The 67,459-nt window shown below is 34.5% G+C and overlaps 5 protein-coding genes across 6 annotated transcripts; 3 read left to right on the top strand and 2 right to left on the bottom strand.

The window, feature by feature from the left end:
* Nucleotides 1–12,771: 12,771 nt before the first annotated feature.
* LOC111394487 (Fanconi anemia group J protein homolog) lies at nt 12,772–33,500 on the top strand. 2 transcript variants are annotated; one of them, XM_023020332.1, is made up of 29 exons: nt 12,772–13,191; nt 13,594–13,675; nt 13,953–14,028; nt 15,475–15,539; nt 15,618–15,662; nt 15,754–15,854; nt 15,935–16,076; nt 16,521–16,582; nt 16,652–16,725; nt 16,807–16,877; nt 19,207–19,294; nt 19,413–19,485; nt 19,565–19,660; nt 21,768–21,864; nt 22,795–22,888; nt 22,982–23,065; nt 23,153–23,309; nt 23,677–23,870; nt 26,980–27,024; nt 27,279–27,307; nt 27,391–27,512; nt 28,950–28,997; nt 29,902–30,026; nt 30,098–30,429; nt 30,733–31,624; nt 31,952–32,008; nt 32,708–32,821; nt 32,894–33,023; nt 33,153–33,500. In XM_023020332.1, exons 1-28 carry the CDS (start codon nt 12,807–12,809, stop codon nt 32,936–32,938), a joined length of 3,795 nt encoding a protein of 1,264 aa, XP_022876100.1. In that variant the 5' UTR covers nt 12,772–12,806; the 3' UTR covers nt 32,939–33,023; nt 33,153–33,500. The 2 variants fall into 2 exon arrangements, with proteins under 2 accessions (XP_022876100.1, XP_022876101.1); XM_023020333.1 differs by lacking the exons at nt 12,772–13,191; nt 13,594–13,675; nt 13,953–14,028 and adding an exon at nt 14,383–14,803.
* Nucleotides 33,501–36,027: 2,527 nt separating this feature from the next.
* Nucleotides 36,028–38,511, top strand: LOC111394937 (agamous-like MADS-box protein AGL81). Its single transcript, XM_023020982.1, has 2 exons — nt 36,028–36,474; nt 37,869–38,511. Exons 1-2 carry the CDS (start codon nt 36,093–36,095, stop codon nt 38,237–38,239), a joined length of 753 nt encoding a protein of 250 aa, XP_022876750.1. The 5' UTR covers nt 36,028–36,092; the 3' UTR covers nt 38,240–38,511.
* A 5,295-nt stretch (nt 38,512–43,806) lies between these two features.
* On the top strand, nt 43,807–46,921 carry LOC111394173 (zinc finger MYM-type protein 1-like). The gene is made up of 2 exons (XM_023019940.1): nt 43,807–44,377; nt 46,044–46,921. The coding sequence occupies exons 1-2, from the start codon at nt 43,807–43,809 to the stop codon at nt 46,919–46,921; spliced, it is 1,449 nt and encodes a 482-aa protein (XP_022875708.1).
* A 7,859-nt stretch (nt 46,922–54,780) lies between these two features.
* On the bottom strand, nt 54,781–55,490 carry LOC111394172. Its single transcript, XM_023019939.1, has 2 exons — nt 55,425–55,490; nt 54,781–55,362 (listed from the first exon to the last, which is right to left on the bottom strand). The coding sequence occupies exons 1-2, from the start codon at nt 55,488–55,490 to the stop codon at nt 54,781–54,783; spliced, it is 648 nt and encodes a 215-aa protein (XP_022875707.1).
* Nucleotides 55,491–64,409: 8,919 nt separating this feature from the next.
* Nucleotides 64,410–66,197, bottom strand: LOC111394486 (protein JINGUBANG-like). Its single transcript, XM_023020331.1, has one exon. It carries the CDS (start codon nt 65,961–65,963, stop codon nt 64,683–64,685), a length of 1,281 nt encoding a protein of 426 aa, XP_022876099.1. The 5' UTR covers nt 65,964–66,197; the 3' UTR covers nt 64,410–64,682.
* Between the last annotated feature and the right edge of the window lie 1,262 nt (nt 66,198–67,459).

Below are 67,459 nucleotides of genomic sequence, written 5' to 3'. Positions count from 1 at the left end.
TTGACGAGATAAAAGAGCAAAGATGTTTCTGACATTTTGCTAGATACCACTTGAAAAGTTTTGATTACCAATTAACTTGGACCTTACGTGCGGAATTATACAAGTAAAAGCAAACAAGTCGCTTTTTAATTGTGTTATAGATGATTAATTAAACAATTCAATTTATCCTATGGTTTAAATGTCACAAACAATAAATTTGATAGCGATAAAGAACACCAATATTGTTGACGGAGAAACCCAATTGGGTAAACATTTTTGGACCAACTCAGTTACCTCTACTATAGATAATATGGATTTACAGTCTCATCCAACCTAGCCAATTTTACTAGGCTCGTTAACTTCTACAATCTCCACGATCCGCTGAAATCACCAGCTCCCGATCTTTTGCAATTGTCTATCTCCTATAGATCACCAAGAATAACCAATTCTTGTACTCTTCCTATGCTTGCAGTCCAATCTTTCTCAATCTTCAACAATCATTGGAACCAATTGAGAAAGTACCTTCCTTGATATGTTAAGGAAGTGGGTGTTTTGGATTTTAGATCTTTGATGTTTTCCCAAAGATTGTTGTATGAATTCAAAGATCAAAGGATTAAATCATAAAGGATGAATGTGTTTTGAATCTCTTAAGAAAGATGAATTAAGCTAGGTATATAGGCCCCATTTCACATCGCTTGTGCAGGACTTTACACGAGAGATGGGTCTCACCTCATTAAAAAATACCCCAAAAATGCCCACCCACGCTATGTATGTGAGAAGCCTGTGGGGGTTCTGTAAACCCGTTCCTGGTAGTGCAGCATCGTCCAAGAAAGATATGGAGAGGCAATACAATGAAACAACCACACTTGAATTCGTATTTAGGCATGGGTATTTATAGTTGAAGGCATTTAGGTAGTATGGGCTAGATAAAAATCTTGAACTACGTGGAGTANAATTCGTATTTAGGCATGGGTATTTATAGTTGAAGGCATTTAGGTAGTATGGGCTAGATAAAAATCTTGAACTACGTGGAGTATGGTTTCACACATAACCTTGTCGCTCGAGTGCGAGCTCAGCGATAGGCCGGTGACAGAGTTTCTATTTCTGCCGCTCGAGCATCAGATGGGTGATTTGCTAGAGAAAATTCAGCTACTATTTTTCTTCCTTGTTCTAAAACAAAAAACTTTAACTTACCTAATTCATCTATGCAAAATTGCACCATACTCTTTGACTTTTATAACTCTTTATTTTAGTCATTTAGTCTTACAGAATTGTCAATATACTAAAACCTAACAAATTTCCCATTTGACATTCTGTGACAAAACTATACAATATAAGTCAAGGATGTAAAATGAAACACTAATCTACCCAAACCCAAATTAATGTTCATTTCTTGTATTCCCTGTTAAACCTTTTTTTGAAATCAACAATTCAAATATCAAGTGTAAAAATACGTGATACATGAAATATAACAATTGAAACACATTATCATAACTATGCTAGTTAGATTAAGAAGTAATACTAATGCTAATCAAAACATCAACTAAAACATTGATATTACCAAATATCAAAACTCAAATAAGCTACATGCATTATGATTTGGAATTCCAAATTTTCTCTCCCCTTTACAATTATCTAGGGCTAGCGCGTGGTCCGGTTCTAATGAGAATTGAACTGGACCCAAATTTTTTTGATATTTATTAAGTGAAATCATCGGGTCCAAATTTAATTATGGAACAGTTCAGGTTCGATTCCATTCAGTTCAGTTCAGTTCCCGAGTTTCGCAATATAATTAATTTTTAAATATTTATAGAGCTACATTAATTCAACTAATGACATATTCAATCTTAACTCTTACAAAATAACGTAGTCCAATTTTTTGTATCTTTTGCGTCTCTCTTTGCTGAATTTTCCATATATTTGATTTGTTAAAATCACGTGAAGAGAAAAATAACTATCTCGCAATAATTAAGAAAGACATTGTTGAGCTTCAATTTGATTTCTTCAAAATAGTAGAAACGACACTATAATAGAATAACACATTTGTGTAAAATTTAAGTCAATTTGATTAAGTTGGATTTGGATTGAAAATTAGAAATAGGAAAATCATATTTTTGGGTTTGAGCTAAATTAACTATTTAGCAAATTTATTTAGAAAAAAAAATTGACTTTTTAAAAATAAATAAATTAAAGAAATTAGAGCTAATTTGGTTTTTGATTTGGAACCAAGAATCGAACGGAACTCATCGGTTCTCAATTTAGATACCCGTTCGGGTATTTAATTTAAGAATAGTTGCTTGGTTTAGTTCGGGAGTTTTACCCAATCCTAAATCATCTTTTTCCTCTAAAAAATGCAGTTAAAATGGAATGCTTTATCTTTTTCTCCTCTTACGACAAATGCTCAATATAATTTTTCCCCCCTTTTTGTTACAAACGACTAAGGGCACACATTCAAGTAACAATTTGAATATCAATGTATAATAACCCAAAAGTGAGTTGAAGCATGCACAAGCTACCATATCCCTAGTATATAAAAAGGAGAATGTGAAGTTAATGTAAATATTAACAGTGAATTCTTCCATTTTGTCACACTGAAACCAATTTTATTTTATTTTATTTATTTATTTTTTAATTTTGGGAGTAAAAATAACGTTGTTTGTCTTCAATCATTTCTCTATTTTTTCACACTACTTCACTTCACTGTAACCATCACTTCCACTGTAATATTTATCCATTTTCACACTCTACTTTACATTATCCAATTCAAGTAATAAAGAAAAAGAAATTGAGTGATTTAACAAATTAAACAACAAAAAAATTGTGAGACCCACTTATAAGCTAACAAACAAAAGCCAAATAGACACTCATACTCTAGTTTAATATACCAGCTCTTAATGTTACATAAACAATGGTGAATTTTAAGCTAATTAGTAATTAAATAGAATCGCTTGGACCTAAATTTGTGTTTTCCATGGCCTTCCTGGCTTCAAATCATGTCTCTTTAGCTTGGAATTTGAGACCAGAATAGAGTTTCATGTAGTCCTCGAACACAAATTTCGGATACAAATCTTTGTTCTCTTCTTTCTTTACCAATTTAGGAGCTGGATAGATCACAGCATCACTTCCAAGACTGTAGAATGATACGAGAAACGTTCTCTTTGAATGTGTGTGGACACACAAATCAGTCCGTGTACGGAGAGCTTTTTTTTTATCTTTTTTTTGTTTGTTTTGTTTACATTATAAATAATTTTTTTAAAATTTAAAATTCTTTTTAGTTCTTTTCTCTTCAAGATAAAACTTAATTTTTCAATTTTAATTAAGCTCATATTTGTTTCCCATTCTTCTCCATTAAAATGAAAAATATGATCATTGTCCATCACATCAAGCTACCAAGGGGATATTTGTTTTCCATTTTCGTAAAAATGATAATGAAAAATATAATTATTATGAGCCCCACACAAAAGATAAAAATTCAAATTTGGTGGTTTGATATGACGAATAACGATCATATTTTTCATTTTAATGGGGAAAGAATGGGGGGCAAATTTGAATTTCTATCTACAAAAATGAAAAATAAACGCCCCTTAAATGATATTTATATATTCTAAATTTGATTTTCGTAACTTTCTTTTTATTTTGTTTTTATTGTATTGGTTTGAAAATTGTTTTAAAATTTATTTTCTCTTCATATTATAAGTCCCCGTTTGAGCCACATTATTGTAAAAATGAGAATACAAAATATAACAATTATAGGTCCCACACAAGAAATAAAAATTCAAATATGACGGCCTAATATGATGAATAACGGTCATATTTTTTATTTTAATGAGGAAGTAATGAGACTCGAACAGAACCTAAATAATTTTTTTAGATTTAAAATTCTTTTTAATTTTTTTTTCATTTTATTTAAAACGTCATTTTTTCTAAAAAAGAACATTTATTTTTAATTTTATTTATTTCAATTTAATTAAAAAACTTTAAAATAACTTCTTCCTTTTTTTTCGCCTGCAATTTTTTTTCTTTAATTTATTAAATCATTTAGTTTTTTATTCGTGTTGATGTAAAATGATATTTATAAACTAAATGATTTAACAAATTAGAGAACAAAAAAAAAGAAAAAAAAATGACAGACAAAAATAGAAAAAAATTTACAGGCGAAAACAGAAAGAAACAAAAAAAAAGTTATTATAAAGTTTTTAAATTAAATTGAAACAATCAAAATTTAAAATAAATAATATTTAATTAAAATTGAAAAAATTACGTTTTATCACAAAACAAAAGAATTAAAAGAATTTTAAATCGAACAAAAATTAATTATAACATAAAGAAAAAGAAATTTTAAAACAATTTAAAAAAAAATAAAAACAAAATAAAAGAAACTCACGAAAATTAAATAATATATATATTATTTAATAAAAATTTAAAAAATTATTTTTATTGTAAAAAAAGAAAGAATTAAAATGAAATTTAAATCAAAAAAATTTACAATATAAACAAAACAAACTCAAAATAATAATAATAATAATAATAATAATAATAATAATAATGTGGGATGGAGAGATCTCTCCGTGCATGGAGAGATTTTTCCTTCTAATGTCCCATCCACACATATTTGAATGTGTGTTGTCTCTCCATCCACACAGACTATGGATGGAGAATTTTTTTATTTTTTTCCTTATTTAATTTTTCTTTTTTTAAATTAGTTTTGTTTCTATTATAAATATTTTTTTTTCAATTTAAATTTTTTATAATTCTTTTCTTTTCATGATAAAACTTAATTTTTCAATACTAACCAAATAACATTTATATATTATTTATTTAATTTTTGTAACTTTTTTTTAACTTTATTTTTATTATATTTTTTGGAAATTATTTTAAAATTTATTTTTTCTTCATATTATAAAAAATGTTCGATTTAAAATTGTTTTTGTTTTACGATAAAATGTAAATTTTAAAATTTAATTAAATAATATTTATTTTTAAGTTTTAATTATTTCAATTTAATTAAAAAAACTTTATACTAATTTTTTTAAATTTTATTTTTCATTTCCTTTTTATCCCTTTTTACATGCATTTACAGTATCAAGTGGTATCGTTTCCCTATATTGAATGGCAAAACGATCAATTTATTCCATTGATATGATAAATGGATTAATGTATCTTATATATAATTATAGAAAATATTAATTATTTCATAAATAATAATTAAATCTTGGTGTGTGTTATATTCATTCATTGCCTTAATGTTTGAGATGCTTTTTTCCCCAAAATGAAAAAAATCAAAATAATGACTAAAATCGAGAATTATCCTTCTCAACTCCACATTTAGAAGGTATTTCATCCTGCAAAAATTCAAATGTCAGAACGTTGAACAATAAATAATTGAATAAATCATAATCTCCAAAAATTAAGCAAACTTAATTGTAGCTATCATTTTACACTAACACGAATAAAAAAACTCAATGGTTTAGCAAATTAAACAAAAAAATTACAGGCGAAAAAAAAGGTTTAATTGCAATGAACCAAACGATCGGATTTCGCCAAACACTTCGAATCTTTAACAAATTTTGAAAAATCTATAATTTTGACACTAATAAAAATACGATAAATACAAAACTCGTGTAACGCACGTGACAACAACCAATACTCTTTACTAAAAATCTAACTTAAACTACTTTGAACAGGAGCTTGAATTTATCATTGTACTTTTAAAAAATTCGATAAATGTTCTAAGTTCTATTTACATGCCAAAGGGACCTAGACAAGCTTTCACTAAAGCTACTTTAATTGTACCTAACTAGATAAAGCCTCAATTAGCACCGAGTATTTAACATTCTACGTGACAATATTAGTCACATTAAAATACAGGTTTAATTAAATAAAAATAATAAAATGTTCAATTAAATATAAAAAATTATGATCCATTTAACAAAATCTATGATATGTTGATACCTAATTTGATGTTCAACATCATTTATGTTGAATAACATTTTTTTTTTGTGAAAATATATTAAAAATTGGATTTTAATCCCTACCAAACCTAGCCCTAGTTTTGCTCCATTAAATTAACAGCTTGTTTGGCCCCCATTTTCTTCCAATTTTTTTTTAAACATTTTCAAACAAATGTGGGCTCCAATCAAGGCAAACTTACCTTTCCTCTGAGATTAAGCCCTTGTTTGACCCCCATTATATTTCTATTTTTCACTCTTTTATTTTCAACCACACAATCTTTTATAATATAATATTATATGTAAATCGAAAATTTTTTCTTATTTTTCAACTACTCATTTTTCAAAAAAACTATATTTCACCCATTTTCATCTCTAGAAAATGGGAGCTAAACCGATGCTAACTCATTCCCCATGCTATATATCTTTGACGTGACATTTACAATTTTTTTACCTTCTATTGATACCCTTCACTTTCCATAGGTGACTGGCACTTGTATTTCAATTAGAATTTGAGGGCAAACTCGGTAGCTTACTCTCCACGGTATTTTCCAATTCATATCATTTTTGACATGAATAATGCTACTCCTACAATGTTGGATGACAAAGTGAGTTAACAAAATGACGTGTATGCCTAGGATTGAAAGGAGATGGACGGCTGTGATAAATAATTGGGTCAATTAGCGCCAAAACCAGCCCATTATTCTTGAACGTTAAATAAGTGAAAAACAGGGAAGAGAGAGTGCGAAAACCATTTCCCAACGTGAATCTGACTGTGGTCTCCTTCTCCGGCAGCTTGTATTTTGTTGCTCGATCTCCTTCTCCGACCGTTTGTATTTAGTTGTTGCTCCAGAAATCTGCAGAACCTTGTTCTTCAACGTGAAAGAAGGGGAACACAGGCGAGAGAGAGCGTGAAAACCATTCTAACTCTGGTCTCCTTCTCTGTTAGCTTGTATTTCATTGCTCCAGAAACCTGTAGAATCGGACTATGGAGTAGAGGTAATTTTTGTTCCGAAAGCTGAATATAGCGCTGCTCATTTTGTAATTTCAAGCTGAAGCGAGACAAACCCGAATAGAGCTTTTTCTGTTCTTACTTATGCAACATATACTTGCTCTAAAATCCTCCAAATTCGATTTTTTGAAATCGTGCAGCTCCGACGGGGGTACAGCTCCGACAGTATCGCAGCTCTTCATGCTGAGCAGAGCTGACGGTGAACCCAGCAATATTGGCTGTCATCGTCTACTGGTATGTTCCATTTACAAATGGGGAGTGTAAAACACTTGTTTTTTTTGTTTTTTTTTTGGAAATGCAAAGTTTCAGCAACTTAATTTACATACGTTTATTATTTTTGGAATATTTGCAAACTGATTCGAGGTAATTTCTCATCGACATTGGACGCGCCACGTGTAGTTATACTAGAAAGATGGTTTAAATTAACTACATGTGGAGAAGTTTTGAGTTGTTAAGTGTGTCGAGTTCTGTTGAGCAAAAACCTGCATTCATGTGTGCATATATTCCTATGATAAAGTCCGTGGAAGATTGGAATATATATGCACTTAACTGAGCTATGTATTGGTTCACATATAGCATTTTGGACGCGTAAATACTGGGTGTCCATGTTTCGTAGGAGACGAGAATATAGATGATATTTTGCTCGTGGACTTCGAAAATGACAACATTGAAGACAATGTGAATGTCATGGAAGGTGAAACAGAAGGAGGAGATGGTTTGACTGTGCTTGAGGTTGGTATGAAGTTCAAGGACGAAACAGAAGTGTATGATTTTTATGCTAGATATGCTTATGCCGTGGGTTTTCTGGTTAGGAAGAGGAGTTCATCGAGGGATGATGATAGGGTTTTAAGATATGTCACATTCACATGTAGTCGTGAGGAACGAAAAGGCAGTAATACAAGCACTTCTCTGAAACCGCAACCAACAATTCAGATGGGTTGTAAAGCTAGAATAGCTGCATCATTAGATATCCATGGTTACTGGAAAATTAACACTGTCCACCTCGATCACAACCATGAGACAGGTCCTACTAAGTCAAGGTTATATCGGTGCAACCGAGTGTTGAGTGCACATGTGAAGCGGAAGCTTGAAGTGAACGATATAGCAGGAATACCGTTGCATAAAAGTTTTAATTCTGCATTTGTTGAAGCAAGCGGTTACGAGAATATGACGTGTGTCGAAAAGGATTGTCGTAACTATATTGAACAAGTGAGACGACTAAGATTTGGTGAGGGTGATGTAGCTGCAATACAGTCTTACTTTTATGAAATGCAGGCACGATGCTCAGGATTTTTCTTTAGTATTGACTTGGACGATGATTCACGGTTGAAGAATGTCTTCTGAGCAGACAACCGGTGTAGACAAGCATATAAAGAGTTCGGGGATGTCGTCACATTCGATACAACCTATCTTACTAATAAGTATGACATGCCCCTTCGCCCCTTTTGTTGGCGTTAATCACCACGGGCAATCGACGTTGTTGGGGTGTGGTTTGGTATCGAATGAGGACACTAATACATTTGTCTGGTTGTTCCAAACATGGCTTAAGTGCATGCATGTTCAAGTTCCACATGGAATAATTAATGATCAAGATAGAGCCATGCAAAATGCAATCGAAATAGTTTTCCCAAATACAAAGCATAGATGATGCTTGTGGCATATTCTGAAGAAGTTGCCGAAAAAATTTGGATACTACGTGGATAAAGCTTCAATATTTTCGACCGTACAAGTAATAGTTTATGATTCACAGTCCGTCGAAGAGTTCGAGGAAGGTTGGACAGATATGATTGAGACATTTGAGCTGCATGATAATGTTTGGTTGTCGGGACTATACGAAAACAGAGTTATTTGGGTGCCTTGTTTCCTGAAAACAAGTTTCTGGGCTGGTATGTCAACGACACAAAGAAGTGAAAGTATGAACGCCTTCTTCGATGGTTACGTACATTCAATGACATCGTTAAAACAGTTCGTTGAGCAATACGAACGAGCACTGCGGAATAAGGTTGAAAAGAAATTTCAGGCTGATTTTAAGTCTTACTCTCAAGTTATACCATTTCGAAGTTCAAAGAGGTTCAATCCGAATTTACGGGAAAGGTTTATTGTGATCTCATATCTGTAGTATAGGGACACATGGAGACGAAGTATGAGGTACGTAAAGACGTAGTATGTGGCGAGTGACAAAAGAAAAAAATATTTCTGGTGTGGTTTAATAGAGAAAAATGTGAAGTACTTTGCAGTTGTCACTTGTTCGAGTTTCGGGGAATAGTGTGTAGACATGCGATCACGGTTTTGATACGTAATGACGTTACTATAATGCCGGATCGGTACATTTTGCGATGATGGAGGAAAGATGTCACTAGAGCACACACGAGGGTCGCCGCTCACTACGATGGTTTGGTTACCACTTCAACACAATTAAGGTATGACGATATGTGTCAGTCGTTCGCGGAGGTGGCAAACCTTGCAGCAGACGACGAATGAAAGTATGGTGCGATCAAGGATTGGATAGAACTTCAAAAGATAGAACTTAGTTTGACGAAGTTCAATTATGGGAGTAATAAGATTTTGCAGTGTACTCCATCTGAAAATGCAGAAAGTGGGCTTGTAAGGGATCCAAAACCATCAAAGACGAAGGGGGCACCGAAGACTAAACGAAGGAAAGGCCCGTTGGAGGCGAGATCGAATAAATCAAAGGTATATTCTTATTCTTATGCCATACTCTTTTATTCACTTTTTTTTGTACAGTAATTAACGGTGTTTATTGGAAAACATGTAGGCACGTTTGAACCAAACAAAAGGAAGGAGTCTGACACTGAGGGATAGTAATATCCCCGATTCGATGGTATATTGTGATGAACAACATTTATGTTTTCGTTAGTTGATCTTTGTTGGAATAATTGGTTGTTCGAATAAATTTCGGTTTGTTGTTTTTAAATGATGTCTTCTTTTAGTTTCTAATATGGGCTTCTTGATTGACTGCTTGTCATTTGGTTTCAGACTGATATAGGTTTCCAAAGTCAGGCTGAAATGCCACTTCAAGAGGCTTTCGGATCAACCCAATTGAGTAGTCCAATCTTCAATCCGTTGCCGTTTCTCGTTCACTTTCCAAGCCAGTTATCAGAACACTAAAAATTGAAATGTTATTACAAGCCAGTTCATTCGCAATTGACCCACTTTTATTTTGTTAAGAGCAGTACGAACATGCAACCTCTCTTTTTTGTTTTTGATGGCATAACTTGCATGTATGTGTTAACCAAATGGTTGATTTATTTTCCTGGTTGCTTATAATTTCTTGTAATTTTTAATATAGATTTATATTTTGATAGATGGTTTTCATGGTTTGTTGTGAAGTAATGAATTTGATAGATGGTTTTTCTGGGATTTTATTATAACATTCAATTGATTTTACTGGTATATTGATTCAATATATTGAGTTGCAATTAACATGTTACATGAGCTACTTTGATTACAATGATTTGTAGATGGTTTAGACAATGGAAAATGTGTTAAATACAACAGGACTATGCTTGAAATTGAACCAACTGTTGCTGTGAAGCGCCAATTCCAAACATCTAAGCAGTATTGAACTTGTAAAAAAGTATACATGCCATTGCTAATAAGACATACCCCAAATGTTTTCCTTTTCTTGTCAGCTAGTACTCAAAAAATGAGCCATCCAAGATGCCTCCAAGACCATGCAAATGCAGACACAAATGTGCAAACCACAATCACTTCAAATATTGCAAAACTCTATAAAGGGATGCATCATTGCCAAATCCAACAGTGCAAAATTCCAAAATGAGTGAGTTGATGAAATGCCATTAATAGTTAACTAAATTAAAGCTACAAACAACTACATAACCACAACTCTAATTAGAGTGCAGTTCATATTAAGAAGCATGGAATCAAAAACTAATTCTTCCCATCAAGTACGTCTATAGCATACATTCATGAACGACGAAGAGAGTACAAATGTCATGCAGCATTGCTACAAAAATAGTACTATAGTAAACATGACTTAACCAAGTACACTATGTCTTCTCCTTCCCCTTAGTTTCTCGTTCAGCAAGTGGTTTTCCACGACGGACAGTCAATTTTACGTTCACATAAATCAAAAGTTCTTCGTTATCATTAAGCCACACTTGAGATTCAAATGTTCGAGACATGTCATCAACTTCTTTGTGCGCTGCTGGTTTAGTCAACGTAACGCAAGTGTTACTGTATTAGCCGTTTGCTTCTCCTTTTTCGCATCAATCCTAAAAATCGCACTTCTGACTGCAACATTTGAAGAAATTGCCAAGTTAATCAGAGTGAATTTATGACAAGAATTAGCCAGCAGCATTGCAAAACCATAAGATCATCAGTAGCAATGTAACTAGCTAGAATCACAAGTGTCGACCCCTCTTGCACATAACAGATTCACAAACAAAAATATCACAGCAACATGACCTAACAATTGTCTGAGCACTCCCATTATTTTACCATGGAAATGATCATATCACCAAATCAATATTCACCTCCACAAACGCAATCATAAACCTCAATCCACAATGTAAGTTCCAGAACACGCACCATAAATTGAGCAATTTACAAACCGAACACATAAAATAAAATCCGCCTCAAATACAGACATCGTGGATAGATTTGCAGCAAATAAACATGAATCATATAAAAAAAGTACACAGATTAAACTAATTTTAGTGGAGCGCGAGAGCACCTCGGACTGGTTAACAGACGGAGTACAAAGTTGCTGTGATAGAATCTGCTCCTAACATTGCATACGGGATGAGGGGTTGAGGGTTTTTCAAATGAGTGGAAATAGGGACTGATTGATGGCGGTGGGTCTGTAATTTCTCGGTCGAAGGACGGTCCGTGAAAAGAAAAAAGGAAGAAAAAAAACTTAATGCCTGAGGCGCGGAGACGTCGGAGGTGTTGAGCGAAGTGCGGAGATGCCGGAGGTGCTGAGCAGCTGCTGGCCGTACATAATTCCAGTCGGGGAAAATCCAGTGGTGACAGAGAACATGAAAGGAGAGATAATGGAAGAGAGAGAGAGCGAACGCATCATATTCCAAATTTTTGAATTTTTCCTTCTCGGTTTGTTTTCTTTCTTTTAGTTTGTTTTTGTTGTTTTTAAAAACGCCACGTCACTTTGTAACTTGAGTTTGTCATCCCACTTGGGCCGTATAGCGCGATTGTTTTGACATTTGCCTGACTTCTTGTCTTGTGTTATCATTTGTTACTATTAAAGAATGAGATTTGGGCAAAAAAAAAAAAAAAAAAAAAAACTCATTAAAAGAGTACCAAATGGGCTCTAAAATTTATTATTATTTTTTTTATCAATCATACATTCTTTAATAAACTTATATTATACGTAAAGGTAATTTTTTTTTTTTTTAGTCACACATTTTCAAAAAATTACCATTCGTCTTATTATGCCCCCGTTTGGTACTAATTAAATTACATCCCATTTTTTCTTTCCTATTTTTAACTACATTATCTTTCATAAAATAATATTACACTTAAATAAAAAAAATTTTCATTTCTTTTCAATCACCCATTTAAAAAAGAGTAATACTATTTGCAGTAGCCCACTGCGGTAGTCACCCTACGTAATTTACACATGGTAGGTGATTATTAGATATATTAATGTGATAGTTTTTTTATTCATTAATGCATCAAATAACCACCTACCACGAGAGACTATAAATAACATTATTCTTTAAAAAGAAATACTATTCCACTTATGTGGGTCAAAATTTGAGGGAAAAAATCTCCCGCCAAAACCTCAAAATGTGCCGCCAAATAATTCTCCTCAAACATCAAATTCGCTGCAAAGAAAATCAAGAATACACACAATCTGCGGGAAAATGTCGGACTCCACTTCTTCCCCAACCCAACAATCAATAAACCCTAATCCTAATCTGAAATCCTCCAAGAATATACTCCACATCGGAGGCATACCAGTAGAATTCCCGTACCAGCCGTATGGCACGCAGCTCGCCTTCATGAACAGGGTGATTTCGACTCTGGATCGATCTCAGAGGGATGGAAACTGTCACGCGCTACTTGAGTCACCGACGGGAACTGGGAAGTCGCTCTCTCTCCTTTGCTCGACCATCGCGTGGCAGCAGAATCGGAAATCAAAGAATCTTCAGGCGAATTTGACGCACTCGAGCTCGAAGCCTAACCCGGAGGCCACTACTGATCCTATTAATCACGGTGGCGGTTTCATTCCTGAAACCCAGCCCTCAGGTGTTAATTATGATCAGAACTGGTGTAATTTTGTTTTTGTTTTGTCTGTAGATGATAGAAAATATTAACGGAACAGAAATTGTGCCCTTTTGTTTTACCGCTCCGTTTCTAAGTAGATAATTGTTGCATTTTTTGAATATTATTAGGATAAACTTCAAACGTTTTGTAATTTCAATTAACTCACGAGTATGTTATTTAAGTGTAATCATGTCCTTGCTGTATGTTCATACTTAAACTTTCTAAGATATGTCACAGGTTTGATGGAATCGAAAGCTTCCCTGTTAAGCTTATGTAACTTTTTAGGCTACTGTCTGTCACTTCTAATGAAATTATGGATTATCTTTATTGCAGAATTCGGGCATTGTTTACTATTTCTAACATTTTTCTTGGATTCCTTTCCAGGAAATCTGGGAATAGCTCCACCTGCCAGAACAAATTCTAGAAAAGAGAAGACAAAACTGGCTCCCACCATTTTTTATTCTTCGTAAGCTTCATCCATGTTAGGTTAACATTAGGTTGTCTTTCTAGGACAAATTTGGAGATCAGAATTTGATGTTTTGGTCATGAAACTGATCAAGGTTGTAAAGGTTTAGGGCAAACTTGAACATGATTTCAGATCATAACGTTCGTATAATCTTCTGCCTTCGGTATTCACTTTGTGTTCAGCTACTTTTGATACTAATAATGGGATATGCTTAAGCCTTTATGAATATTATGCATTTAAAATCAACTAGCTCTTATAGTTAATTTGCTTTTATTAGGAGGACGCATACTCAAATCACTCAAGTGATCCAAGAGTACAAGAAAACATCTTACCGAGTGCCTATGGCGGTCTTGGTAGTATTTCTGAACCATACTTAAAATTTCTCTCATTTTTCAAATTTCATTTAATATTTCACGATCAGTACATTTTTACTTTTGCGTATGTCAACTTCATGAGCAAAGGGTTTATGATGGAATCATTGTAAAATAGATACTTCTCCCCAGTTCTGAAAAATAGCCAGAAGTAACGACAACTTATTTTGACATGATATGACTTATTGAGTAATTGTTCATATGCCTATTCGTTACAACAGCTTAGTTTTTATTGCTGCTGAAACAATTTGTAAGTTTTCTTTGTGACCATTAGATGAAGGCACAAACTTGACACTTGCATACAGCACAAGATCTCCTTCATGTCTAGGAATGTTTCATAAATTATGGGGGAACTCTATGAAGGGAAAATTTATAGCCTCCGTTTGGTAACAATTTTTCACTCCAAAAAAATAATTTTTTAACCGTTATTTTACTATTTCGGTCGTCATTTTTGACTTCTTTACTCACAGGTGGGATTTACTTTTTTCTCTAATAGTCAAAAAATCAATTTCAGAATCACTATCGAACAGGCCCATGGAGTCCACGTTGAAGGAATTTGCATATTGCGGTAGAAAGGCAAGAAAGAAACTAACCAACCGAAATTACTAGAGTGTGAAATGATCATTGTGGGGGCACACAACTATTTTTGCATGGGGTTTATTTAGTGGCATAGCCAGAATTTTGATTTTGAGGGGCGGGCCAAGAAAAAGTTGATGGAATTATGTGAAAGGGACAAATTATGCAAATAATACTAAAGGTTGGGGACTGAAAAGTCTGATGTTAAAATGTTGAGGATGTATTTGCTATAGATATTAAAAGAGTTTAGCTATTTGTGCAAATTTATCACAAAAATAGGAGGAAAGTTAATAGTATGGCTAGAACCTAATTCGTCTGTGGCCACAAAAGTAAAACTTTTACCGCTAGGATGTACACTTGTTTTTGTCAAAATGCTAGAGTTTCGGAATTTACTATAATTTTTATACTATACATGTATAGAAATTATAGAAAAAATTTAAAAATGTTACCGGGGCTGGGATTGTGCCTCTGCCCCTAGGTTATATGGAAGTTTACTGTTATGTAAGTTGAATCTGAGTGACAATTTAAGTATGTATATGGGTTCTGGCCCTTTCGGCGTCTCAGGAAACATCTCTTTGTAATATGATAAGATCATAAGCAAATCAAGCAAGTCATGGGACTGTAGTGTAGGCTTGGGCTCAAGTTGTGGCAAAGAATTTGAAGATGACAGAGCATATATGCATATTATTATAATCTGAAGAGTTCGGTAGAGAGATTACAATTTTGAGAACTAATTGTGGTAGTTCTATTCCTTTCTCTTTTGCTTGGTCTGCCACCATCAATTATTCTTTTGGACATTTCACCTATATGAGACAGTATGTGTTTTTTTCCAATCCTTTTGTTTTCTTTCAGGGATCAAGGAAACATTATTGCACAAACCCGCATTTACGTGGTGAAGATAATATTGATGAGCAATGGTGCTTCCCTTTTCCCTTGAAAGATAAATTGTTTTCCATATTTTTTTATTTGTAACAAGCATTATCTGAATTTTCCAGTAAGTTACTTTTGAAGAACAAAGAAGTTCTCTGCTCAGAATTCAAGTGAGTTATATTTGATTTGGCTTACTGTTTTCTATTTTGCTTGTAATGCACGGTTAGACAACTTGTTCTCAGCCAAATCTGTTCCTATTAGAAATGTCCATAAAGTCAAAGGTCATCCATCGCTTCAAAAAGGAGGCAGCCATGATATCCATGATATTGAAGACCTTGTCAAAATTGGACAAGTCGTCAAAGGTTCACTCCTTGTTTTAATGGTTTCTCAGTCTTGGTGGTTTAACCAACATGTGTCTCTAAAGGGATATTTTGGGTTTCAGGTTGTTCATATTTTGCAGCACGGTCCATGGCACAAGATGCGGATTTGGTTTTTTGCCCATATAACTACATTATTAATCCCATCATCCGGGATGCAATGGAAGTAGATATTAGTGGGAGCATTATTATTCTTGATGAAGCACAGTAAGTTACAAGTAGCCACTTGCCTTCCAATTGTAATATTTATACAGCCAAATTGTTGGAGAAAACGTAGGAACTATCACTCACTGCCTTGTGCCATTTTCACGGAGTAGAAGATGATACAATTATTGAAAAAGGATCTTAACATAGCAGCTGTAATTTATTTTGGTCGGCAGCTGGGCACGAGTTCGGAATTTTATATTCAAAGAAATTTGGTAAATTTGATTCTTTTTTGCAGTTGTGGAGATGACTGTGTTATAACTCAAAAAAGAAATGCAGTTCTTAAAACGATTTGTGTCATCACTCAAAAAGAATTGGAACATATTTTCTATCTTAAATCATACTCAGTTATTCAATGAATTAGTAACCGGCTGCACTATGACTTTAGTAAGCTTCTTTTTCTTGTCCTTATCAGTTTCTTTCAATCTTTCCTTTTAACTGTTTCAGTAATGTAGAAGACACAGCTCGTGATGCTAGTAGTTTTGATGTTGACGAAGATGCTTTGACTTGTAAGTGCAAGTCTCTAAATCTGTGATTCCTTAGGAATTAATATATCTCACTCATTTGCATTTTGGAAGATCTGCAGACGGAACTGGAAAAGCTCAACCATGATAATTGCTTAAATTACCGTCCTTTACTGGAAATGACACAGGTGATCATCTTGATCTTCTGAACATTCCATATGAATCCAGATTTCATTCACAGCTATCAGCAACTGCCCCCTTTTTTGTAGGACATATTGAGTTGGATTGACAGGAGGAAAGAAACCTTGGTAAAGCATGATTTTCAACATTACTTCCACTGGTTAGTTATTTTCATATATGCTTATCACCTTGTATTGTTGTTCCCTCTATTACTGATCATTTGTAATGGTGTGAACTCAAAGCTGCTAAGTTTTCCTGGGTGCCTGACCTCAATTAGTGTATATTTAATGGTTCTTCAAATATTTGCAAATTTTTGTATTACTGTTCAAGAAAATCATGTGCTTGTTTGTGTCCCATTATTTGTGAGTAATGTATTATGGAATAGTGATTGATGTTGAAATGTGTGGTTTAAAAAGAATGAAAAGTTTTTGATTTATGTGTAATATTATTTTAATGAAAAATGTGTGGTAAAAAATGAGTACTGTAAAAAAAATTAATGTGGTAGAATGTAGAAAAATGGTAGATAAATAAAGCCTATGAATATATTTTTAATTCTTCAAAAGAGTTATATGTTTTTTTTTTTTTCAAATAGGATTTAAAATAACTTTTTCATTTACGAATCATTAATGAACAAACACGAACATATGTTTTATAATAATAAAGATGATTAAAAAAGAAATAAAATACATTAAATGAACGGGTTAAGTTTTAAAATTTGCAATCCTACAGTAATCTTGTCTGAATTGGTTGGTGACATTTTCTTTAACTTTTGTGTTTTATTATACTTAAAAGAATTGTACTATGTTAAGCTTAAGAAATTGAAGCACTTTTGTCACAATAGTAAAAATGCTTGAAGTCAGCATTGTACAAAGTACAAATTTTGGAATTTTTTTTCTGTCAAAATTTTGTATCTATTGTTTTTATAGAACAGAAAGTTAATTTTGATGAAAATATTATTGTAATGACTTTGTGCAAAAAGTGAGAAAACAAAAAAGGTTTTGATAGAAGTACCTGTGATGCGAGAGTTCACCAAAGAAAATAACAGTGATCTTTTTTGGGAATTTTTTGTATTTTATTCAATAGCAAACAAAAAACTGGAAGTCTCCTAATAAGATTTACTGATTTTTTTCTCTGCCTTCCTACCTCCCTTGCTGCCCTATATATAACCCTTTTGCAACTGCTCTAACAAATTAGCTAACAAATTGAATAACAACTTCTAACAGAATGTGTGCCCACAAAGTGAATCTAGAAGTTTTCTGTGCCATATATGTCATTTGGTTAACTCCCGGTGTGACCTCCATTCTTTTTGCGTCTATAGGTAATTCTAATTGGGGGCCTATCATATACATCTTTTTTTAAGCTAAAAAAAAGGCTTCCATGTAAATCAAGAATGAGAAAATTAAAAAATGAAGACAATGAAAAGGAAGGAAGAAAGATAAACTATTATCATTATTAGCAATAGTTTTGAATTCCCATCAACACAAAAGGGTAACATGTATCTGCTCTTGCCCAACAAGGGAATTTTTTGTAATTCTTAAGAAGAAAAGGGTGTTAATGTAATATCTGTACCTTGGGAAATGTCATTGTAATTTGCTTATCTATTAGTTTCATTTTTATTTCACATGTAGGTCCTTCTACAGAAGTCCTTAGCATTGCATTGTTCAAAACTTATTCTATTCCTATATTTCTTATAGATAAATGATAAGGTTGTGCCAAGTCAGTTAAAGGTATAGACACATAGAAATATTATGTTGTGCAATTTTTTGTTTCACCATTTCACAAGTTCAGCATTTGTTAGCACGAATATTTTTCATACAAGGAATTTTCTATTTGCTAAGTGCATTGCATCACTTGTTGGCAACTCGCTTTTTTTGCTTTGTGCACTATTTTTGTAAACATTAACTTTAGACACATTTATGAATGTTTTGTAGAGGTTAGATTATAATGTAAGTCAAACATACTTTTTATCTAGCAATTTCATGGGACCCAAAACCATTATTCTCTTAGCATGTGTCTGGCCTCCATTTTCTTAAATTCATTTTTTGTCAAACTTACTTTTAACAATACATTTTCATGGAACACTCAATTTTTATTAATTTTTTAACCACATATTTCGTATCCATTTGATAGAAATTAAAATTCAGATTTTAATCTAAGTGAAAGTCAACAAATAGTATTAACCACACATTTTATCAACTTTTATCAAAATTTATTAAAAATTTGATTTTAATTCTTACCAAACAGGGCTTTATTAATTTTTATCAACATTTACTAAAAATATCTAAAATTCATTTTTTTTTGTCAAACTTAGAGAGGGATTGACAATATTAGAGTTATGCTTGTTTTCTTTGTCAGATATTCTCTGCTTGTGTTCAAGAAAGAAATGGAGCATTGGCTTGTCACAACTTCATCTCATTCTTTTTCTTTCCCTTATGTTCGATTTGACCAATCTTTTATTCTTATTTTATCTATTTATTTTCTCTCTGTAGCTGGACAGGAGATAAGGCTTTAAAAGAGCTAGAGGAAGCTAACATAACAATGCAATGCTTTCCAATCTTACGGGAATGTGCCACTCAGGTAGATTAATCAACTTGTAATGATTAATCAAATTAACTTATTCTTTTGCATAAAATGCTTTGTCATATCATTGCTAACTTGTACTATCTTCTTTTGCTATTTCCACAATACTCCAAAGGCAATTAGAGCTGCTTCAGAAGCTGAGCCGGGTATTGCTCATTTAAGTGGAATGGCAACAATTATACTTGAAGGTGCTTGGTCTTTGTTCTCAAACTCCGAACAATATATAAATTTCTGACAATGGGAATTCGCTATGTGTTTGTCACTCAGGATTGTTCTCTTCACTTAATTACTTCTTCTCTGGAAATGGTGTCCATGCTTTTGACTATGAGTTGGCATTGCAAAGATCTGTTAAAAGTGAAAGTGGTAAGTAAATGGTCAATTTATCTTATAACTTTAGGATGTCCAAGTTTCCTGTTTCATCTAATAATATGGGGTTACTGGCCTCGAGTAATAAAGTTAATTGTTCTGACCCTAAGTAAAACTTACCATGCTAGCAAATATATTTATGGGGTCTGAGATGCTACATAGAATAGAGCACTGAGGGAGTGGAATACCCCAGTAAAATTAAAAATATAAGCACTTGTTGAAGATTGTATGAAGGATCTAGAATTACTTGCCAGTTCAGAGCTTGTCCCCTTTATTGATAGAATTTGATATATTCCAAAAATTTAGGGCCTAATCTCTTCGTGTTTCAGTTTTGTAGTTTTGAAATTCATTTTGGATTTTGTGTTTTGAGTGTTTGTTTTGAAATTGTTGAAAATATATTCTCTTTGTTATTCTGCAAAACTGTTCCTCAAAACATAAAACTGGTAAACGCGCTTACTTTAAATTTTGAGAATATTTTTTTATAATATTTTATTCAAGAAATATGATTTTCCCTATCCTTACTAAATAAAAGAGGTAATGTGAAGGTACTGTAGTTAGAAATAGTGATTCCTCTATTTTATCATACTGTAGTAATTTTTTTTTTAATCGTGGGATCAAAAACGTCATGTTGTCTTCAATCATTTCTCCATTTTTACACGCCACTTGGCTGCAACTATCATCTCTACTGTAATATTTCTTCATTTTCACATACTACTTCACTTCATCCAAATCAATACTAATAAAGAAAATAAATTTTAAATTAAACAAAAAATTATTTATAATATGAAAAAAAAAAGTTCTAAAATAATTTTCAAAAAAATATAATAAAAAAAACAAATTAAGCAAAAGAAAGTTACAAAATTTAACTAAAGAATATATAAATATTATTTAATTAAAATTGAAACAATTAAATTTTATTATAAAAAGAATTTTTTAATTTTCAAAAAAACTTGGAGAGTTGTCTCTGTGTGATGGAGAGCACACGGATAGAAACTCTCTATCACACTTCTTCGCATGCATGGAGAGAAATCGCTCCATGTGTGATGAAGAGATTTCTCCATGTTTCCTCATTTTTTTCTTTTTTTATTTTGTTCATATTTTAAATATTTTTTTTAAAATTCTTTTCCCCATGTTTCCTATTAGTTTTGAGTGTAAAAAGAAAAAGATAAAGGTTTTTAATTTGGGTGTGTTTCTTGTGTTTTCATTTTTTCCTTCATTTGGTTGCAAAACACTCAAAACTTCTAAAAAGATGTTTTGAGTTTCTAGTACAATTTTTTTTTTTTTTTTAAACTCATTTTTGAAAATAGGAAAGAGAACGAGTTTTCATCGTTTTCAAAAATCGAAAACAGAAAACGGCCTGAAAATAGTAAAGAGAACAACCCTTTAATAGATTTTTGTACAGAAATCAGTTTTGTTGAGTAATCACTTACCCAAGATGCTACATTTTGTTTAAGAATCCACAATACATTTGATGCTCTCAGTGGAAGAACTTAGAGCATTCTCTTAGGAGAAAAGTTAATATGTCCCGAAAATTTTAAGGAGGAAACCACAAACAATAATAGCAAGAACCTAATGTAAAAAACAACCACAAGGACAGTCAGTGCAGCTTACAATTCAAGTTTTAAACTTAAAACTAATCGGGAGGCAAATTCACTTTCCAATGGATATGAAGCAAAGATAAATATAAGAAAAGATTGGTTAGACCATATCTGGTTTCGTCACTACATGGGATGGAGATCCTAATTGATATTTTCAAGACTTTTCCGTAAATTAGATATTTATTCTAGACAAAAAAATGTAATTTTCTTTTGATTTATGTAATTGTATTTCTTTCCGTAATTGTTAGGTTTGAGTTAGATATATTCCTCCCCGAATTCTCTTTCTCTTCTACTCACTTTATCTCTTCCATCCTGCATCACCACATTATATGAGCAACCTGAAATCCCATTTGAGAAATCACATAAGGATTGTTGTAGTTTTAGTATCTATGAAGAGACCTGCTGTAATGGCTAGATTGTTAAGCCATATGTTATTCATAAACTTTGTTCTTGTAATTACTGCTTCATTACTTTTTTTCTCACAAAGTACTTGTTCGCTGCTGCAGGTGACTGGACACACACATTTAGTTTGTGGTGCTTGAATCCAGCTGTTGTCTTCAAAAGCATTGCTGATGTTTCTCAGTCAGTGATTCTAACATCGGGGTAAATATAGTTGCATACGTGTTATTTCTCAATGAAAGTGTATTTTTGTTAATCATGTTCACGAGAAGTTATCTATGCTCAATTTGTTAGACTCGTGCTGTTCACTTTTTGTGTTTATAATGTTTGTATCGCCATTAACGCAATATTACTTTCATGAGGTCAGCAGATGGATACTGAAACTTCTGGAGACAATTTTATTGAAAGATAACATATTTTTTATAGTTCCTGTGAAGCTTGGGAACCATAGTTATTAAAATTGGACCGAATCAATATTTGATCCATTTCCAAATGAACCGGTCAAGAACTGCCCATACCGGTTCATAACTACCCTAAACTGGACTGGTTTCACAGGAAACCAGAACCGGTTCAATATGAACTGGTTTTATCATGGTCCAGACTCCATAGCAAAAATTTGTATCAATTTTGCATAGGTAGGATTTGAACCTGCGCTTCCTTGTATGAAACATTAGAACCATGACCACTATGTTACCCGTAGAATCTTTGCAATTATTGTGAGCAAAATACATATATTAGTTTCAGAAGAGTGGCATAAAATAAAATATATATTATCTTTTTGTTTTAAAAAATAAAAAATATGATCTAGCGATAACGCAACGTTTCAACCACTGTCCCACCGGTTGAATTATTCACCCTGTGAATGATTTTTCCGGGTCAACGGTTGGGTCTAGTTTGATAACTATATTAGGAATCCTTCATGCTTCCTCTCTAATCCAATTGTGTTTCTTCAGTTCTATGCTAAATGATGTATATGAATGTCAACTCATGCAACAGTAAGATAGTACCGTCCATAGAAGAGAGTTCTTACTATATTTACATCTTTTTTATAATTTGATATTAATTTTCATGCAGTTAGTGTTCCACTCTTTTCTACCACCTGTTTCTCTCTTTCACCTTGCATTATCTTTACAGGACTTTGTCACCACTGAACACTTTCTCATCTGAACTTGGTGTTCAATTTGGAACATGTCTGGAAGCTCCACATGTTATAGATGTTGATTCACAGGTAGAACGAATATCTTATATTATTTATGCTTTTTTGGTTGCACTTGCTTCTCTTATCCCTACCAAGAACTGATTTTTCAGCCATTTACCACAGGTGTGGGCATCTGTGATTTCCAATGGTCCTGGTAATTATCCATTAAATGCAAGTTACAAGACTGCAGATGGGTATAATTTTCAGGTATTGCAGCAATTGTTACTTATTCCCTTTCAATGTTGAATAGAATTCTTCTTACTAATGCAAGCCAGAATTTATTTCTTTTTAAAGGATGCTCTTGGCAAATCTTTGGAAGAAATATGCAAAATTGTTCCTGGTGGGTGTTTGGTATTCTTTCCTAGCTATAAGCTGCTGGATAAAGTAAGCAAACGTTGGCAGGAAACTGGTCAGTGGTCACATCTGAATGCTCAGAAATCCCTTTTTGTTGGTAAGATTAGTTTAATTCGTGCCAAGGGTGTGTGTATGTTATAAAATTATATGTATAATATCAAATTAGATGTTTTAAATCGAGCAAATATATTTTGTAAAAGCACGAACACAATAAGAGCTTGTTTGAGTCCCATTTTCCTCAATGCATTTGGAATAGTATTTTGATAGAGAATGTGTGGTTAAAAAATAAGGAAAATTTTGGAATTGCGTGAAATATTATTTTATTGAAAAATGTGTGGTTAAAAATAAGAGAAATAATGTATTTTGGAGATAATGCGGATCAAACAAGGGCTAAATCTTATTTGACTTTCACATGTCTCCATATCACTACTACTATTGATCCATGATTCTGGACTTTTGTTTAGAACCAAGAGGAAGCAGCCAGGAAGGTTTTCAACCTCTTCTGAAAAATTACTATAACTCTATTCGTCAGAGTACAAGACGTGTGATTGGAAGAAAGATACGCTGTAAAAAGTCAGATATGAAAAGTGGAGATAAGGTGAAATCTCCAAAAACTACTAAATTGGGTGCTGCTTTTCTTGCAGTCTGTCGAGGCAAGGTAACTAAGAGTAATCCTTTCATTTGTGTAAGCACCATCTTGCAGCTTCAAACACATAGGCTGTGCAACCATGTGGCTCTTCTCAAAGCACCAATCCTCACTATTAAATTTACATATGATTGGCCACATGTCCACATATATTCACATGCCAAAATACAAATTAGATTCCATTATATCACAACAATAATATGTCTTGCTTGCAATCGAATAGTATCTTTACTCTCCTCAGTATTAATAATGGAAAAATGATGTACTATGACGATCTTGTCCGTTCCCAGACAACGGTTTGTCCAACACAAACCATGTCCTATTAAATTTACATATGATTGGCCACATGTCCACATATATTCACATGCCAAAATACAAATTAGATTCCATTATATCACAACAACAATATGTCTTGCTTGCAATCGAATAGTATCTTTACTCTCCTCAGTATTAATAATGGAAAAATGATGTACTATGACGATCTTGTCCGTTCCCAGACAACGTGTTTCCATGTATACTTTGTCGTCTTATATCCAAATTCTTTCATGAAAAGTTGTTAGTCACATCTTAAAACCTTGTTATAAGCCTTATTTTTTGTAATAGCCTTGGGCATCGCAAATACAAGTCGTCGAGGCTTAGGACATGTAAACTAACACTTTAGGGTATGGAGGAGGCATAAGTTGTAATACCAAAGTGCTAGGTATAGATACCTAAGAAATTTGCTACAATAGGAAGTGTTACCAACGTAGAAGTATCAATATCTGTTTCAGTAGAGAGCTAGAGTATTGATACCCATTCTGTCGGTATTAAGGAAAAAGGTTGATGATATAAATCTTGGGAGGGCCATTCAAAAGTTAGTTGTTGAAGTTGGAGAGTCCAAATTTATTTAAACCACACATCGAAAGTCCATATTTTCGATGTGGGATTCAAGTCCTATACCTTGCAACAGGAACCATAACAATCTACCACGCTCAAGGATTTCGACATCCAAGCCAGACCAGCTTTGCACTAGTCCATGATTAGTCCTGGATGAACAGTGTTATGTTGGTGTCACCATGACACCATCTGCACCGCTTGATTGTAACCGGGGGATATGTTGCCTTCTTTGATAGGGTTGGGCAAAACCCAGCCTAAACCACTCAATCCGATTAGTCTAAACCAAACCGATTGGTTTGAGTTGGCTTTTTAAGTTCAATTGAGTTGGGTTGAAAAAATTAAAGTTGAGTTTGGGTTGGGTTGGGTTGGTCCTCGGGTTGTGATTTAAAATCCAACCCAATCTGAAGAATTAAAAAAAATTAATATCTAAGATGAAAAAAATCCTTAAATAAACACAATAGTAAATAAATGAGGACTTATAATTTATAAACGTCCATTTTATTTACGTAGATTGATTCACATGAACACTTTGTATAAATGAAATATTATCTGACAATAAAGTAAAAATTAAGAACATGATGATAAAATGAATAAATTCCAAAAAATTGTAAAAAAGAAAATGCTTCATAACTTTTAAACTTACTTATACATTATTTTTCAGAAAGAATTTCTTATATGGGTATTTAAAAAAAAATAAACGTTTTCAAGTAATTTCAAACTTTAAAAATTTATTTAAATTTAACAAAAAAAATAAATAAATTCGGATTCAACTTTAATTGGGCCGAAGCCCAAACCGACCAACCCAAATTGACCCAAACTTGATCGGTTCTGGTTGGGTTGGGTTTACACTATTGATTGAGTTGGGTCGGTATGATTTTATGTCAAATCGACCATGTTGGGTTGGGTTGGCCACCCCTATTTTCTGATACCATTGTGATAGGTTTCCCTACCGTTGCTATTGATGAATGAATTGGTGCTGGTGGTGAATTTGCTTTGGACCTGTAAAGGTGCTGATTAATAGTTTGGTTAGGCAGAATATGTATTAACTGGAATGTAAAGGGAATTGAGAAGTGTATTGGTGAGAATTGAAGGTTGTAAGAACAATTATTATGTAATGAAGGATCAAGAATTTGAACAACAAAGGATGAAAATGACAATTCTAAGCTATTCGAGAGGCCCTGTTCTTATCACTATTTTTTCAACATCTCCATTCAATCCCCTTTCCCCTGATCCCCCTATTACATTTATAAAGATTCTACTATTCATATTCCCCTTTTACCCATTTGCTAACTAACTTATGGAACAATCTAAAATATTGAATGAATAACAAACTTGAATGGAACAATTGCATGAGTGAATATTATTGGAGGTGGGGGGTCTATCAGCTGATTTGGGATTAAATTCACATATAAGGATTATACAACAAATCTAATCTTCTATGAATAAACCCCCTGAGAATGAGATAACTCTTTGGAGATCGTCAAGTAAGAGATAAAAGATTCAACTCTCAAGGTCCAACTCCTTATGCCCCCTTCTATGCTATTTTTTATAGTTCATTAACGTTCCTTGTTTAATATTTGTTTCCAAAGCTAATAATAGATAATAATACATTTCCAGAAGTCCAGCAAGAGTAAGATTTAACGTCATTCCTCAGAGTCTCAGTTATACAATCACCCTCAAGATTCCCAAGAATGTTGTGAATAATCATCTTAATTAGGGTTTCAGCGTTAATGGTGCTTCATTCGCTTTCGAAACAGAACTCAAGAAATCACTTTGAATCTAGTAGAAAATGCTTGAAACTGCTGAAGGTGACAAGAAGGCTGTGAAACCCTGCAAGGATTTTTCTGCTGAGAAAATGATTAAAAATGATGGAAATATGTGCACATTCAAAGCCAAAAAGTTGTGTTTGAGAATTGAGGTGCTACTTATAGTATCATAACATTATTGCCTTTCTACTTCGCTGTATAAACCTTATAAATAAATTAATGGATAGTTGTATAATTTTGGACTAGTATTAATTATATTCGAGGCTGTAGTTTCCAACTTCAATTATTACCCTCTTTATCCAATATAATTAAATCAACATTGTGTTCCCAATTTTTTATAAGGATCATAAATTCATCAATGCTCTCGAGTATGTTCGTCCAACTCTTTCAAACTTCTTCAGGGTGATTGTTATCATTGTAATCAATCACAAAATTACTTGCTAAATAAAATATTTCTCATTGGGATGTCATGTTTTCAGGTTTCTGAAGGGATCGACTTCTCTGATGAAAATGCTAGAGCTGTTGTATCCTTCTAAATATTCTCTTGAGTTGTCATCTTTATCTTACAATAGATCAGAGAGTATCAAGTAAGATAATAGACTTGTACCACTATAAGTTTGTGTTGATTTTAGTGTTGGTTTCTGGGAGGTATACCGTTTCCATGCTGCATCGTGTGGAATGGAACCCCTACAATTGTAAATGTTATTCAACTGGAAACAATTTCATGCTTCTATTCTGCTGTATATTTAGATGATTATGTTATACTTAACTCCACTAGGTAATTGTCGGGATTCCCTTTCCAAACATGTAAGAAAATCTTTCTTTCTGGCTAAATTTGTTCAATAACTATTTTCTTCACTAGTATGAGTTGTTCTTGATTTTTGACACAGTAATGACATTAAAGTTGCACAAAAGAAGAAGTTTAATGATATACACGAGTCATCAAAAAACCTTCTGAATGGGAATGAGTGGTACTGTCATCAAGCATTTCGAGCTGTTAACCAGGCTACAGGTACTTCTTAGCATATACACCTTCAGTCTCTTACCATGAAATATCAACAATCATTTCAGTATGTTATATTCCACTTAAGTCTAAGAAGAGATTGCTTATTAGTTATCGTCTATTTACTTTATTGCAGACCATTTATATCCTCAAACCAGTCAACTCTCTTCACTTATTTTGCCCACTTATGTCCTCATGATACATATTATCCATCCTTTGTTGAAGTTTCTGTACCTCAGATGAGAAAACATCTGAAAATTGCACGAGATTGAGTTGTTTTGAGTTTGCCATTAGTTTCCTTTATTTGCCAATAATGTTTTTGGAGTAATTTACTTGTAAGGTTATGAAGAAGTAAGATTGCTTTAAAGTGTAAGGAAACTTAGCATATGTTTGGCAAGTGTCACAAAAGATGGAAGTGGGTTGAATGAATTTCATTGATTGTAGTCCTCTCTTTAAATAGGCGAACACAGGTAATCAATTTTCCTATTACAATGCTGATTTTCAGCAATTATCTAGAATCTAGGCTATCTAATAAGGAATGTACAATATAATCATGCAAATATCCTGCCCTGATTGACAGCAAGTATTTAGAAGTAGCTGTTTTTATTGACAAATAGAAATGAGTGGCGAATAAGTGGGTAGTATTTGTGCGGGTACTTTTGACGAATGACACCAACGAGGAATTTTTGGTAATATGATGATCAAATTTACGATAAGGTTTGACCAGAAATTCTGTACTTTTTTGCTTCTCCTTAACAAGATAGCGTGTTACTATTAACGTTAAAATCAAAGTTATCTTCTGGCTTTTTATGGATATTTCATGATGAATTTATGTTGTTCTTCATAATATCCAAACGATTACTTCATTAGAATGATGATCACTCTTTAAATTTGGGTTGCCGTAAAAATTTGCAACTCATCAAGCTTCATTCAACTTCCTGGTCACTCAACTCTTTCTCTTGTTCAACTTTCTGCAACTTGAATTTGTGCACTTTCTCCTCCCATATCTTCCTTGCCCTCACCTTTCCCCCGTATTATGCTGATATGGAAAGTTAAGAAATCCGAAGATGTGCAATCCTAAACCTGTCTTGCTGAATTTGGTTAAATTCTTTAAAATTGTTGGAACGAGCAAATATAGATAATCTCTGGGTTTTATGTAATTTAAATAGAGTTAAGTGTTGGATTTAAGTATTAGAAACTTGAAGTGTGTAAAGCATTCATTGTTTTTGTTAAGAATTATATTGCAGTTCAAGAACTAAGTGACGTGATTTAAGAACGAACAATTAACATATATCTCAACTCTACTGAATGTCTCACAATTTACTTCTGTACTTTAATTTGGAGTTCTGGAATAATTCGTTACCAAACGTTTTTCGTTTTTGTTGAATTCTGCCAAATCCATTTGAGCTAATTATACGCGATCTTGTTTCTTCTTAATTTCTCTAGGTCGTTGCATTCGACACAGATTTGACTATGGAGCTATCATCTTCTTAGGTACTTCCTATCTATTTTCTTTAGGAAATAAGATTTAGTTATTTATTGGATGCTGTTTATGTTTCACATTCGAAAGCAGTACTGCTTTAGCAGTTCTACGTTGAAGAAGAAGCTTTATGGCAGACCATCAATTATCTACCTTAAGAACTCTTTTTGTAATTCAGTTTTATATCCTCATCTTTTTACGGGGGCAGAGAACCGAGGAGCAGGGGTATTTCTATTATGCCTCTTTGACACTTTCTACTATGTGTATGCTTAACGATTTAGTAGATCACAATAGAGTTGATTAGCAAGTACTGCAGTTATGTGATAAGTACTGCTCAGGATACTATCAATTTTATTTCAAGAACAACAAAGAAATAGGACTGAAATGCCAACTTGTATTGATGGAAAATGTGAATCACAAAAGAAAGCAACAGAACAGAACTACAGGTAGCCGTTGGAGGCTGTATCTCTCCACTCTCTTACTGAAATATTATTTTGCATGCCTATCCAACTACTAACTGAATTTGCCTCCCTCACTCTTCCAACAGAATTTGTCACTGCTTCCCTCTTCTCCACTCTTCTTGATTCTTCTAGAATAAGTATACTTAATTGGGGGCTTATCATTATGCTTCTGATCGGAGAGGAATCATCCACTTAGTATTGCATGCATCCTACTAGACGGGCAAGTGTATAGCTCTAAAATTTTTATTGAAGCAGAAAAGAGTTCTGTTCTTTTTCGGAGCCAAGTAGATTCTAACCATTTTCTAGCCTGGGAATGAGAAAAGCTAAATTTTCATATTTTCCACATAGTGATCTCTGTCTTTCTGAAGGTTCAATTTATATGCTCCATCCTGCTCTATTTATCATTTGGACAATGGTGTACTTCTATTATCACATTGAATGCCAATTTCATATGCAGATGAGCGTTTCCGCAAAGATAGAAACCGAGCATACATTTCAAAATGGTTACGCAAGTCGATTAGACAGTATGACAGCTTTGAGGAATCACTGGATGGTTTAAAATCCTTTTTCGATGATGTGAAGGTATTTTAAATATAGGCGGTTTTTAAATTTTGAGTCAGTGAGCCATACATTTTGATCTATTTTGAATGCAGGATCGTTTTGGTGCAGCAACTAATACATCAGAAAGTACTGATATTAATGATGGCCACGTCGAATCTGTGGATTGGAAAAATGAAGCTTCATGGAAAAAAAATCAGAAAGTTAATAAATCCTGTTGTTATCAACTGAAATTAGAATCAAATGGTACTGGTATGTTAGCTAGTGAAAAGGTTGCCAGGCTGAGACATCCTTCCATTCCTGTTACAAAGTACAGTTCACCATATAAGGATACAAAAAGTGAAGTTGTGATGCTAACAGATGAGAAAGGTGCCAGTGTGTGCAGAGAATACATCGACCTAGACTGTGATTCTGACAGAGACTCGAGGTAAACAAGAAGGGCTTTAATTTGCGGCATTGAATGTGATCCTTTATCTGCAACTGGAAAATTTAGCTACAGAATTTTTGTATTTGAATATTAGACTTTTCGTATGATTGATCAGAAATCTCTGCTTTGAGTGGTCCTATAACTTCAATATGCTGCTCATCAGCCAATTTATAATAGATTTACAAGGAGTTGAGAAATTGTAGCCTTGTAATTGAGGAGCTGTAGCTTGTTCAAAGATGTGTGATTGACTTGGTTGCTTTTAGATTCTCTCTTTCAGTAACCCCAAATCATCCATGCATGCAGGTTGTCTGCGGCATTGTTTCCTGATGATACTGAATTAACCTTTGTTAAGGAAACACCTGGTATGAATTTTGGGAATCCTAAAACAACTCTTGAAACGCTCCCCAGCAATGGTTACTTGAGTCCAACAGAAAAAAGTGCCAACATTGAGCGTCCACTGCAATTGTCAGACGCAGCAGCTCCTACAGAAACTACCTATATGGCAATGGCCACTCCTGAAAGAGGACTTACTGCTAATGCAAACAGTACAATATCTGAAGTAGAATCGTCCTGGAGTGTCAATTCTCATGTTCAGAAAAGGAGAAAATTCATGGGTTTATCATCAATTAACAATCTCCAGGGATTTGATACTCCTATTACCCAGGCTGCTGATATTGTTAGTCCATTGGCAAGCTCAGTAACAATCACAGATGCGAGCCACAGAACTGAAAAAAATAATTCAGAAAATGAAAGTAGCAGGTCCAAATCTTCTCTATCTCCAAAAGTTAATATTTTTGATGGATCTCACTTGTCTTCTGGCCTTAATATGAACCAGAGATTTCAAATCTTCTGCTTGCGATGTAGAAATCCCCTGGGTCTTCCTGAAAATGATCTTCAGGTTATGTGCTCCCTAATTTCATCATCGAAAGTCCATGTGATATCTCAATGGATTGAGACTTCAGAAACTCTAGCTTTGAGTACATCAAGTGTGTGTGTTGTGGTGTCAGATATATTGTCAGTTGATAAGAGACTACATGAAAGAACTGACAATTGTGCTCCTGGACAAGGGATTTGGTGCAAAGAAGATGGCTGTGTTTTCAACAGTATTTTTTGCCCCTTCTGCAATGACCCCAACAATTGTATTGGTGTTCAGGTTGTCGCCACTGATGCATCAAATTTTGAGTTTCAAAACAAGGTGCGAATATCTCTAGAAATGATGAAGGAATCTGAATCCTTTACATATAGCCCCTGTTTGAACCCAATTCTTTAAAATTTCATTTTTTCACAAACTAGTTTTCAATCTCAATTTCTCCCAATAAAATATTTTTACATGTAAACCAAAATTTTTTCCTGCTTTTTAACCACACATTCTCTAAAAAACCGCTATTTATTTTCCCAAATACTATGGCTCAAACAAAGCCATATTCCTCAAAAGCTTTAAGGAGTAATGTTTGGTTTCTTGCTAAAGCAGAAATGAAACTTCTTTTGGATCATTCTCACAATTTTTTGTCTTATATGACAGATATTGTTTTATCTTGATCGTTTGGAGATTAACAATTCTGACACGGGAAAAGACAAGGTAGCTCTTCTTATTCTTCTTCATTTTTTTATTATTTTTATTTATTTATTTATTTATTTTGGTAAGGCAACAAGAAGCAATAAATGTAAATTTGAAATAAGATTTTTTTTCTCCCTTGAATTACTTTAAATTAGGTTATTAAAAAAGATTGTCTTTTATGGTTTAATGATGGCAATTCCCATTGATGAAGCAGAGTAGAAGCTGATCAAATTAGTTGACTGTAAATAAGCATTGGACAAAGCTTTGTGTGAGTTGAGTTGTGCAGAAAATATTTTCTTCATCTGATGGGGAAACAAAAATATTCGCAAAGTAAATGAACCAATGAGTTCATTGAAGTGTTTTCAAGATCACCCTGGTGAATAAACAGTTCATCTGTCCTTTTACTTACCAAGGTTCTACCATAGTTGCTTGCTGCCATTGATTCTATACAACAGAGATGATAATTTTAACAATTTCTGGATATAATTCGGGATTTCTTATCGGCAATGTGATTATACAAATCCCTGTTCAAAAGAGTTCCAGTTTGGTTCAGCGAATTGGAAATCGTTTTAAAAGTGAACACTGTTAAGTTTTAGGCTTGGATTATGTGAAACCTTTACAATTGCTATTTTTCAAAGCCCAATAAGTGTCTTCTTTGTTGTTTGTACTAGTTCTTCCATTCTGATTGGAGAAAGATATTAACATTTGAATCAATTGTAGGCTTTATCTTCTTTTGGCGACTCGAGCACAAGTGCAAGTCCAAGTCCCATCGAGAGATATGCATATATTCCACCACCTCAAGATCCAGGAGGCTGGAGGAGCACAAAATCAAGGGTAAGGTTGTATAATTTTACTCAATTCTCCATTATTTTGCCAGCAGTTTCACATTATTCGTTTATCTTGCAGTTGCGGTTACCAAGGAAAGACCCGGTTTCTTCTGCCAAGGGTTGATGCCATAAGCGTTTGAAAAGGGATGTCCGGTATTTGCTGCATTAGAAATACAAATTTGCAGAGTTGAAATATTCTGGAGTTGATGGTGAGTTTCAGCATTTTTTTCCGAAGGGCAATTGGTGTTTAGCTTTCTGTAGTTTGCATGTTTTTATAAGTGCTAGCAGTTTATTTGTTCAGTTCTGCAATATGATATTTGCTGTTTTCATGTGTTAAGAGCCAAAGATTGCAGAAGAGACATTTCACTAGATGCAGAAAGTACACAACAGGAATCGAAGTTACTGTTAGTTGGAAATAACGGGCGAAGACGCTTAGTTGGGCAAATCTATGACTTCAACCGTTGGATCACTGTTTATATAGCAACTTCATGGTTGACAAATTGTCTTTCTGATTTTCTTGTGTGAATCTGGCAGCTAGGTTGTCCTTTTGATAATTTATTCACCATGTGAATATTTTCTGAATTTCTTTTTTTATCAGTAAACAGGATCAATCTCTCCTTGTAAAATTCCCTATACCCTGTTGAAGTGACATCCTATGACATTCTCATAGCTGGTTTTCTTTCCAATTTCTTCTTTTAGGATTGTTTGATTGTGAAAATGGAATTTAGGTGGAAAGAAAATAAATTTCAGGGAATTGAATTACGTAGAAATTGTTTTTCTGGAAATTGTAAATTATTGTGTTTGATTGGTATAATTTTCCGCATGGAAAATATTGAAGTAAAAGTGTTTTTTTATGTTCGTTTGGTTTTGTTTTACATGAAAATTGTCAATTTAAATGATATTTACTTCTACCATTGTTTCTAGAATTTGTTTCTATTGTCAACAAAAAAAGAAAAAAGGTAAAAAATAGGATAAAAAAATCATCTATATTTTGGTATTCGTTTGATTATGTTTTACATGAAAATTATTAATTTCAGGGATATCCTCTTTTATAATTGTTCTTAGAATTTGTTTTTATTTCCAACAATTAAAATAAACAACAGATGGAAAATCAAAAATCATCTACCTCCTAGGAAAATAAAAAGTAAAAAATCACGTTTTAAGGTGTAATTAGAAATTCATGGAAAATTAATTTCCTAGAAAATTTTGTCAATCAAATAGGTCAAAAGTGGAAGTTGAAATTTGAATTTCAAATTTAATGGAAAATTTCGTACAATCAAACGAGGCTTTAGTGTAATTTGGATGAGATATTGATAAAGCCGAGAATGGGTGGTTGCTTGGTCCGGCTAGCCAATGCACAAAGGGTTTTGTGCATTGTTCGTTTGGGCTTAATAATAATAATAATTTTGTGGAACCAATGAAAATACAAAACACTAAACGAATTGGAAAGAAAAGTAATAATTAAATGTGGTTTGGCAAACCACATACAACCATGGAAGAATACTAAAAATAAATTTTTTAGTGGATTTTGATAAAAGAATGATAAAATGTTGGGTAAAAAAGATGATAAAAATTGTAGATTCCGTAAAATATGTGATAAAAAATGAATTTTATAAAATGAGAGCCAAACACGTACTTATTGCCTTATCTTCATCCTTAATCTTAACATCAATTATAAGTAACTCCATCACACACTTTTAAATTTATATAGATGGTCCATTATGTAAGAATTCTCATCAATCTTCAACTTACATAATTACTTCTTCAATTATAACCTATTTTTCAGAAGTTTACATACAAATCTTTTAACTTTTTCTTAACTTAGAAGGACATATCTCATTTAAAATACTCTACATTACCTCACGAGCAAGAGACAATCTAATGGTATTGATTGCCATCGCTTCTAACTCTTGCAGCTTTCATCCTTTTTGGACTCTTACCTTGTAAAATCTCATAAAGTCCATGTTGTACGAGAATATTTTCAATAGTACTTGCCAAATGTTAAAATTATTCTTCCCTTCAAAATGCTCCAACTCATATTTGAATCTTGTCATCATTGTTGCAACAATCCCAAATTTTGAACATCAAGCTTTGATACCACTAATGGAAAAAAAATAATTCACAAAAGTACAAAACACAAAATGAATAAAAAAGACACGAAATAATTAAACGTTGTTCGACAAACCACGTACAACCAAGGAAGAAGAGACTTTGCTCACGTTTGGTTTAGCTAAAAATCATATTTTATTAGATTTTGATAGAAGTATGATAAAATGTATGGCGGAAAAAATGATAAAAATAGTGGATCTAGTAAAATATGCGATTGAAAATGAATTTTAAAAATAAATTTTAAAAAAGAGCCAACCATGAGCCATAATATTTAAAAAAAATAAAAAATACTCAATAAATTTTTTCATTTACCTCACCACTTTTACCCACTCAAAATTATAATATTAATCAAAATCACATATGTCCAGTTTTTCTAGTTCTCTCTCCCGCTTCTCTCTGCCTCCTATCTTCAAAATCGATCAAATAGGCTTAGTGACCAATTTTCAAGCAAATAGACACTTGTGAATTCTCACTAAAAGATACAAAATGTTGTCAATCAGAAATTGAAACTAGGAGCTTGTTCATTTGGCTTAATCACACTAAAATACATGCAAAACTTTTCTACCAAAATCTTCCTTCTTTTGCCGTATTGTCACGTGTCTCACTATGTGTATATAATCAAATTCTAATCTTGATTACTTAATTGCACAATAACCAACTCATTTTCCTAATTAATCAATATTGCTCGTTAAACAACAATTATAAGGAGATTTTTTGAGAGTGTGTTTGAGCCCATTTTTTGTGAAAATAAATTTTATAATTGCGATTTTTTTAAAGAATGTATGTAAAAATAAAAAAAATAAGTTTATGTGTATAACTATTTTATTGGAAGAATGTGATTAAAAATGAGTTTGGCAAAAAAAATTATTTTAGAGAATTAGACAAACTGCGCCAAATTTGATATGAAGGAAATTGCAATTTTAGTCCCCAACAATTACAACTCAAAAATTTACATTAACCGCCTTAAACTTGAACCCAGTAGTTTTAATTTTCAAATATCAATTTCATTGCCCGCCTCTTTCCCAACGGCTCTATTCCCCGCTCCTCCTCTTATAAAAGGAAGCCCTCGTCTCGAACACAGAACAACTAATTTCAATTCCCGCCTTTGAACCCAACGTCTCTTCAAAACTCTCCGTTTCAGTTTCAATTTTCTCTTCTCGTAATATCACATGGCGGATGCTGATGTGTTGAGGGCCAAGAAAAAAGCATTCTCGAGGAGAAAAGAATGCATAAAGAGGAAGACTATGGAATTGTCAACTTTGTGTGATGTGAAAGCCTGCGCAGTGATTTTAGGCCCCGACGGGCAGATTGATTCTTGGCCGGAGAATCGGAGTGAAGTGCAGGAGGTGATCAATTTGTACCAAAACGGGTCTCGTAATAAAAAGCGGAAGCAACAATATGATGATAGGGGTTGTAACAAGAAGCAGGTTTTGGGTGGTGATGAAGGGGCTTTGAATCCGGAAGAATATCTGAAAAAGATTGATGCCAAATTGGGGGAAGTCAAGAAACGGATTCAGTTTCTCAGGTCCAAAGATCAAGAAATCGAACCAGGTATTTTCACCAGCCCCTTTTTAGTTTTTAGTCATGTTTCTCTGTTCTTTCTGGAATTCATATACTTGTTCTATATTCATTCATGGATAGACGTTGCTTTTTGCTTGAATTGATTTTTATTTTAGATGGTTTGTTGCCCAGATTGTGACGTTCAGTACTAGTACTCTTACAAGTAAATAGGCAATCTTAATTTCCCAGCATAAACTTACAATTTTTAGTAATATTGATATAAACCTATATTCCAGAAAACACAAAGAATCGGAGGTTTAAATCTTATTAGATCAGTTTTATGTAATAATTATTAGACTTGATCACTTCTCTCATGTTGTCACAAAATCTAGGCTTCTTCGATCTGGTCTTGTAATAAAGGCACTTCATGCCTTTATTACATTGTTACTTTTCTTCTCCTGCATTGTTACTTTCATATTTCCTTTCAGTCTTTTCTTCTTCTGCTCTTCCCCAAATCACCGGCATAGAACCCGACGACTAATACAAGTGCACCAGCAATACTGCCTGAAGTTTCAAAAACAATAGTCAAACTCAGAATAAGAAACTTGAAAAAAATAACCAGAAAGATATTGCTGATGTGAATTTAAGTTGCAGTTTATACCTTCCAAAATAAAGAACTTCTCCCTGAAAGATAACACCAATGACAACAACAATAACAATTGTCAATGGATTAAACAGAGAAACAAATGTTGCTGTTGTCATTGTTATTTCTCGCAAAATAACAATCGTGAGTGTTCGTAGGCCTCAAGCCTCAAGGTTTTTCATCTCTAAGTAAATAGATGTGAGTGTTCGTAAGAAATTTCAATGGCAATGGTTGTTGAATACGAAGAATAGCTAATGACTATTGATTTTGTGAATCTTTTTGAGTATTGTCATCATCTTTAATTGACTTGGGATATTAAACCTTAACAGTTATGTATATATCCTGAATGAATCTTGTAAATCAAGTGACTCAGGTTCCAGAAAATTAACAAATGACACACTTTATATAGCAAAAAAAAAAAAGAAAAAAGAAAAAAAGCTTTAACAACTAAAATGTAATTGTTTCTACATTTTTTTCTCTTCCTTGATTCACAACAGGGGATTTATGGGGGAGAATGTGCAAAGGGAAGGGAGATAAAAAACGAATTAAGTGTGGAAGTTCAAAATCTTACAAATGTTATACTCTTATGTGACTACTATTTTTCTCTGTCAAAATCTGGACACAATCTGTGACTGATTGCAGCAATTGTAAGTGGTATTCCACAAAATTTTTTGAAACATTAGCCAAGCGAAGTTATGTCTGAAAGTGTGACCATCCTGTCCTATGTTGTCCATGTATATTCCACTCTTATGTCCATCAAGAAATATTTTTACCAAGAGACTTATAACTTCTGATTTTCCAGGCTGGCCTCAAAAAGATTCACAAAATTTGGGCTCACATTCTAATGTTGGAATGCTGGATTTTGGAAATCAGTTGCCTGTGGATATCGGTGGCTTTACTAGCAATTTTCATTCTACAAATTTCGGACCAGGAACCAGCTTTCAGTCATCACAGGCAGCCTTCTCTCAGCTTCCACAGCAGCTGCACATGGAGCAGCCATGGAACTGTATTGATTCTCCATTCTGGTTTGAACCTGAAAGTGCACTCTTGACCGGAGGCGAGCAATTTCTACAAAGCTATATTGATAACAATGATGAATCTTCTTGGATGCAGTCACCCCTATTTCAAGAGACATATTGTTTTAGTCCAACCGTGGACACCTTTCTGCTGTGAATTACATGAATTACAACGTTGCAAATTGTGACCAGCCTCCGAGATCGAATCGAGCAATATTTTAATCTGGATTAGGACCCATTTTCTTTTCCCTTTTGATTCATGTATACATACTTGTAACTCGTAATATAGAACAATAATCACTGGAGGGAAGAGAAAGGAATGATGTACAGTACATTCTACTATGTTACTGATGCTATGAACAACACTTACTGCTGGAACCATCTTTTTATCGCTCAGTTTTAAAGTTTCAATTCACCATTACCAGATAATGAGAAGTTGAGTTTCAAATCAGTAGGCGATAACTTCTCAGAATTTTTTGACGATCAATTTCATTCTCTCCGATGTTTCCACACTGATTATATCGAGGATGTCAATGTCGTATATTGCCTTACGCAAAAAACCTATGAAAAGAGTAAAAAATCTTGATCTTGGCCTAACTTTCCAACTGATGGAGAGTTTTGGATGGATGGTGCAATAGAAAATAGCTAATTCAAGGGCTTGCTGTTGCAGATTATGTGTTCTGTTCATGATAATCATGCCAGTCTAGTTTAGGACAAGAAATCTTGGCTTAACTACAAAGATATTTGAGAGAACAAATCTCATTCTCTTGTTCCATATAAGAATGCTACATTTTAACCATTCAAAGCAAAGAAAGAGCAAAAAAATGAGCATTACACTCTGAACATATAAGAATACCCTGCTCTACATCAGTCCATTAACGGCTAGAACTTATGAAACTTTGATTCTAAATAGAGAGAGACATATTTCATCCATATCAAAGCCTAAACATCCTGGTGCTTAATCTCCCTAAGTCAATTTTGATCACCTTATGCATTATACCAGTTGAAGTTAACTTGAACAATTTACAATTGGTTAAATAAATTCTGGTCAACATTTGCAGCTACTAATTGACAACAGAACAGTGAAGAGGGCTAACATAAAACAGCAAAAATAATATTGATGATTCCGATTATATATTTTAACAAAAAATATGCACGACCCAAAAAAACCATAATTTACATTAGCAGCAAACCAACATGTATCACTATAGCAGATATTTTTGTGTAGCAAAAAACAGACACAAAAAATCATCCACCATAATTATGCGCATCATTTGCAGCTACTAATTACATTAATAAAAAAAGTGTACTAGAATTCTGTCTTAAAAAAAATAAAAAATATAAAATAAAAATTGAAGCAGACACCTCAAATTCACCAGAATTCAGGTCACCAGTAAAAAAGGGTCCTTTCTTCTCTTTCTTGTCTTTTCCTTTTGTTTACCCCTCCATTTAGGAGCTTCTATTAGAGGACAATTGGCTATAAAGGAGTTGTTCATCGGATTGAATATGTTTTCATATCAAGCTATATAAGTCTCCACTAAATAGTACCCAGCCAAAAAATATAATAAATAAATTTTGTTGTATGCAAGTGATATTTGGAATAACATTCCTAAAATATTAGGACGGATGGATGTCAATTTTACAAGTTTAATGACCAAAACTCCACCATCTTAAAATATAATGAGCAATCAAAGACATCTTTTAAAACACGTTGAGCAATCAAAGATGTCTTTTAAAACATATTGAGAAATCAAATACACATTTCTTACATAGCAATTTGCATAATGTAGTTTTGGCTCCACATTCAATCTCAATTTCATAAGAATTGTGAAATGGATATCACGTCGTGAGTAACGTCCAATACATTCATAAGTATAGTGAACAAAACTCGACATTCAAAACTTTAATAAGTAGTCAAAGGCACAAACATAATATAGTGATTAGCGAGACAACTAAGTCCCTGTTTTGATGGCCATGTTGTATAAAAATGATGTCTTGAATAGTGCTTTTTTTTTATAATGTGGGGTTAAAAAACATAGAAAATTTTAAGTATACGTGCAAAATATTTTATCGTATGAATGTACAGTTGAAAATGAGTATAGAAATAAATAGTTTTCCTACATTTATAAAAATGCGAAAGAATTACTCGAAACGTGTCGCAAATATGTATCGTCATCCATTTTTTTCCCTCTCATTTCATCATTAGCGGAAAAGGATGTTGGGGCATTAGAAGAAAGCGTGAGACAGTCTTCATTTTCGTCCTCAATTTACCATTCCTCCACTACTCTTCTTCTTCATCCTTTTTCCCTTCTTTCCAGAAAACCAACAACTTAAATCTCATCTGAATTTGAATTGCAAAAGAAGGCCTAAATTGCATTGGATGGGGTTGATCAGTTAGTCTTATGTAAGTTGATTACTTTCTTTTTATTTTTTGTCTAAATCAAATGAGAATAGAATCAATCAAATTTGAAAAATTTAATTCAGTTGGATTTGAATACGGGGTGGGTATGCGAGACGTGCACTGCGAAAAGCAATCTTTGCGCTACACGGAGATATGTGGTCTCCACGATGCTTCCTTATTTAGATAAAATTCTAGTTTTGGTAGGATTCTCGTAATCTTTGACTATAACTTTTTGGTTTTCTTATAGATTTTAGGGTTTTTAGACTATAAATATAGACAACTTCTTCATTATAAAAAAGACACATTATTCATCACTTGAAAGAATTTTCTTTGAGAGGCTTTATTGCTTTCTATTCCAATTGTTCTTTTTAGAACACTTTGAACTTATCAAGAATTGGATTCTTGTGGCGTTCATCAATCAAGGTGCGAGTCTTTGAGTGTGTAATCAAGGGGTCCTTCTATCACCGTTATTGTTGGGTTGCTTGGTTCGCTTTTCTTGGGTTCAAACTCACAAACCTATCAATTTGGCTTTTATGGGGTTCTAACAATCTAGTTGTGGGTTCCGTAGTGTTCGTGTTGCGTGGGTTCACATCAAAAAGATTTAGCCTAGCATACTAATGTAAGAAATACAAGAAAAATAAAAAAAGGTAATCACCCGAATCATTAAATTATGAAGAAAATTTGTAAACCTTTAATTAATGCCTTCAAATCTGGATTCAAGCGATGAATTCTTTGTTTTTCGAAGTATATTCTCCTCGTTTTCTCTCAAAAGTCGGCTCTCAATGATAAAAAAAATTAGGCCAGGACGTGTTTTCCTATTTATATGATACCAAGGAGATTGTTTACCAATATAAAATAAGAAAACCTAAATTTATTCGCATTTATCATTGAGGGGTAATCCTCATGCATACCCATTTTGTCCCTGAGGCAGGCGAGGGTGCGCGCCTTGGGTTGCTTTTTGGAGCCAAGTTTGCAACTTGCTCCTTGAACTTTTTCCAAGGTCTTCACTTCTTTTTTGTACCATTCACTTATTCTTTTATCTAATAGAGTTCTTACACATCGAATCTTCGTTTTGCATCGTACCCAACTTTAGAATTGTTGCATTTTAGTCCCTGGACTTTGTATTTGATGCAATTTAGCTCTTTTTCTCGCTTATTCTCTTCACTCCCGCATCTTTCATTGATTGTTACCTATAAACAATATATACATTTGATTAAGCCATGTTTCATCCAATTTGTCAACAAATGCTCAATTTTAAGGGCCTAAATAAGTGTAAAAATACACTTATCACTTCCGCTTTTCATTCTTTTGGTGATTTGATGTGAAGAATCTTGGCACTGAATTTTTTTTTTCTATCTCAAGATTCTTGAGCTTTTTAATTTATAACAGAGGCAGCTGGTGAGTTAATATCCCAAGTTCGACTGGAGATTAGTTAGTAGCAGAAGAGGCAGCCTCAATCGAGGAGCAAGCAACAAGTTATCTTGCTGATTTTGTGTGATTGTGTACAAGTTTTGCAAGTTTTTAGACTGACTTTGGTGTGAAATCTCAATGCCATCACAAGCTGAACTAGTTAAGAGTTGAACCCAGCAATAAGTTGTTTCAGAGCCAAGGTTGGTGAGGAGCGATAATTTTTGAGACTATGACGAGCCAAAATCTGAAAGATATGGTGCTTCTATGCAGGGCCGGACCTGATGAGAGGCCCAAGAGGCCTCCGCCTCAGGCCCAGATTTTTAGGGGGCCCAAAATTTTTCCCTTTCATTTTTCTTCTTCTTCATTTTAATAGAGATGGATGGCAGTCGGGAGACGGAGACCATTAGACCAGACCTGGAGACCACCGTCCACCACTTACCCTACGTGATGCATCCCTGCAAAATCCAAAAATCAAAGCCCTTCTAAGTTTTAAAAGAGGAAAGCGCAAAGGCTGGGCTGCAATCGGCCGGCGCCCGACGGCTACAGGCATGAGGAGGCACGGCTGATGGCTCTCTTCTCGCCAATGATTTCAGAAAATCAACAACCCTTAACCAGTTAAGTTTAACCCTTTCTCATTCTGCAGTGCCGGCACTGGTTACTTGTAATTATTTAATTTATTTCACATTGCGATTTGGGCATTTGGCGGATTTACGACTTCGCCTGTGCGGTTGTGCCTGCGCTTGTGCTTGCTGAAACAATTCTTTTTTATTTTCTCATCTTCATCAATTCATACGAGTAATGCTATTATGCTATGCATTAAGAGAAAATGAAGCTTATAAGTAAATTATAAGCTTAGCCAAACATGCTCAGATGCTCTTTTGTTTCAACTGAACCTTTAGGCTTTACTGCTTTAGTTTCTGCTTTGAGCTTTCGCGTTCCTAACTTCCTTTCCTCGTAGGCTGCTCACTGCTGGCTGTGAATTGTGATAGACATCATAGACTGATAGTGATAGTGTGATGAATGATGATAAGTATGTTGAGTTGGGTCGGGTATGGTCGTATGGAGAACTGGAAAAGCCCTGACTCGTATCTTGGTGGGGCAAATTCAGGTCTTTTGTTTCAACTGAACGGCTAAACCTTTAGGCTTTAGTTTCTGCTTTCATGTTTCTTTCCTCGTAGGCTGCTGGCTGTGAATTGTGATAGACTATTAGACTGATAGTGTGATGATAAGTTTGTTGAGTTGGGTCAGGTATGGAGAACTGGAGAATGGAGAAGCCCTGACTCGTATCTTGGTGGGGCAAATTCAGATGGCATGATTTGCAATTGGATTTTCCATATTTGGGAAGGGTAGAAATGTAGAATTTCTTGCCTCATTCCATATTTCCATTTTCAAAGGGGTCTGTTTTCCCCACATCCACTCATTCAAATTGTCATAAATTTGAATTTTTAGTTGAACTCTAGTTTAATAATCACATTAGACAATATTAATGTACTAATATTTTTGGACCACTTTGGGATCCTTGCAGGTTATTGATAGTTGTTGAGTGACTTGAATCAAATACCATGGCTCCTCAATATGCATCTGGAGCTCAAAAAAAGAAAAAGAGAGAAAGAGTAGAGGCATTAATTCGAAGCCAGACTGGAGATATGGAGAAGTACTTTAATAACAAGAAACAAAAAGAGAAGGAAGGAACACCAGAAAATTTATTGATTGAGGAACAACAGAATCAGAATGATAATGACAATGTGGATGAACGGAAAGAGAACTAGGAAATGATTGAACCTGCCAATGTGGATGAATCAAAGTAAAATAAGGCAGATAATATTCAACATGAAGATTTAAATCAAGAGACTTGTTTTTCTTTGAATTTTGAAGATCCCGGAAATTGGAAGGACATCCACATTGATCAAAAGATGAGGGACTTTTTAGTTGAAATAGGTCTAAAAAGAGTTGATGGCATCTTGTTTCCCAAAGATAGTCAAGGTAGACATTTTGAATCGTCACACTATAAGCGGCTACTTGCAAATGGGCAGATAACTGATAGAAGATGGTTAGTGTATTCCATTTCTTTAGACAAGATATTTTATTTTTGCTGCAAGTTGTTTAAAACAAAAAGAATGATGAAAAGTATTGGCCAATTGGGTAACGAGGGATATAAAGATTGGCATAATATGCATCGTCGCCTTACAAATCATGAAGTGTCTAAGGAGCATATAAGCTGCATGACTAGTTGGATGGAACGAGAAAATAGGCTTCAAACAAAGGATACAATTGATAAAAGCATACAATTGGCCATCAACAAAGAAAGAGAGCATTGGAGACAAGTACTAACGAGGATAATTGCTATTGTTAAACGACTTGCTAAAAATACTTTGGCATTTCGCGGAGATTGTGAGCAACTTTACGTAGAGAACAATGGACTTTTTTTGCAAATGATAGAAATGGTTGCTGAATTTGATCCAATAATAAGAGAACACATTCGACGTGTGTTCGCGAAATATTTCTTTCGATTTAAATTACCGCAAGTGTACGGTTCGTTAATAAGTAATAAAGTGGATCAATTGAGTCCGAATATCGTCCCACAGAGATTGGTTAATTCAATTTTACTTATTTTAGCCTTAACCGAAACTAATTGAGTTGAAATGAATTTTGGAATCAAAAACCCTAATTTTGGGAGAAATCCCCAAATTGAAAAACCCTAATTTCAAATCAAACCCTAATTACTTAAATTCACTGAACTAATGACTCAATTACGAAATGTTATGAAAAATTGCTGAAATGTATTGTCAATTTATGAAAATCTATGTAAAACAAATGCACTAGGATCACGAATCCCCAAATAATTACCAATTACACCTTAATTTCACAATTTTGATAATTCAATAAGAATTTGATAAATCAATGCTCCTAAATCTATTCAATACTCTCTCTCGAGATGTATTGAACCTATTCTCATAAATCATCAGCCTATATCTCTATGACGGATGCAATTTTACAAGAACGCATATAATTTTTTTGTGAGCAATTAAAGATATACATAGGGCATAGAGTATATTTCTATCCCCTATCGGACCCTATGATGAATTATATATGTCGAGTCTAATCTAATTTTCTCAAATTCAGAATTAAACCACCAAGTTCACACAACTCAAGTGCACATTAATTGTGGAAATAAGTAAATCAATATAATCCATTCAAATATCCATCAAACTAATAATTCAAATCATGAAATAGAAAGTTTAATAAAAATTACATGGTTCATTGATCACCTAATTGCAAAAATCTAGCCTATCATGATAAAAATAATGAAAACTAACAAAATATGAATAAAATACATCACCGGGTTATCAAAGGTTGAAGAAATCTCGTAAATCTCGCATCAATTGCTTGTTCTTGCCTTCAATTCCACCCTAAGATGAATGCTTTTGCCTCCCAAGTCGTTCGTTCCGGCTTCTGGACGTCTTGTTGCTATTTAAACCCGTCCAAATTAGGTTACCAAAGGAGTTGCAATCGTATAAGGAAAGTGCAAAATTCGAGAAAATTTATACCTATGCGATCGCATAGGTTTAAGAAAAATGCCCTTTTTAATCCTTGGAGGTTCACTCGCGGTCGCATAGGTTTTATACTATGCGACCGCATAGTAGAGTTACTTTCTTGTTTGAGTCATTTTGGTCCTCAAGTTTCATTCCTTCACTCCTTGACCTCCTCTCTTTTTCCTAGTTGCTCCAATGATCCCTTATAACTTCCAATTGGTGCTTGGCTTGATCAATTGCTTGATCTGTTCATCGGATCAACTTTCATATAATTGCAATTTGGTCCCTGAATTTTCTCTTTGCTTCAATTTGGTCCTTTTTCGGCTCTTTTCTCCTGAATTCCACTATTTCCATAGAATTTCCTACATTGCATGAATTTGACAAAGTTAAGTAACAATTAAATCAATTTACCTGTATTTAAGTCATGTTTGTGATGTAAATAAGTGTGCAAAAACACACTTATCAACGTGCTCAAGCACATGAGATTCAGTATACATATCTTGGTCCTAAAATTCAAAATGAATTGATACAAACTTTGGCAGGCGAGGTGAGAAGTGCAATTGTCACAAAAGTAAAACATGCAAAATATTTTTCTATCATACTTGATTGTACTCCAGATGCGAGTCATGAGGAGCAAATGTCTCTAGTAATACGATGTGTGGATGAATCAATGGACTCTTCGATGGTACAAGAATATTGTATTGAATTTTTGAAAGTGGACGATACATCGGGACTGGGATTTTTCACTGAACTTACAAATGTGTTAACGAATCTTGAGTTTGATGTTGACAATATAAGAGGTCAAGGGTATGATAATGGAGCTAACATGAGCGGGAGACATAAAGGTGTACAAAAAAGGTTACTTGAAATAAATCCTAGAGCTTTCTATACTCCATGTGGTTGTCATAGCCTGAATCTAGCATTATGTGACATGGCAAATTGTTGTTCTAAAGCTATGTCCTTCTTTGGAGTGATACAACGCATCTATACAGTGTTCTCTTCTTCTCCCAAACGATGGAAAATTTTTAAAGATAAGGTTGAAGGTCTAACACTTAAGCCATTGTCTCAAACACGTTGGGAAAGTCAAGTGGAAAGTATCAAACCTATAAAAGAGCAATCTGTACAAATAAGAGACGCTTTACTTGACTTGGCAAACATTGCTGAAGATCCTAAAACAAAGAGTGAAGCTGAGTCATTAGCAACATATGAACTTGAAAATTTTGAGTTCTTACTTGGTATGGTCATTTGGTATAAGTTGTTGCATGCTTTCAATACTATGAGTAAATTTTTTCAAGCAGAAAATATGGATATTGATGAGGCCATCAAGCTTTTAGAAGCACTTATTTTGTTTCTCGAAAATTATAGAGAATTTGGATTTGCCAGTGCCATGGATGAAGCTAAACAAATAGCAGTTGAAATGGGAATTGAAGCTGTTTTTCGAGAGAAACATAATATTCGAAGAAAGATGCAGTTTGATGAAAGTGGCAGTGAATAGGTAACACTATCAGCTGAAGAATCTTTTTGAGTTGATTATTTTCTCTTTATAATTGACCAAGCTCGATCTTCACTTCAAACTCAGTTTGAACAATTTAAACATTATGAAGAGACATTTGGATTTTTGTTTAATTCGGAGAGATTAAAGAGTATGGATGTTAACAGTTTGTTGAAATCTTGTAAGAATCTTGAGCAGTATTTGAGCCATAATGGACATTCAGACATTATTGGTGATGACTTATGTACGGAGTTGTTAGTTTTGAAGTGCTATTTACCTGGAGAAACAAAAAGAGCAATTGATGTGCTAAATTACTTGAAGAAAATGAATGGTTGTTTTCCGAATGCTTGCATTGCTTACAAGATTTTGTTCACTATACCGGTTACAGTTGCATCAGTAGAAAGAAGTTTCTCCAAATTGAAATTGATCAAGACTTATCTTCGATCAATCATATCACAGCAAAGATTGAATGGATTAGCTATGTTGTCCATTGAAAAAGAAATGGTTGAACAACTTGACTATACAAAATTGATTGATATTTTTGCCTCAAAAACCGCAAGACGAGTTGTATTTAAGTGATGGTTTAGAACATTTTCTTATGCATCTTTGTACTGCTATTTGATTATAATATAAATATTTTGAATTTCATTTTTATTTGTTGCTTTATTATGGATTTTATGTTAAAAATTTAGTTCCTTAAACTCTTATAAATAATATGAAAAAAAGAAATCATTGTTTGCTATGAAGTAGGGGCCCAAATTCTGAATCTCGCCTCAGGCCCTGTGAAACACAGGTACGACACTGCTTCTATGATTGATGATGCTGTCGACTGCTTATGTGTATGATCAATAAGGGTTTCATGTGGAATTGTGATAGTATTACGAGGCTTTTGTTGTTGAAACAAACGAGAAACTTATGTACATGATCGGGGATGTGATAATCTTCATAGGAAACGCGACTCATGTAGGGATGCTGGAGGCTGATGTTTCATTAACAAAAAGAACAACCTTCATTCTTGCTACAAGAGGTGCAGTTGAAGCTTTCTAATCAAAATGCCCGAAACTAATTCATTAGCGGTACAAAAAATGCAAAAGATTTGGAACTTTCTTTGGGACTTGGGGTAGCAATACAACAAAAATGTGATTTTGCAACAAGATATTTTGTGATATACAACAAATTGTAGCAATAAATGATTTTGTGTGACATTTTTTTAAGTTGGTCGCAAAGATTGATAAGACAAAATGAGTACCAAAAAAATATAAGGCAACATTAAATGTTATCGTCAACTATGAGAAGGCGCGATAAATAATAAAGATTGTCATCGAACACACGAGAGAAGCAAGGTGCCAAAATATTTTTGGTAGAAAACTTATGATGACAGACTCTTATTTCTTTGCAACAAAGGGTTTGTGTTGCAATATGGTTTACTTTTTGAAACTAGAAATATTTGTTGCTAAAAATTCTATAGACGAAAGAAAAAATCGCTAGTAGAAAAACTATTTTTTTGCAACAAACAAAAAACGATGCAGTAGGTCATTTACAATGCTTACCATATGTTGTAGTCCTAATGTTGTTGTAAAGACGAAGGATACGATAATGTGTAATGTATGTTGCAAAAGCCTCAAATGTACATTGTTGTTAAGACTTCGTCCGTTGTTTTAATTATATTTTGTAATGCTCTTTGCTTGCTGTTATAACCTTTTTCGTAACGTCCCTTTTTTTTTTCCAACCAGTGTTTATTTTTTTCATTTAGCTAAAGATGACATTTTAATATGTAATATGATTTTTTTTTTTGAATTTTAGTTATTCTGAAATATTTTTTAGATAAAATCTTTATAAAATTTCTAGATTTTTTTTTTTTTTTTTTTATCTCCAATGAAAATTCAAAAATAATTGTTAGATGATTAAACTTTCAATCACAAAATAACATAAAAAACAGTTTCTATGCCAAACCAATCCAAACATGAAAATAGCTATCTCAATACTTAAAGTAAATAAATAAATAAATCATAATTTATAGATCATCATTTATGCCACTCTACCTTTCTAAAAATCAATCACTGTTTTCTTCAATGATAGTGATGAAAGTCAAGCATTCAACACAAATAATTTGAGACAAAGAGTTTCAAAAGTGAAACGTCGAATGAAGATATTAGACTAGACGTCTGTGTTCACTTGCAAAAAGTATAAACACTTCAATTCTTAGTACTAGATGAAAGCTCGAAAATCAATTTTTTGTTTTAAAAATTATTTTGATCATCACTCTCAAAAATTATCTTTTGCCAAAAGCAAAATTGATTTTCAAAATTATAATTGAATTTAGATCATATTTTGAAAAACACCATTTGATTATTCACATTGGACCAAGCAAAGACAAAATGGACCAATCTTATGAAATACAAACGTCAAAAGGTTAAAAGTTTTTGAATATTTAAATAAATAATAAATTTATATTTTAACGAGGACCTACTATAATTCAAAAGATAGAATTGCTAAAAGAATATCTCTATAACTCGAAAGACAAGGATAATAATATTTAGAAGAATTATCCCGTTCGTGAAAAAAATATTTTCATGTAAATAGTAATCTTTAAAATTATTAATTGGAAAAACTCGAATAAAGTGCAATTTAGAAATCATGAGAAAGCTCATATTTTGAAGTCACGAGAATATAAGGATGACTCGTAAGGACAAAAAATGATTTTTAATTATAAAAATTGCAAAATTTAGAAGCTAGATTGCAAAATAGTGAGAAATATATAATTTTAGAAGATAATGTGACAAGTTAGGATTTGACAGTCACATTAATCTGAAATTTTTTAATTCCAAATCTATTAGTAGTGGCAGGCACAACATTCATCTTTACAGTCATGCATTGTATTTGATTTGATTCATATTTATTACAAGAAAACAGAAAAGAACAAGTGATTATGAGATTACTGATAAGCCACTGATTCAAATTCAGTATTCCCAGTGGGAGAAGAAGTCAAGGGCAGAAAAGGTAGACTAGAAAAAAGAAAGTTCCATCAAACTACAAGTCTCGATCTATACGAAAGGCACTGTTTTTTTTGTCATTCTTTCAGTTTCATTGATAGCAGAAAAATGGACTCTTTCTATTGGTCAGATGTTGATCGATTCCTCTCATTCGATCTGAAGAAAGTCCTCGTGCTGCTGACTAGGACCATTGATCGGATTTGTCCACTTTTTTGTTCTTATCATTCAATCGAAGAATTTCTTTCCTTCTCGATGAAAGAGGGCAAAGGTGTGTGGGAGAAAGAATTCTATTGGGCCTCCCCCATTTTGTTTTGAATTGGTGTCCTCGAGAGGCGCATAAAAACCAACCAAAAAAGGGGCTGCACATGGGCACAACAAATTCAGTTGGGTAAGCTATTATGGAGTCTCAAGTATATAAGTGGGAAGAAATTAGGAGAAGGCCAGGAAGTAAGTGGAAATCTCTAGCAGGAGAGTTTGGACATCTCAAAAGTCCAACTATCCTTTGTTTTCTCTTTCATTTCCTTTAAGCATTCTGCATCTATTCTTGGTTGTATCCATTCAGTTTATTATCAAGGAAATGTTCTTCTTTATGATTATCATCATCATCATCATCATCATCATCATTTTGAGTTCCTTTGTATTGTGATATGGTGTTCAACTAGCGGGGAACTTATCATTTTGGTATCAAAGCAAATTCCTGAATATGATGTTGACCGATTGGGTAGGGGAATTGGAAAGTTATCACCGCAACCTGGAGGGGAGAATGGCCGCATTTCGGGCGGGCAAGATTCAACGAAGGCTGAGATGCAGAGGGTGCAAAACATAGAAAAGGACATGAGCTTGTTGATGGAGCAATTTAAATTTATCGTGGGCCATTGGGAGGAATGTGAGAAGGAACGGAAAGGAAAAGGGACAAAAGAGGCTCCTTCGACCGGGTTTACTATTAAATCCGGAGTTACGATGCCAACAGAAGAAGAAAACGAGGATGGAGGAGTAGGCTGGTGGAGACCAGAGTTTTGTAATCGAAGGTTGGAAGTTCCGAGTTTGAAGATGACCTGGGTCTTCAAAGCTGAACGATATTTTGGCCTCACCCATATATCTGAATAGGAGAAATTAGAAGTTGCAGCCATCTGCTTTGAAGGGAAGGTGCCGCAAGATTTATGTAATGTGATTTAACCGCAAGTGTATGGTGTTAAGTTTTGTAGTATATTGATGAAATAAAAGTGTCGAATCCACAGGGATTGATATTTGAATTCTACTGAGTACTATAATGATTTCGGCTTTTCACTTTATTTAGGCAATCAAGTTTTGAATGGATGATTTTATACTAAACTAAAATATATGAATTAAAGAGTGCAAGTAAGGTAAAGCAATTTCTAAAAACTCGATCAGATTATGAATGCTTAGGGAATGATTTCACCATATTCTCGATGATATTTTATAACCTTTATAGCTAATTCCATAAACTCTTTTCTGGATTTATAGGAAAGAATAAATTAATTCTATCCCCTCTCTCGAGTGCCAAATAGAATTTATTTCTATATTTTAATCCCATCATCTCTAATCTGAATTAAACATATAGAAATTATCAAGCATCTTGTTCTTTAAATGGAATTACCCTCAAAGATTCGCACTCTCTCTCAAAACTTACGAATTCTAGGTTATGTTATTCTTAGATCATGCCTAAATTTTCCTCTCTCGAGCACCAAATTTAAAGCATTGAATCACTCAATTGTTGATTAGGCAATTGAAAGCATTAAGCAAGAACAATATAAATAAATTCCAGAAAAATCAAAGGAAATAATTGTATTGGAATCAAAACAGGTCTCAAATAGCTTACGTCAAGCCCTAGATCTTAAAGTTTAGTTCATAATTGAATTGATTGATATGATAAAATACACAATAAAGAACATGGAGAAGAAGTAGGGAATAAGAGAAAAATTAGTTGAGTTGCGTGAATTCTTCTCCCAATTGTTGTCAATCTTCTTGCAATTACTTTTTTTTTTCCTCTTGAGTTCTTTAAGTGCAATCCTCCCTTGAGCCATCCAGAAGAAGAAGCCGCGTCTATTCGTCCCCCAGGTTAAGTAGCATGATGGATTTTCTTTCCATAAGAGTTTGTATCAAAACAGGAATTTGCCCGATTTTTATCCAAAAAATGCCCCCATGTTCGGTATACTGCCTTGCGCGCGTGCCACCTATCACTTCTACGCTCTACATATGAAATTCTAGCCTGTGCGTGAGCGAGAGTATTGACCTGCGCACACGTGCCACTATGAAATCTTTCATGGGTCGCACTTTGGTCCCTAGAGTTCGTTTTTCGTTCCTTTTGATTCATATTTGATATATTCTTGATCTTTCATCATCCAATACCATTTAATTGCATCTGACTCTTCTTCAATCATCAACATCAGGTCCGAATCAACTTTTGATACTTTGCAATTTAGTCCCCAAACTTTTGATTAAGCCCAAGTTAGCAAATTTATCGCTCTTCTGTCCAATTTCATTATTTTGCCTCGAGTTGCGTCTGACAAACGAAATATGTATAAAGTTAACATCAATTTATCCTAAATAATAATAATTGCTCTAGTTTAGTGGTTGAAATAAGTGTATAAAATACACTTATCAAATACCCCCAAATTTGAACAATTGTTTGTCCTCAAACAAAAGCCAAATCATTAACATCCACACAAACATAGCTAAAACACAAAAAATTACTTAAAAACAATTTTTTTTAGATATCTTACCTTCATAGCTCAAGACTGAGGTCATAACATCAACTCTATGAATTATTTCAAAGTTATAATGTACAAACTAAAATTCTTACATATTTAATGTAAAACAAGAGTGTCTGTGTATGGAGAGTAAGTGCAACGCTGTGTAAGAATAAATTGATCAAATTCCTAACCTTAAAAGTAACTATTTCCTTACTTCTCTCATGGGATTCACACACCCCCAAACTTATTTTCTTTTCTCTTTTCCATGGTGTAATCTAAGGTTAATCTTTAATACTAATTTTTTATACTGCTTAAGTTTGGTTAGATCTTACTAATTGTAGTTCCACATGTCAACAAATGAGGATTCTCCTTATTTTCGACAGCTTCTACCTCTAAGAATCAACCAAATTACTAACCTCTTGTCAAAAGGTCCAATACTCTAAAATAAGTGTTTGGGGGGCATAATCAAGGCATTTGATATCCAAATTTTTTTATCCTTTAATCACCCTTTGTATAAACGTCCCTCCCTTAAGCTTTCTATATGACCTCTGTAATGAGTTTTAGGCCAATGATTCTCAAATCAGATGTCTTTAGGGCATCAGGTTTTAAACTCTTACAGGCTTAATCACTCGAGTCATAAAGGCTACGAAGAGATGAGTCACAATGAGATTATTAAAGTTGTCCTATTTGGATCTTTATTTATTTATTATTTTTTTGCAATGATTAGTGAAATGTCCTTTATTAAACACCCATTCTTGAAAATCGACCTCTAACTTAAGGTTTTCACCCAATTTTCATCCTATTGGTCTCAGACAGTCCACGCAAAAATGGGCGCACATGGAATCCACATTTATCTCCAAGGTTTTCCACAACAGTGCAATCCTCCAAACATTCTAGATTTGGCTAAAGGGTATACTGATATTTAATGGTTGTTTGGGGTTGACAATCTAAGTTCTCTAATCCAACCTATAATGAATCCACCTAATCATGCACAACGCTACAATCAATTCATGTGCAAAATAATTTCCATTTCACAAGAATAAGTAAAAATTTGACTCACACACATAACTTATCCATAATTCATAAACCAATGCATGTTCTCCATATTATACATCATTGCTGGCAAGGCAATCTAACTCACACAAGAATGCAGAACACAATTTTTTTTAAACAATACACACAAGTCACACAAAATAAAAAAAAAAAAGGCAATTAGACAACTTATCATACACTCCCCCAAACTTAAACTGAACATTGTCCCCAATGTGAAATTAAAAGAGAGTGAGGACTTTCCTAAATTGTTTGAATTGGCAATGACGGTCTAGTGCTCTGATATTGAATTTGATGAAGGCTTCTTCTCGCCCCCCCCCGCCCCCGAACTTGATAATTATCCAGCTTCTCGTTGTTAATGTTGGTTTGATTTTTTCGTAACGTCATGTTCCTAAAAATTCAAAATGTAGATATTAAACTCATAGAACAAGCGTTACTTAGCTCGAACACCAATAAACAACTTGATTATTCAAAGACCTAAGGGATAGGGCCCATGAATTCCTAAATAAAAAAACTTTGAAATAAAATAAACTATCCTATAATTTAAAAAAAAAAAAATAAAATAAGTGAAAAGGTGAGAACGCTTAGGTTGCCTCCCAAGAAGAGCTTCTTTGTAGTCATTAGCTTGACTCAACCGCAATGCCTACTGTGGATCCTCATGTGGCACATTTCTCTTATTTTCGTACTTTACCCTTGGCTTTGTATTCTCCTTCATTGTAAGATGTCAAACAAAATTGGGCTTTTTTGACCCTAGTGTGGCCTTCAAAACCTCTTTTAGTTTGGTAATGTTTGGAGGTTTCAAAGTCATATCCACATAGCTCTCTTTTTTGTCAGGTAGTTTAGCTTCTTGAGCTAAGATGAAATCCACTGCCTTCTTGGTTCCTAAGTCATTACCATCAGTAGATGCATCCCTTGCTGAGTAATTGATTATCATGTATTGCACTAACGGATCATAAAATAAATTTTCTTTTCCTCTGTTTTTTGCAATTACTTCAGCTGATTGGGTCATTTTGCACGTGTCAACTTTTCCATTTTCTGGGGCTGTCTTTTCTTGATGGATGTTGAAAGTTACTTGCTCTTCATTAACCCATAGTGTCAACTTTCCTTATTGCACATTAAGCAATGCTCTTCTAGTAGCCAAGAAAGGTCGACCAAGAATCAATGGTAGTTTATCATCCTCCTCCATGTCCAATGCCACAAAGTCCATTGAAAATATAAACTTATCAAACTTCACCAACACATCTTCAATAATGCCCTTGGGATATGCGATCAATCTGTTCACCAATTGTGAGGTGAGGGTTGTGAATTTTATTTCACTAAGACCCTGCTTTTTGAACACTGATAAGGGCATCAAGTTTATGCTAGCTCCAAGGTCACATAGTGCCCTATCAAATGTGATACCACCAATATTACACGGGATGTTGAAACTGCCCGGATCTTTCAATTTGTGATGGAGCTTCTTTTGAAGTATGACACTATACTCCGCTATCAGCTTTACAGTCTTGAACTCCTCAAACTTTCTCTTGTTTGACATCACTTCCTTTAAGAACTTGGCATAGTTAGGTATTTGGGCTAAGGCTTCTGCAAAGAGAATATTGATGTAGATTTTCTTAAAGATCTCCAGAAACTTTACGTATTTCTCATCAAACTCTTTCTTCAAATGCCTCTCTGGGAATGGTAGTGGGGGCTTCGAGATAGGTGGGTTGTCCAGAAATGAAATTGAGTAAGGTTTATAAATTTTTTTGTTGCCTCTGCCTTAGATTTCTGCCCTTCAGTTTGCTTTTCCTCTGCAAGTATGAGATCCGATGTAGTCATCACAACTTCTCTAAGCTTGTTTTCTTAAACTTCTTTACCATTCCTTAGGATGATAGCATTGCAGTACTCCTTTGGATTAACTTCTGTGTCACTAGGGAATTTTTCTTTCTATTGGGACTGTATTGTAGTTGCCATTTGACCACTCTGTATCTATAATCCTTCACTGTGGCCCCCATGTTGGCCATGTGAGTCTTAATGTTGTCAAGTCTTGCCTCATCTTTGTTGAACCTTGATCTGGTCTCCGAAATGAAGGTTCCTAAAATATCTTCCAATGATGGCTTTCGTTCAGACGCCTGATTATTGAACCCCGGATAGTAGTTGTTTTCTGAGTAGTTTCCTCTTTGATTGAAGTTCTGATCATTTACATACTGAAGTTGTTCATTCTTCCCTTCAGCTTTTTGGTATACAGTGGATGTAGCCATAATAGATTTTGATTTCTTTTTCGATCCATGTGAAATCAATGCAGCTATTTGATTAGCGAGAGATGACATTTGAGCTGCAAGGGCGGTAATGTGATCCACCTCATAAAGGTCAGCAACTTTCTTTGCACTTAAACGCTCACTCGGCCATTGATAGTTGTTAGTAGCTATCTCATCCACTAATGCATAAGCCTCATTTGTAGTCTTGGACAATAATGCACCTCCTGCTACAGAATCTATCACTATCTTTGTCTGATCATTCAAACCATTGTAGAATGTTTGTATCTGCAGCCAATCCGGGTAACCATGTTGAGGATATATTTTGAATAGATCTTTATATCTCTTCCATTGCGCTACCTTTGAAGGTGGAAAGAATTTTGTAAGAAACTTCTACGCTAACCCCTCCCAAGTTGTGATGGACCCATACGGTAATGATTGGAACCATGCTTTGGCTTTGTCTCTTAGGGAAAGGGAAAATAGACGGAGTCGAATTGTATATTTAGTAAAGCCATTCATTTTCACCATATCACAAATCTCCAGAAAAGAACCTAGGTGAGCATTTGGGTCCTCTGTTGAACCTACTTCAATTTGATTATGCTGTACCATATGTAAAAGTCTTGGCTTCACCTCGAAATTGTTTGCAGCAATAGCTGGGTGTGCGATGCTAGAGTAATTGTCATTGACAATAGGTCTGACGTAGTCATGAATAGCTCTTTGTTGATTGTCTTCATTAGCTGCTCTTGCCTCCTGTTCTGCGATAATTTCACGTTTGCCTCTCTGTATACCCTCAGAAAATGAAATGTACGTTCTGGTTCAGGATCAACAGGTAGTAAGTCAAAATTTCTCGCCCTTTGCATAAACAGCTGAAGATAAGAACAATGAAGCTATTCAAAATAACTCAAGACAAATAAAATAAAAAATAAAAATTAAAGTTAAGATAGAAATCCAAATTAAAATGAAAGCCAATTGGTAATAATGTCAATCAAAATCAAATGAATCAATCCTCGGCAACGGTGCCAAAAACTTGCCGAGCAATTTATGTAATGTGATTTAACCGCAAGTGTACGATGTCAAGTTTTGTAGTATATTGTTGAAATAAAAAGTGTCGAACCCACAGGGATTGATATTTGAATCCTACTGAGTATTATAACAATTTCGGCTTTTCACTTTATTTAGACAATCAATTTTTGAATGGACGATTTTATACTAAACTAAAATATATGAACTAAAGAGCGCAAGTAAGGTAAAGCAATTTCTAAAAACTCGATCAGATTATGAATGCCTACACCGTATTCTCGATGATGTTTTTCAACCTCTATAGCTAATTCCAACAACTCTTTTCTAGATTTATAGGCAAGAACCCTAAATTAATTTTATCCCCTCTCTCGAGTGCCAAATAGAATTTATTTCTATATTTTAATCCCAAAATCTCTATTCAGAATTAAACATATAGAAATTATCAAGCATCTTGTTCTTTAAATGGAATTACCCTCAAAGATTCACACTCTCTCAAAACCTACGAATTCTAGGTGATGTTATTCTTAGATCATGCCTAAATTTCCCTCTCTCGAGCACCAAATTTAAAGCGTTGAATCAATCAATCGTTGATTAGTCAATTGAAAGTATTAAGCAAGAACAATATAAATAAATTCCTGAAAATCAAAGGAAATAACTGTATTGAAATCAAAACATGTCTCAAATAGGTTACGTCAAGCCCTAGATCTCAAAGTTTAATTCATAATTGAATTGACTTACATGATAAGATACAAAATAAAGAACATGGAGAAGTAGGGAATAAGAGAAAAAGCTAGTGGTGTTGCATGAATTCTTCCCCCAATTGCGTCAATCTTTTTGCAATTTTTTTTCTTTTGCCTCTTGAGTTCTTTAAGTGTAGTCCTCCATTGAGCCATCTAGAAGAAGAAGTCGCGTTCTATTCGTCCCTCTAGGTTAAGTAGCATGATGGATTTTCTTTCCATAAGAGTTTGTGTCAAAAAAGGAATCTGCTCGATTTTTCTCCGAAAAATGCCCGTTTGCGGCGCATATCACTTCTACGTTCTACATATGAAATTCAAGCCCGTGCGCACGCGGTACTTTTCACTTCTACGTTCTACATATAAAATTCAAGCTCGTGTGCGCGCGTGCGAGAATATTGGCCTATGCGCACGTGCCACTATGAAATCTTTCATGTGTTGCACTTTGGTCCCTAGAGTTCATTATTCGTTCCTTTTGGTTCATATTTGATATCTTCTTGATCTTTCATCCACCAATACCATTTAATTGCCTCTAACTCTTCTTCAATCATCAACATCAGGTCCAAATAAACTTTTGGTACTTTGCAATTAGGCTTCAAATTTTGATTAAGCCCAAGTTAGCAAATTTCTCGCTATTCTGTCCAATTTCATTGTTTTACCTCGAGTTGCACCTAAAAAATAAAATATGTATAAAATTAAGCATTAATTTATCATAAATAATAATAATTGCTCTAGTTTAGTGACTGAAATAAGTGTATAAAATACACTTATCAGAAGGCCCTATCTTGGTACTAGTAGCAACAAAGGAGGAACATGATGCAGAGTTGGGAAGAATTAAAAGGGTTGGTATTAAATTGGTTCCGCTCAGTCCATGGAGATACTGATGAAGAGAAATTCCTAACTCTCCGGCAGGAAGGCTCAGTGAGAGAATATCGCTAGTGGTTCTAGTTGTTGGCTACTCCATTACTAGAGATCTTAGAAGCGTTGTTGGAAGGACATTTCACCAACGGCCTGAAACCGGAGATCAGGGCTGAATTAAGGGTGTTAAAGTCCAGGAGCTTAAAAAAAAATTATGGAGGCGGCCCAACAAATTGAGGATAAAATCAATATGGGCTAACATCATTGGGCTAGGATGAGTCCAGGAAGAAGTAAAGTTGCTAGTCCTATAACCCAACCTTCTTTTTCAAACCAACCTAGTAGATACTGTTTATAGCCTTCGAGATCTTCCCAAAGTTTATCCTCAAATCACTCGACCCAGAACTACCATCGTCTGTCATCGACGATGGTGGTGTAGATGGCCGCATCCGTAAAAGCCACTGGTTTGACCTACAAGAGGTTAAGTGAGGCAAAATTCTAGGGGAAAAAAGAGAAGGGGCTTTGTTTTAAGTACGATGAACAGTATTCTATTGGACATAGGTGCTAGAACAAGGAATTGTAGGTTATGGTACTGCTGGGCGAGGAAGTACATGAAGAGATAGAAGAGGCTGATAAAGAGTTTCAAGAGTCCGAGGTGAATGAAGTGGGTGAAGCAGTGAAACTCTCAATTAATTCGGTGGTAGGGTTGACGTCTCTTCAAACAATGAAGGTTAAGGGTCTAATTGGAACATAAGAAGTGGTGGTGCTGATATCTTGTGGAGCTACTCATAACTTCATCTCGGTGAAGCTGGTTCAGAGACTGGGATTACCTAGGATTGAAACAACCTGGTATAGAGTGATAATGGGAATAGGATTCACGGTGCAAAGGGCGGGTATCTGTAAGGGGGTTAATCTGGCTCTGCAGAATTTGGAAATAACTGAGGATTTCCTACCCTTGAACTTGGAAGTTCAGATGTCATCCTAGGCATAAAGTAGTTGTCATCACTTGGAAAAATGTTGATGGATTGGAAATCGTTAACGATGCATTTCCAGATAGGGGACACTAATGTTATGCTACAGGGGGCCCCTAGCCTTAGTAAGTTACTAGTGAGTCTGAAGTCTATGATGAAGGCTTTCCGGGAAGGGGGAGAAGAGATTTTATTAGAGTTGGAAAATCTGTCCATCGAAGCAGACACTCCAAGGCCAGAAGTACCAAAAGAGTTGGACCAAGTGTTGATAGAATTTGAAGGCATTTTTTAGGAGCCAGGTAGGTTACCACCCCATTGGGAGATGGACCACTCCTTCGTTCTTCAAGCAGAAACTGCCCCAATAGGTATTTGGCCATATCTTTATCTTTACAGTCAAAGAAATGAGATTGAGAAATTGGTTCGAAAGATGTTAGTGGGAGGTATAATTAGATCAAGCACAAGTCCATTCTCCAGCCCGATTTTACTAGTAAAAAAGAAAGACGGGGGCTAGGGTTTTTGTATAGATTACAGGGCATTGAATAAGGCGATGGTGACGGATAAATTTCCAATTTCGGTCATCAAAAAACTTTTAGACGAATTGTATGGAGCCTCAGTCTTTTAAAAATTGGACTTGAAGGCGGGGTATCATCAAATTAGGATATTTCCTTAAGATATTCCTAAAATGGCTTTTAGAACTTATGAAGGGCATTACGAGTTCTTGGTTATACCTTTCGGGTTGACCAATGCACCGGAGACTTTTCAAGTATTGATGAATGAAATATTCAAGGAAAGGTTGAGACAATCTATCCTAGCTTTTTTTGATGATATCTTAGTATATAGTCAGGATTTGGAACGGCACCATGGGCACTTGAGGTGGGTGCTGGAGGTACTTAAAAGGAATCAACTGCATTTGAATGGGAAGAAATGTGTATTTGGCCAATAGGAAGTAGAGTACTTGGGTCATGTCATATCATAGAAAGGCGTGACTACTGATAGGGCAAAGGTCAGGGCAATGGTAGAGTCGCCAAGTCTAGCTCCCTGCATGAGCTATGTAGGTTTCTTGAGTTGACAGGGTACTGCATGAGGTTTGTGAAGGACTATGGGAAAATTGCATGGCCGTTGGCTGAAAGATTAAAGAAGAACAACTGCCACTGGGATGAAGTGGCAGAGCGGGCTTTCCAGGAGTTAAAAGGGAGAATGATGTCCCTATCGATCCTTGGGTTGCCAAATTTTACAAAAATGTTTGTGGTTGAGACGGATGCTTCAGGATACGGGTTAGGGACAATGTTAATGCAAGAACACAAACCCATTGCTTTCTTCAGTCAAGCACTTAATCAGAAGGGCCGAGAAAAGTCAGTGTATGAAAGGGAAATAATGGCAATAGTCTTTAGAGTACAAAAATGGCGCCATTATTTGCTGGGTCATCACTTTATAATTCGGATAGATAAAAAAAATTTGAAATTTTTGTTGGAACAGAGGGTGGTCACTCCTGAATATCAGAGGTGGTTGATGAAGCTTATGGGGTATCAGTTTAAAATTCAGTACAAGCCGGGGCTTGAGAACAAAGCAGCTGATGCTCTCTCGTGTGTTAACCACCTGCCATCATTGATGGCCTATCTCTATCAGCAATTGTCTAGTTGGAGCAGCTGAATAGGAAAGTAGAGGTGGGCGATAGGTTACGAAAAATTGTGGCCAAATTAAGAACAGACCCTTCCTTGTGGCTGGCTATTCTGCGAAAGAAGGGCAGTTATTCTACAAAGGCAGGTTGGTTCTTCCCAAAGGATCAACCTTGATTCCATTGATAATGCAAGAAGGGCATGATGGTTGCTTGGGAGGGAGCACTTGGGATTCTTGATAACATATAAGAGGGTTGCTGTGAATGTTTATTGGGCTGGAATGAAGAAGGGCATTTGTCAATATGTCAAGGATTGCATTGTGTGCCAACAGAATAAGTACGTAGCCTTATCCCCAGGAGGGTTGTTATAGCGCCTAACAGTTCCTAATCAGGTGTGGGAGGACATAGCTATGGATTTTGTGGAAGGCTTGCCAAAGTCGAGTGGCTGGGATACCATTTTAGTGGTGGTGGATAGGCTAAGTAAGTATGCCCACTTTGTATCCTTGAAACACCCATTTTCAACGATCAAGGTGGCTCGGGTTTTCATGAAGGAGATTGTATGCCTCCATAGAATATTGCGTTCAATTATATCGGACTGGGATAAAAATTTTATGAGTGGATTTTGGGAAGAGTTGTTTAAACTACAAGGTACGAAACTTTTCCATAGCATCGTTTATCACCCGCAATCCGATGGACAATCTGAAGTAGTAAACCGCACACTGGAGACATATCTCCACTGTTTCACTTCCTCTAAGCCGAAATCTTGGGCATGCTGGCTTCCATGGGCCGAATAATGGTATAATACTTCCTATCACACTGCTTCCAAGTTGACACCATTCCAATGCTTGTATAGGACGGAACCCCCTTTATTATTAAGGTTTGGAAATGGATCTACTCCTTTCTTTGTGGTAGAAAGGCAGTTGCTGGAAAGGGATTAGATGCTGGAAGAGTTGAAACATCAATTAATGCGGGCTCAAGCTCACATAAAGCGAATAGCGGATGCGAAGAGAAGGGATATTCAGTTCAATGTAGGGGACTGGGTTTATATGAAGCTACATCCTCATTGAAGCAAGTCATTATCATTAAGGCCTAACAAGAAGTTGGCCCCAAAATTCTATGGGCCGTTCCAGTGGAGAAGAAAATTGGAGTCGTAGCTTACAAAGTGACACTTCCATCAACTTGTCACATTCATCCTATCTTTCATGCGTCACAATTACACACGGTGATGAATATCCCTAGCCACTTGAATGAAGAAATGGAGATGTTGGTAGAACCGAAAGCAGTGTTGCGAGTCCGATCAGGGAGAGGAAATAACATCAGGAGTCTTGAACTTTTGGTGCAATGGAAAGGGTTACCGTCCTTAGAAGCCACATGGGAACCATTTCAAATGTTGAGGAATCAGTTCCTAGACTTCCACCCTGAGGATAAGGTGAGTCTCATGGGGCGGAGTAATGATAAGCCATCGATTCAAATTTAGTATTCCCAGCGGGAGAAGAAGTCAGGGGTAGAAAAGGGAGACCAGAAGAAAAGGAATTCCATGCACATGGGCACAACAAATTCAGTTGGGTAAGCTGTTATGGAGTTTCAAGTATATAAGTGGGAAGAAATTGGGAGACGGCTAGGAAGAAAGTAGAAATCTATAGCAAGAGAGTTTGGACCTCTCGAAAGTCCAATTACCCTTTGTTTTCTCTTTCATTTCCTTTAAGCATTCTGCATTTATTCTTGATTGCATTCATTCAGTTTATTATCAAGAAAACGTTCTTTATTATTATCATCATCATTTTGAGTTCCTTTGTATTGTGATCTGGTGTTCAACTAGCAGGGAACTTATCAATTACACATGGTTATAATTATCAGACACTTGGCTCATACTGAGAGAACCTCTAATGGTAATTTAAATTAGATCTAAATTATGATTTAGATTTTCGAAGTGATTAAAAAAAAAAACTCTCTATTAATGAAGAGATGCAAAAAAATAAATAAATAAATTTGCAAAGGGCATTTTTTCTGCAGAATATGTAAAAAAAAAAAAAAAGGGTAAATTTACATCTTTTTACATCTCCCTGTAGGACTCTCAAGAGATAAAAACTACCAATCCACTTGCACTAAATTTTTTTAGATCTTCTTATTGGAACAGAATATGGTTTTAGATCCATTGTGATTTAAATGAGGATGTAAAAGTAATTTTGAAGATGTTAATTTGTACTCAATTTTACATTACCATTGAAGATTATCTAAGTCATTGGTCACATTGGCAGAGAGCTGGTTAAGAAAAACGTAGTGTGGTTCGAAATGTTGTTGACATCCTCTGAAATATTTAATTAATTTTAAAATGTTTTTTCTATTCACTTTAAATAGTTTCTGGTTAGTTACTTTAATAATGGTTTATTCTTCTTGTTTTGATGTCTATTTGATTACTAAGATATGTTATTTTAGTGAAAGACAAAGGAATTATTTGTCGACTTTACTCACAAGTGATATTGTGGTTTATCAAATGTCAATCTAAAAACAAATAACTAATTTTAGTTTCATAATTAATTTATTTTTATGATAAAGCAAAGTCAATCTCAGTGATATGAAAGTTCAGAGTGAAAAGGTCCATCATTTAAATCGAGATAAATATGAAATACACGTCTCTCTAACAAAATAGTTTGTCCATTAAAGTGATACGTGAGTTGTGATTAGAATGTCACAAGACAGTTAGATTTACATCCACATAAGCTCATATCTTTTGCACCTCATATCATCGAGTTTCTAGTTCAAATTTTAGGTATAACATGAGTACCGTCAACCAAACTCACTTCATGAACTACGTAAACTTTTCTCTTGGAGCCTTGTTAGTTCTATTCTCGCGCACACCTGCTCTTATAAGGCTAGCAGGGAGGGAGGTGTTTTTTTGGTTTACTTTGCCTCCTTAGGTTACATAGTTTGATCCAACCAACTCACATCCCTCTTGGATTCAATAACCTACATCCACGGGTAGGGAAATGCGGAGACATCAGATCAACACCGCCTCCAGTTTGATTTGCATCCCTATTATGTGATTTTTTCGAAGGTTCATTTTCAACCGGTCATTTACATGTATCACATAGACCAATTTGCAAACTAAGTCCTTGTTTCGAATCTAGTAGTACGAGTAAAACACATTGACATAGTCTTTAGAAGAACTAAACGCAATTATTTCGCGACAAGTATAGAATATTGTTAACATATTTCTAAACTACAGAAGTATTATTTTGACTCTTAAAAGCTGGACACACCCAACACTTATTTAAATATTATGGTAGCATAACAAAGTCATCTCAACAACATTCTTTAATTACAGTATCCCATACAAGTGGGAAAATTAAGTGTAAAACAAAATAATTTTAATAATAATAGTTAATGAGAGTTTTTCCTCCTATTCAATTCATCTCTCTCTACTAGTCAATCATCCATGCACCAATATCCCATATAATTAATTCATAATTTACACTAAGCATCGAAGAGTTCTTGTGCACCAATCAAAACCATGGATTGATCAACACTTACTTGAATTAACATCTTGAGAAATTCAATCAATCATGGGATTGATTTGATCATGATCAGTATTTTGCTGATGGTATTGAATCCCAATAGCCATCTCCTTGACCTTGATGCATAATAACCATTTGATTTGGATCGATCACCATATCCGAAACGCTCCACACCTTGACAGATTTATCGAGACTTCCACTATATATAACACATTTCCGATCGCCACTTGTTGATTCCTTGTCCTCCTCCACCGCGAGACACTTGACTGGTCCTGTGTGACCAGTCAATACCGAGAGACAAGTGTGCACGGACGCATCGCGTCGCCACACACAGATAGTTTTGTCGGCCGATCCACTGAACACAAGATTCCCTGCCACGGAGAGGCAGAGTACGGCCAATTTGTGGCCCTTGAGGACGCCACCGTGGACCAGCTTTTTCTCGCGCTCCCAAAAGTTCACAAGTCCATCGGATGACCCACAGTAGACGACCGAACCCGAGTTGCTATCTGCTAAAGCAGTAACAGCACATTCTTGACTCAGAAGAGTCTGCACCAGGGCATGCCTTATGACCTTACCTTTTTGTTCCCTTTTCCAGACTTTCACTGTCCCGTCGGCCGAGCCAGTGTACACCGTGCCTTCGACGCTCACCACCACTGAGTTTACGGCATCATCGTGGGCCTTAACAGATTCAATGCACTTAGAATTCCCAATTCTCCAAACCTTAAAAGTCCTATCCCATGAAGCAGAATACAGAAGCCCTTCTTCCTGATCGATGCTCAAGCAAGAAATAGCATCCACGTGTTTGATCCAAAGCGCAGTTCGGTTTCTCTTCACTTCGACATAGCTGCTTGGCCTAATGGAAGCTTTGAAAATGTCGAAGAAGGTAGGAAAAGTGCCCACACGTTTATGAACGCTTGGATTCTTGGGATTAGTCTTCCAAACTCGAACTTTTCCATCTTGATGTCCAGTGAAAATCTTGTCTCCCGATATAATAATTGCCTTAACAAGGCCGCTGTTGGATTTGAACGCTGCAAATTCTTTCATGTTCTTCCAAACACGAATATTTTTGCTATCAGAACCAGTATAAAGAATGTCATTCTTAGCAGCCAAAGAATAAATATGGCCTTCTTCGCGAACAAGGGAACCAATTAGGCCATTCTGAGGAATCTTCTGAGATGCGGTTTCGCTGAAATTCGACCAAGAAGATTTCATAAAAGGCGAAGAGGATTGATTCCATGGGGACATCATCATAGGAGAGCCTTCGCCGGAGAGGCGATTAGGGTCATAAACAGAGAAACTGCTGTTCCGGTTAGCGAAATCATCGTCGGCTGCTGCGCTTGAAGAGGACATGTTTTGATCAGAGAGAATCAATGTTACCAATTGTTAAAGTTAGACTATTGGTTTCTTCAGAATATCATTCCAATTCAATCACCGTATCAATCTGATGAGAATTAGGAGGAGAAAATAGAAGATTGAATTGGTGAAAAATGAACGGAATGGAGAGAAACCCTGAGAAGAAAGGTGTATAGAGAGATAGTGAAGGAGAGAGATAGTAGGGGATATAATAGAATTGAAGGCGGGAGAGGAGAGAGAGCATGTAAATAGGAGAGGGATGAGGGGTTTGTATAATGTATGTGTGAGGAGGAAGGGGGCGAGGGGGAGGGGGTGGTCAGGTGCAGGTGTGCCTAGTCCTTTTGTACAAAGTGATTTTGGGGTTCTCATATTTTGAGTCTAATTATTTTCTTTAGCTAAATTTAACGGCGTAAAATGAGTCCTCTCAAATTATGTCACTTGATTCAATATTATACGTATTGAGTTAGTCGAGGTACATTTATATCCTTCGTTGAATTTGTAGCAAAATGATACTTATTCGTAGAGTGCAAAGAGATTTTGGCGTTCTCAATTTTCATTTGTTCGTTGAGTTTGTTGAAAAATGGATAATTCCATGGTGTATATTATATATATACATTCCATTTTCATGACTAGTGTAGAACTTCACAATTTTGTGGGAGTCATGGAAATAGATTATTGTATATGTTCTATACTTTATGTTAACAACGATGTTATAAATAGTGACGCAACTTGAAAAACTGATTAGTTAATACGGAATTGATTAAACTAGCCACGCGTCGATGAATTTTCTTGAAGCCTTCTTTTAAAGAGAGAGAGAGAAAATATTTTCTTATCGAACAATTCAATCTCGACATATATGATTAATATCCATGATGTGGTTTTTATTTTCCTGAAAAATTAATAATATATTTCATTTTGGTAAGTTGGTGTCCCTACATTGTTTCACCTACTTTTATGTACCATACTCGAGTGAACGATATAGTCGAATTTTGGCATTACAATTTTGTGAGGCCACGGCCGCACACATGTACAAACTCGAATGATAGAACATGTAAAATGGTCTTGTCCTTGTCAAAGACATGATAATCCATCATTTTCATCTATCTTGTTATTTTCATGTGTAAAACTCAAAATTGTAATGACAAGTCACATAAGAACATATTTGATATAATATTCGTAAGTCGGTTGTTTATAAGTTTAACATGATTTATATTTGTCACTAAAGTATAATCGCTTCAGCATGACGAGATCGAAAAAAGTTTGTTGATGCATACAAGGTCCGTTTGAGCATGTTTGCCCATTACTCAATCTAATTCATTTTGTTGTTACCTCGTTCAATTATATTTCATCGATTAAAAAAAATGATAGTAGAAGGTCATTCAACTACGAAAGGAAAAAAGTTTTTAATAATAGTCAGTATGAGGCCCTATGTGGCCGCTAGATGGCTTTATGGTCAAGTCAACTCTGCAGACTCAAATGACTTAAACTCAAGC

The sequence above is a fragment of the Olea europaea genome, chromosome 5, assembly GCF_002742605.1.
Source record: "Olea europaea var. sylvestris chromosome 5, O_europaea_v1, whole genome shotgun sequence".
In the NCBI taxonomy this organism is placed as follows: Eukaryota; Viridiplantae; Streptophyta; class Magnoliopsida; order Lamiales; family Oleaceae; genus Olea; species Olea europaea.
Note: the sequence above shows the minus strand (reverse complement) of the source record. Positions and strands in the feature narration are given on the sequence as shown.

Coding starts and splice junctions, on each gene's coding strand:
- LOC111394487 (XM_023020332.1), top strand. CDS start 12,807: ATGTCGGACTCCACTTCTTCCCCAACCCAACAATCAATAAACCCTAAT. Junction 16,583..16,651: donor TGACGAAGATGCTTTGACTT/GTAAGTGCAAGT, acceptor GCATTTTGGAAG/ATCTGCAGACGGAACTGGAA. Junction 19,661..21,767: donor ATCTGTTAAAAGTGAAAGTG/GTAAGTAAATGG, acceptor TCGCTGCTGCAG/GTGACTGGACACACACATTT.
- LOC111394937 (XM_023020982.1), top strand. CDS start 36,093: ATGGCGGATGCTGATGTGTTGAGGGCCAAGAAAAAAGCATTCTCGAGG. Junction 36,475..37,868: donor AGATCAAGAAATCGAACCAG/GTATTTTCACCA, acceptor CTGATTTTCCAG/GCTGGCCTCAAAAAGATTCA.
- LOC111394173 (XM_023019940.1), top strand. CDS start 43,807: ATGAGGGACTTTTTAGTTGAAATAGGTCTAAAAAGAGTTGATGGCATC. Junction 44,378..46,043: donor AATAAGAGAACACATTCGAC/GTGTGTTCGCGA, acceptor ATTGTACTCCAG/ATGCGAGTCATGAGGAGCAA.
- LOC111394172 (XM_023019939.1), bottom strand. CDS start 55,490: ATGACTACATCGGATCTCATACTTGCAGAGGAAAAGCAAACTGAAGGG. Junction 55,363..55,424: donor GGCAGAAATCTAAGGCAGAG/GCAACAAAAAAA, acceptor CCTATCTCGAAG/CCCCCACTACCATTCCCAGA.
- LOC111394486 (XM_023020331.1), bottom strand. CDS start 65,963: ATGTCCTCTTCAAGCGCAGCAGCCGACGATGATTTCGCTAACCGGAAC.